Here is a 63,987-nt window from a genome sequence, read left to right on the forward strand (position 1 = left end):
ATGTCAACATGCATCAGACAAACAGCGGCAAGTCACCCAAAATTTGCTTTTACACCTACTTTCATATTTTGTAGCTCAATATGTCCTTATAATTGTGGTGTAGTTTTTATGTGAAAATATATTATAGTTTTCGAGAAATTAGTATTTTAGTTTTACTGCTCAAGTATGCAAATTCTCACTGTGAATACTACCGAGTTGTATGACCTCATGTAGCGAATTTACTCGACCTCAGGTATTTCTGTCAACATAGTCCTTTGTTTTATCATCTAAACTTAATCCCCAGTCACTGTTGAAGCTGGCAAAGTAATATTTATTTTTTGGTGAATATTTTTGTCCGTCATACCTTTTCTATGAAGCTGGCAAAGTAACATTTATTTTTTGGTGAATATTTTTGTCCCACATACCTTTTTTATGTCGAAAAGTAGCATCTAGACAAAGACAGTTTTAACAACGACCCAATACAGGCACAAAAGGTCGTCCAGAATGAGTGTTTCGTTCTGGAATGAAAACCCCCATAAATTCATTCAGAAATGACTCGTTCCGAATAAATTTTACTCTGGTATCATGTGGCAACCGGGATGAACTAGTTCTTGAACAAAACTCATTCCGATATCATGTACAACCCTAAACGTTTTTATTCTTAGAGCGTCACGCTTTGCTCTCTTGTCTGAATACTATAAACTTCAGTAGCCTTGAAGCAACAACCCGCTTTTAACTGCTTCGCTGCCACTGCCACGATTAACGAAGCACATATTCCAAAATTTTCAACTCAACATAAACAGAAATCTTTATACAGAGTAAATATTAATTTGTGTCGGTATTAATTATTGCGTGACTAGCTTAGAATATAAATGGGGGAAGGGAAAACACAACGCAAAACTTGAGCTTCGTGCAAAAAGTAATACCCAGTCGTAATATAATAATCGAAACATCTAATAAAATCATAAATAAACAAGGTAAGAATGTTATTTTAGACCTTTTTACAATTTGTTTTAATTTATGCCAGTAAACGGTGGCGACAAGTAGGCCCACCATGTATATTTCATAGTCGCTAGCAAGTAAGTTTTGCGGTCTTTGAGTTCGTCTCACGATAGAACAACACAAATACACAAGTAATTCTACAGTAACTTTATAACTATCCTTTGGTCTGTCAAAAGCTAAAAGCTCAGTAGATTCTGTCATATCGGTCGTTGTTAAAACTGTCTTTGTCTTGTTGCTACTTTTCAACACATAGAAAAAGTATGTCGGACAAAAATACTCACCAAAATATAAATAGTACTTTGCCAACTTCAATGATGACAGAGGTTTAAGTTTAGGTAATAAAACAAAGGATCATGTTGACAGAAATACCAGAGGTCGAGTAAAGTCGTTGCATGAGGTCACACAACTCGGGTAATATTCACGGTGAAAATTTTCATATTTGAGTTGTCGAACGAAAAAAATTATTTCTCGAGAACCGAAATATATTTCCCCATAAAAACTACACCACAATTATAAGAACATATTGGTCTACAAAATATGAAAGTAGGAGTGAAAACGAATTTAGGGCGACTTGCCAAAATATGTTAAATTTGTTCGATGGATGCCGACATCCTTACTTAGTCCAAGTGCTATTTTGGCGCCGGGGTCAAAAAAATATATTTAGTGAAGGTATCGTCGCACGACTTGAAAATGTAGTAATTACATCATTGAGGTGTACTTTTTTTTATTTGTTTTCTGGAAGATGGATATTAAGCTAAATGATGAAATAATTAGGAAAATTTTCCAGTTGAGAGGTTTTGTAACTCTGTGTAACCTCGGGGAATAAGGAGTAAAGGCAAATAGTTCAAAATTAACTTACTCTGAACAAAAATGAAGACAATCCTGCTATCAAGGCTTCCAACACCATTGCTGGCAGTGCACTTGTAGCCCCCTTCATCTTGTTTACCACTAATGATGAGAGGGATGGACACAGCTTTGTTGTCAGAAACTCTTGTCCAGGTGATATTTGGTATTGGATCACCATTAGCCACACATGTTAGATGTAATGTGTCACTTTCATTCAGGATCTGATTACCAGAGGTGTAGTTGATCTTTGCTGCATCTGTCATGTAATCATTCTAACAAAATTAGTTCATTGAAACTTGTACAATTTAAGAACAAAGTTTTTACCGAACTAAATAAACAACTTAGCCTAACCAGCCAACAGAAGCCATGCTTGTTAGCATTTAAATGGAATCCTAAGAAACGTTCCCCAACAACCAACCCCAACTTTCACATTTCCCTTTCTTGTCCACCATCCAAATAAAAGGCACCGGAATAGGAGAACACATTTTCATGTTCTCTTCAAGTAACTATACAGTAGCAACGTGCAACCTCTTCCCCACATCCATCCTTTCAAGCCATTGATATATTTTCAATGCAATTTTCCTGACTGCGAGGCTTTTCCCTAACCTCTCCCTTTCCTGCCTTAGATCTTCATATCAAGTCTCTCCACTGCCTGCCAAACATCTCTTTAGCTCTGCGAATTCGTATTTAAGGGGCATTACAGTTGGTTCATGGTAAGATTTTGGTAGCTCATTTAAAACGTAGGCAGCTTAAGACTGCATATGGCTACTGATATAGCACAATTGTTAAAGCATTGAAAAGAACACGAGGTTTTATTATGACGCAAGAAGGTCGTGTTGCGGAAGATTTGTCTCGCATGCAAAACAGAAAACCTGCCGCATCCCACATATCTATGAGTACCTTGTTCCACGAGAGAAAGATGATTCAAGGATATAGTGAATGATTGACACTCAACCAATAATTAAATAGTAACAAATAATCATATAAGCAATAATAATAATAATATGATACTAATCATAACAATAGTAACAGTAATAATAACTTATAGGGGCTAGCTCAAGAACATCACTGTTCCTCTACCGCTCTATCCTCTAGGCTCCAATAATAATTAACCTATGCTTCTTTCAATTTTTCAAAAATTATTTTCTTATTTCATTGCCATTCCATTTTTGTGAGACTTTTTTTTTTCATACAACGCATTCCAAGTTGTAAGGGATTCTGCTATTCCATCAATCCGTCTAACAGGGTCACCCAGTTTAAGTCAAGGTATCGTATTTCGGACCTTGCTCGCTTCGCAAATTGGGCACAAGTCGCGGACAGAAATGGTCAAATGCTCGCTCTTCGAATAAATAATATTTTTTTTCAAAGTTTCCTCGCTGTGCAGATCAAACCTATTTAGATATTTCTGCAAGGATAAGACTCGCTCTCAATTACGTGCCGAAGAAGCTACTGTGAATATATTTTGAATTTTTTTCATTTTTTGTAATGTCAAGGCAAGAACTGAAAAAAATTATATCTTCGGATCTAATGGGCATAACTGATTATCCTCTAAGTTTTCATAATGCACCGATCACACCTCTTGGAACAATTGTAACATGTAATAATGTTATTTAGATTGCAAATGAAATACTCCTGCTGAAGCTTTCATTAACGCATGGTGTTCCTTACCAATACTCAAAACCAAACTAAACATTGATACAAAGGATTGGTCAAAAGATATGTGAGGGTGGTAATCTGGAAGAGCAAGGATCCTCCTTTGATTAGCTCTGAAATTAATGGGGAACCTCCTATTTTAATTCATGTTTTTACAATGACCTGCCTCCTCCCCTGTAAGGTTTCGGGCACATAGATGGAGAAAAATTTTTTTGTATTTGTAGACATGAAAGCTAAATTAATTGGCATTCACATAATGCACAAAGCAAGAAATATAAATGCCTTAGCTTCATATGTTTAAAAATTAAAAAAGGGAGTTGTGCAGACCATATCTTACTTTTTATCCTCTTCTAGATATTTATTGACATAACATAGTTACTATCAGTCTCATTCGCTGTTCCTTTTCACTAAGCTTATGGAAAAATGATAACCTCAGTATTTCTTTAAATGAAGACAGGAAAGCCTGCCCGCTTACCACAGATAGATCTTTTGTGCATCATTAGTACAAACCTGGTCTAATTTGTACATGAAGGTGATTGTTCCAGGTAGGCTAACCTAAAAAATTTGATGTGAAAATTTCTTGAACCTGTCTTTTCAATTCTCTACACTAAACAGAGGGGGTTGAAAGTTAAGGGAAAACGGTGGGGTAAGCAGTCATACCGAGCAACTTCAAGAGAAGATTTAAGAGAAGCCCATACAATGCTGGCGTATTGTTTTTTTGACTCATTGTGCTCGTCGTGTATACACTTCAATAGATCAGTGATGTCTAAACGCAAAGTAGTTTACCGTAGTTTCTTTCAATTTTGGCTCATTTTCCCAAACCTACATTATTAGTCACGCTCGATAGAATATACTTTCAACTGATGCTTACATCATACACTTCATCTGAAGAAGAAAACATTTCCTATCTTAGAAAAACATCAGGCACAATGACGAAGGTCTTAGGCTGTTTTAAGATGCCGCTGACTAACATTTGCGTTTCCAGACCTCGTCAATTCTTCCCCCCCTCCCCCCTTCCCCACCCCCGAACTGGTCTCTAAATCCCCTTCAAGAAACTCTTCTACAGCCAGAGCTGAAGAGTTTTATTATAGTTTTTATTCAGTATAATGAAGGGTTGGGAAATAAACTAACAAGAGCTCCGCTTTTAGGCTTGGGTAAGTTTATATATTATTTTCAATTCCACAGGCATAATTAGTCGACTTAAACGGCGAAATGCTTTCTTTTCAAAAACAAGATTTCTCCACATCTCTTCTGATTCACTGATTTGAGAGAAAAAGATAACATTTAAAATTGTAGTTTGATCGTCTGGGTGAGTGTAATCCTGAGAAGGACCGTTGTCGGTAGTGGTGACTGACGTTTCGAAAACCTGAGCGGAAGTCATCATCAGAGTCAAGTGAGTCAGAGTCAGAGTCTACTACACAAGAAGTGTTCATTGCTTCGAGGATCGCTTTCATATTCACGTCTTTATCCGCAGTTAAAAAATACGACATTCATATATTCACAGTAGTTTATTCACCACTTCACGGGTTTATTAGGTACCAACATAATGACCAGCTCCCAGTTGGCTTGTTTGCTAAGTAGGTAGAGCATTGCACCGGTATAGCAGAGGTCATGGGTTCAAATCCCGTACAGGCCTGAATTTTTTTCACGCCTTACTTTCACTACTGCGCAAGTAGTGTTCATTGCTGCGAAGATCGCTTTCCTATTCATGAATAGTTGTTGTTAATCGATTGTTCTTAGTCCGGTTTCTGTAAACTAATTGGCCAGTTTTGCCGTAATATTATTGGTTGTAAGACTCAAGTGACGTAAGTCGGTCGTGATTGGTCGGTCTCGATCCGTTAGTGAGGTTAGGTCGTTCTGTTCGGTTCGTTTGTAATGTTAATGTCGTGAATGAGTCGTTTGTGCGGTGCCGGTAGTGATTGACACCTGTTGAGGGGAGTCTGTTCCAAGTTAGTAAACCAGCTTTCCAGGGTCAGTCATTGAGAGTAGTTGGTGCTGTAGGTAGGTAGCATTGCGCAGAGTCCCAGTCGATATTGTGGATCGGAAGTCGGTAATATTCGGCAATGTGATTGTTGACATCGCTTTTCCTCGTCGCTCGTTTGTGCTCAGTTAGTCTCGTTGTGAGGTTTCTGCTAGTCTCACCGATGTAGGAGGCGTGGCAGTCGGAGCAACTGATCTTTCATTGCTCCCTGTCTGTTCTTCGGTTCGTCTTTGTCTTTGACGTTAGTCAGTAACTGACATAGGGTGGTAATAGGTGTGTGAGCGAGGCGGTTATTTAATGGTTGTTGGATGCGCAAGATGTTCTCAGATATGCCTTTTATGTACGGTATAGTTGCTGTAGTCGTAAGAGTTACGTTATCGTTAGCTTCGGCAGTAGTAGTAGGTCGGTGAGTATTACGTTGGATGAAGTCTTCGTTGTAGTCGTTCTTTGAAAAAACACGATCAGGGTACTTGTTCTCGTCGGATAAGCTGTTTGTCATTTTACATACTGTTACAAGCCATTAGTAATACCATGGGTCAGGAAGATACAGAAATAGCATTTGATCTTGCTATCTATGTGAAGGCCAAGGAAATACAGTGGAGGTCTGCAAACAAGTTTTCCGAAGTTGTGATTCGAATGGGTACGTTTCATATCGCATCGAACTTCTTTGCGATTATTGGCAGAAGTACCCAAACTTGAGCCTTAAAGATCTGCTGTTCGAGTCAGAGATGTATGCCGCTAGGACGACATCGCTATTAATGAAAGGAAAATCGTCTAACAGAGGATTTACTTGTCATATGTACCGACACACTTCCGCAGCCTTTCGTGTGAAGAATTATGGTTCCAAACAGGTGTAAATGACCGGATACGATTTGTTCCGGTGCATGAAGTGTATCAAGAACTGGCAAAGCAAATGTGACGCGCATTTTTGGGGTTTCATGCCCTCACAGGGCGTGACTCAAACAGTTCCTTGGCTGGGATTAGAAAAAAGAGGGGTTGGAATGTAATCAAGCGCAGTGCTGCCCATTAGGATGCCTTGCGGCTTGTGCGTCAACAGCACGAGCTGGATTAGAGAACGACGCTTATGTTTGCGACCTTTTCTCCACATCGAAGATCATAAGAGGCACAGCCAATGCGCTAAAGTAAAATCTAAATAGGAATATGTTTTAAACTACTTTAGAAATTCGTTCTGCTCACCTAAGACCCCATGGAGAAAATTGATGGGAAAATGATCTAAACAATGGAAGAACTGAAACTTTTGACAATAGCTATAACAGTTAAAATATGTTTAGCTTATTAGATATCTTAATGTGTAGTATCTTTGGGACGAGTCAAACTGTATAAAATGAGTAAAAATACTCCGTAATACTACATGTCAGAACTGTACTAAAAAACTCAGAAGATCTTAAAAACTCTGTGTCTAGTGTGTGCTCAACACTTCCTTCAAAAGAATTGTTCAGTTTTATTGCAAGATTTTGCTGTAAATTTATCATCGAAACCTGTTTAGAATATTTACGTATAATCCGCAAAGAGTGAAACATTATAAATATAATTATAGGTGTATATACATTCATAAAAATCTGACCTCTGGCTATCTTTGTGTAGGTATGTAATGTTTTGCCAAAAGAAACAGCGAAAGAAGTACTACCCCCCTTCCACGGACGCCTTAACCCAACACATCAGGCGAGCTAACTATCAGGCATTTGTATGGAGGAATGCTTTGACAGCAATGTAGCAAACGCCACCACCAGAAAGTAAAGGCACATAGTAAGTGAAATGTTAAAACCTGTCCTGATGATCAGGGACCCAGCTGCAAGAAGTCTGCTTGAACTAACCACATGCCAATGCAGAAGATCTATGTGTCATGTAAGTTGATCCTGTTCTGGTACTGATCTTCCCTGTGCAGAGTCCTCTTTGTGTATGGTAGATGGAGAAGCCTTCTAGAACCCTCATCGCACATCGCTGTATTTTGATAGTGGCTCTGAAGATGGCGACGACGACTAGCTATAGCTTGGAACCTCCTTAACCACATTAATAGTTAGTTACTTTTGAAAACCCTAACGTACTGTTTTGAACAGTATGGAGCGCACAATTTGAAATGCATTATTTTTTTCTAATTGGGCTAAAAAACAGATCAACGTTCTAGCGTAGTTGCCTTTTAGTAGTAGTTTTGCAAAATTTAAACTGTTTGTAACTGTCGATTGTAAATATAGAGGACATCTTGGTCAAGACCGCTTTATGTTACTACATGTAAGCCGTTTTTCTGAAAAGAACTGATGTTCGTTCTTCAAGGATTCACTGTCGTAACAGTCTGAAAACTAGAAAACTCATCTTAAACTAGAAGCAGAGGATAAACAACTTCGAGCATTAGCTTCGTCTTCATGTTCTGTCATTTATATCGACCAAGCACTGATCTTCGATCATTAAACAAATTACTTGTTTATAGAAAGACAAGGATTTTTTACGTTTTCGAGGGTTTCGAACAACGGTGTCGTCAGCATGCTCTATATTCTCATAAAGCACGCTACAATAGGCCGATCAGAATCCTTGTTGGAATAGTTCAAATAATCTGATTGGCTTTACAAGACTAAAGCTGTCGAAAATTTCAAACCATCAAAGTTCACATTCCGCAATAGTTTACAAACTTAAATTATTCGGCAGGTCGAATTTAACACTTTTGGCTGAAGTTTTTAGTCTCTAATACAGAATCGGAAATTGAAGTGATTAGTGGAATCCAGCCAAATTTTGGCTCATAAAAACACGCAAGGTTTTCATATTACAATGAGAAAACAAAATGTTCAACGCGAGTGTTTTATCAAGGAACGACAGCCGAATTCACCGGAACACGGAGATTGCTCGGGTTGACAGAGCCCTAAAACTCGGCTGCAATGACTGATGTGGCCTTCCACTCAACGCATCGGAAAGGACATTAGGGAAAGCTCTGAGTTGTTCACTCGAAGGGCGGTGATGTAAGTTCTGTTCATGGCTAATTTTTCATCATCATTCTTGTTTTGTTCTGTTTTGTTTTCGATTCTTTGTATACGACACGAGTGCTAACTGTGTTTGATTTTTATTGCCGGACGTAAGCTGGCAATCTAACTGAGTGTCAAAACGTTCATTTCGTCTGTCCATTTCGTTTTCTCTTCGAAGATTTTTGTCTCTGCTCACGTTATGTTGACGGAAAATACGGCGCCTGGAATGTTTATAAACCTTTTTGTCGTTCTTCTGTTGCTAGCTGCCGACTCGCCTATTCCGAAATTTCACTTTCAGTTAAAGAAAAAAACTAGAAAAAAGTCCCGGAAAAGGTCGGACAAAGAACAATTTGCCAGAAGGTGTGAGAGATTTAGCTCAGCTCTATGCTCTATACTCTCATATAGCATGCTTTTTCAACCAACGACAGCGCACTTTATGTCCTAACTTTATTATAATTCCTATGATACGCTGACCACATTGATTTGATTCTTTTTCAAGGGAAACGTTTTTTTTGTTTTGTTTTTTTTTTAGCACGCGTCTGGTGAGAGGTAGTGACGAAGAGAGCTTTAGGTTGTTTACTAGAAAATGTCAGTTAATCGGGCAAAGCCTAACAAAAACACAGGGTATAAGTAATGGAAAACTTGTACAGGCAACTAAACGGACATTAAACATGGCAGTCGAAGTAAAAAGTAACATTGCTTGGTGATATTTTCAACCTTCGCCAAAGAACGGCCTCAAGGTAAAAATGAGAAACGTCTGTAGCCGGAGGCGGGTGGTTTACGATGTTTCTTGAGCTCTTCCAACATCATGCGTGGTTTATAGTATCGGTACATCGTTTGAAAGTGTGGTTTATTGCTTAAGTATATTGTAAAGAAAAAGACTGGTTTCGAAAATGTTTTTAAATGAAAAGGTAGTTTTCGAAATTAAAACTGAAATAAAGTTTGCTTTGTATTTTTGACCAAAAATAACGCTCCATGCTGGCCGCCTAGAGTAATCTAAATATTTAGTCATATTAACGCTCTTTCTTCGACACTACTAAGTACCCTGTGAGAGAGAAAGATAGTACTTTAACTAAAACGATGCCCGTACAAAAATTGAATTTTTCTACGGGCTATACTTAGGTTTTATCTTGTTTAAGTCACTGTATTAAATACAAATGTTACGTTCAATTAAATGTATAAGTAAATGAATAAACTTAAAAATAAATCTGAGTAAAAGACCCTAAAATAGGTAATCCATTTTTTGTGATAAGTTCGGCATGACGAGCAAATTAATTGCCGCTCTATCTATCTCGAAGAAGCGTTGGCTTAAAAGTGTTTTATATTTTGGTCCTCTCCAGTAAGTAGTTTTCTTTTTCGAGGTAAAATTGGAGAACAAAGTGTTCGAAGTACTTATCTTGAAACATCTATAAACCATGAATATCGCTCAATGCTCTTCTATTCAAGAAAATGTACCTCACGGCCGCACGCGACCACAACCATTTCTGTGTTAGGGCATAATTAGGCAAAAAATCCTTGTGCCTCTACCTAGAGTCAGGCTTCGCCCCTTAAGTTACTGAAAAGTTAAAAAGTTAAAATCATTTCCACTCACATTTCACTGAAATCTTGACATCGTCTCTAATGGGAGCTAAGTTCAAGTCGTCGGGACTCACAGTCAATTCATACGTTCCGCTGTGCAATCTTTGCGAGCGAAGTATTGACATTGTAGATTGACTATCTGTTAAATTAAAAACGAATCGATCTCGGAAGTCATTAGCCACCTGAATTGTGCCTCCATTCCTATACCTCGCAACTCTTTGTAGAGAAAGCGAGGGGGAATCAGGGGTGAAAACTACTTCTATTTCATCCAGAGGAGAACCATTAAGATCGTATGTCCACTGAAGGGTGATGTTGTCATTTTCCACTGGATACAATGGACTTGAAGGAGTCGAAATAAAGTATGCTGCTTGCTCTTAAAGAAAAAAGAAAACAAAATCATAGGTGAGAAAGTCCAATTAACAAGGTGGTCTACCTCTGAGGTCTTGAAGAAAGAAAAGAAGCGTCACTCCTACAAAGTTTACTGATTCAGCATGGGAGGTAAAACATGCTGATCATTTCAAATTAAGATAAACCTACGGGCTTAACCCTCCGTGACAAAGAACTCTTTAGCATAAGAGTAGTGTTTCGTACTGTTTGGATAAATAACTTAGATAATCTGTTTTTCTTTGGTTAGTACACCCTTCATAGCGGTCACGTGATTATCTTTATGTATCATTGTATATAATTAAGTTCATGTGTGGGTGAAGACATTTGTTCTATTATGAATGACGTAGAATCAAAAGGAAACCTTTTCCTAGTCGAAAAATTCAACCGGTTTACAAAAAATTAAGTGGTATAATAGTTTCCAGAAAGGCCTTTAAACTATTGTTAAAATTAAAACGAATTAAAATCAAGGCTCTGAGCTTTCGCCGATCCACGGCATCGTCAGGGATAGAAAATATTCTGTAATACGAAAAGGACATTACAAAGGATCTGCAAAATAGGCGTTTTGTGGATCCTTTGTGCCCCAGATATGTTGACAGCAAATCAATCAGTTAATGCCTTTAACTTTAACCTCGTGCTTCATATCAGATCGTAAACAATCGGAACAAAAAGCAATATTGTTTGGTTTGCACCAAAACTCAAATATTTTTTCTCTTCGGGCAAAGATGTTTCATATAAGCACCAGAAAGAAATTTAACAATAAAATTCCGAGTGTCAACAGGTGAAGATCGATTGCAATGGAGATTGCTCCGAAAGCTTACAAAAACTTACGGAATCCCCTGTGTCATAAATTATGTAATTTAACTACGTCACAATGCGCGCGACATGTAATTGAAACAACAACAATAAAGAAAGAAGACGTTACGTTTACGTTTACGTTTAACGATTAACAGTTGTAACACTGGTGCCGTGACCAGTGCGGACAAGATATAATGAGCGAAGAAGAAATAAAGAAATGGAGATCCATCCGAGGAGCATACAAGGGACACTGCACCCAAGATTTCAAAAGAGCGGAAAAACTAATAACTTCGGAGACTCCAGATCAAGCAGAATTGGAGGCGCTGGTGGACAGGCTCACGCGAAGAGCCGAAGAAATAGCACGCATGGATGCCAAAATCGTGATGTCCTTGGAGACAGAAGAGGACATACAACTAGACACAGAAACGGCGTTGTCGTTTCAAGACGACGTATCATACTGGCAATTCAAAATCGAACGACTCCTTAAGAGCAAACAAGACAAGCCGGTGAGCCAATGCCATTATAGTAGTTTAAAACAAGAACCCGCTCCATGAATGCATATAAATTTACCTAAAATAAACATAAAATCATTCGGAGGAGACCCACTACAATGGCTCACATTCTGGGACAGCTTTAGCGCAGCTATTGATAAAAATCACGGACTAAGCGATATTGAAAAAATGAACTACTTAAATGGAATGCTTAAGGGAGAAGCGGCGTGCGCTATCTCTGGACTGCCACTGACTGAAGAAAATTATAAAAAAGCAATTGAGCTATTAAAGGAGCGCTTCGGCAAACTACAAGTTTTGACGAACGCTTACATGGAGTCCTTATCCAAGATCGACGCGCCACCAGCTGACACCAAACCTTGGTGTCAGCTGGTGGCTGGTCTCAACCACACAAAAATCCAATGTTTCTCAAAGGGGCGCTTGATGAAATTTGTGATGAAAACCAAGAAAATACAACCCAAAGCGCTTCTAGTCAACTAAAAGAAGACAAAGGGCCGAAGAATGATCACCTATCAGCGGATTCCGTGTCGAAAAACAGAACCCACATGGGACCAATGCATGTACTCCCGTCTAAAGCTCATATCCTGATGCAATTCGCCGTTACGAAAATAAGTGGAAACAATAAACAGTACTATCAAGCTCGCATCCTATTTGACACAGGATCACAAAGAACCTTTATCACTCAGGAGATGAAACACAAACTTAAACAAGGAACAATGGGAAGCGAACTTTTAGATGTGACGACATTCGGTACACTTCAAGGCAGGAGAAAAACATACGACCTTGTGGCACTGACTTTTTCAACAGAAGTAGAAAATATCAAAATAACAGCCCTAGTAACTCCAGTTATTTGTCCACCACTATCGGCTAAGGTGAGAAATTTACAGATACCGCCGGAATTAGAAGGACTTAAACTTGCTGATCCTTCACATGCATCAGAAAATCTTAAAGTAGACATCATTATTGGCAACGACTATTACGGTTAACTGATCACCGGAAAAGTAATTAAAACCCAAAACGAAGCCTCAATCGCTATGGAAAGCAAATTTGGATGGCTTCTCTCAGGTCCCATTTACACCCTCGCCCCTTCTGCTGAACGCAACAATACAATATCACCTAAGTCAAAAGGACAACTGGGTAGCACGGGACCTCATGGAGAACATGTATATGGATAACGTGATAACCGGAACTGATTGCGATAATAAGTCCTTAGAATATTACTCATTATCGCGAAGGTACCTTCAAGAAGCAGGTATGAATCTACGCCAATGGACCTCTAACTCAGAAGCTCTAAATCACAAAGCACAAGAAGATCATATATAAGCAGATCCAATAACAAAAATCTTGGGACTCACCTGGAATTCAACAAGAGACACGCTCTCATTTTCAATCGAGAAAATGATCAGAGAAAGAGATGCTATCACAAAAACAACAAAACGAACAACACTAAGCTTCGCATCAAAATTGTTTGACCCGCTCGGCTTCGTGGTACTATTATAGTAAAGGCAAAGATTATGATTCAAGACCTGTGGAAACAAACCTTAAGTTGGGATGAAAGTCTACCAGACGAACAAAAAGAACAGTGGCTAAAATGGACTGATGATATCCACAATTTAACCTCAACTGAAGTACCCAGACAGTACTTCTTCGCAAAAGTTACAAAAACACAATTGCACATATTTTGTGACAGCAGCCAACAGGCTTACGGAGCGGTCGCTTACTTAAGAGGATTGTCTGTTGACAACGGAATACACACTGCATTCCTTATGGCTAGCTAAAACCAGAGTCGCACCCTTGAAAACGACAACACTACCACGACTACAACTATTAGCAGCACTCTTGGGAGCAAAACTATTCCAATACCTAAACAAAACCTTAGAGCTTGTAAACAGCAGTGAAGTTATATACTGGAGTGATTAAGGAATTGTGTTATCTTGGTTATCTTCCAACAAACAACTACAACAATTCGTTCGAACTCGAGTTCACAAGATACAAGAAATCACATCATCCCAAACTTGGAGGTTTTGCCCAACGTCTATGAACCCAGCTGACTTGATAACCCGTGGAGTAAGCACTACTATATTCAACGGTAAGAAAAAACTATGGTTTGAGGGACCTCCATGGCTTAGCGAATCAGAGGAACAATGGCCTCCATTTCCCCAAAATTTATTTCATGTCACAAACGTCGCAGATGATCCAAACATACTAAACATCATTGACATAACAAGATACAGCACCCTAGTCCATCTACTCAGAGTCACTGCCCGCGTTATCAACTTCGCAAGAAAATGGAGAAAAAGAAAAGTATACAGTGAAACTTTTACAGCGAAAGATATCGTGGAAGCCAGGAATGTCTTGCTGAAAGCTACTCAACATAAAATCTACAGACAAGAAATTTCATACCTGAAGAACAAAGACAAATCCAGACAACCTGCCATCATACGACAACTCGATCTTTATCTTGACGATGAAGATATCATACGCTGTCGTGGTAGACTACAGTATACAGATCTGCTTCACGACACAAAATTTCCTATCCTCATACCAAAGGACAACTACTTAACTACACTCATCGTCCATTCTATGCATAAGCAGGTCACGCATGATGGAGTACGAGAAACATTTACTCACATCAGACAAACATATTGGATACCTCAAGGTCGACAACTCGTAAAAAGAATCATATCAAGGTGCGTAACATGCAGAAAAGTCGAAGGACCACCCTTTCGCTCTGTACCCACACCACCGTTACCACAATCAAGAGTCCAGCAATCACTAGTCTTTCAATTTACAGGGATCGATTACGCAGGACCTCTATATGTCCGCGACCAGAAAAATCAAACCTCATCTAAAATGTACATATGTCTTTTCACATGTGCGGTAGTAAAAGCCATACACCTTGAATTATTAGAAGATCAGACCACCGATGCTTTCCTTAGAGCATTCAGACGATTCATAAGCCGTCAAGGAGTTCCGGAGTGTATCATTTCAGACAATGCAAAAACCTTCAAAGCCGGAGCTCAAGAACTTCAAACAATCAAAACTCAAATTCTTGGAACAGGTTCATCCCAACAGTTCCTCGCTCATCACAACATAACTTGGAAATTCATAACTGAAAGAGCTCCGTGGTAGGGAGGGTTTTACGAGCAGCTTATTGGTCTAATGAAAAGATGTTTAAAGAAAACTCTGGGAAAAGCCTGCCTAAACATGATTGAACTAAACACAATACTTACTGACCGACCGACCCTTAACATACCCTTACACAGACATCAACGATACCTCTCCTCTGACGCCATCACATTTCTTATGTGGATACCGTCTCCTAACATTACCAGACACGAATGCTAAAGAAAACGAAGCAGATCCAGACTATGTGCCATCTGAGATGTCAACAAAAGCTCTGATAAAAAGAGCTCAGCATCAGAAAACACTAATAAACGCCTTCTGGACACGATGGAAAACTGAATATCTGACAAGTCTGCGGGAACATCACACTTGTCGAAAGAGAATATTAAACCAAAAGGCAGTTGTTATTGGAGATGTTCTCATACACGATAACACACCACGAAACCAATGGAAAATAGGTGTAGTAACTAGCCTACACACGGGGAAAGATGGACTCGCAAGATCTGTATCTCTAAGAGTACCTTCTGGAAAGGAACTATCACGACCTATAGAGAAACTTTATCCGTTAGAGATGTCAGACATACCGACTAACAAAAACATAGAAAAAGCTCCTGAAAATGATATACAACGTCCTCCTTTACCACTTGAACAAATAGAATAACCACTGATATTGAAGGGAAGAATATAACACTATATTTTTTTTTCTCTTTATACATGAATGTATACTATATTTTCAGCTTATGTTGTCGGCCCAGGAGAGTGTCATAAATTATGTTATTTAACTACGTCACAATGCGCGCGACATGTAATTGAAACAACAACAATAAAGAAAGAAGACGTTACGTTTACTCGTCTTATTTTGTCGTTACAACATTAACAGTTGTAACACCCTGCCTCCTCAGACGGAAACCAATGAGTCAGAGGGACTTCTTAGCGTCACTGACGATGGATCAAGATTTCCCGGGAAAAATATCGCATTGCAGACGCGTTTTTTTGTTTCGATCGCTCAGTGATGCGTTGAGGAGGACGACAAAATAATGGGCAAAGTTTCCAAAAACAAAGGAAAAACCCGCGGCAAAAAGGACACACATTGGTTAGATATCCTAGAGGCGGGCGACGGAGAGACAAGACAATGACAGCTTAAGAAATACCCTTATTTCTGAAATGAGTTCTAATCGATAGTTTTTTTATGATTTTAAAATTACGATTCGAGGCGATTGTTAATGTTTTTGTATTTAGGCTGATACTTGCATCAATAAAAGGAAACATCGTTTTTAATGTTTAATTTTGGTTAGACGGAGACCTCATCTGGACGCCAGCGTGGAGTGAGTACCAGTTGCTTTCATCAAGGATTTTCCTATTTTCTTGATAGAATGGTATTCTTTCTTTCTTCTTTGGCCTTTTTTTTTTCTTTTTTCATTCCCCAATGTCTTTTTTCTCCTCTTGATATTTCCATGAGCAAGTATTTTTCTGATTTCAATTTTATGTCAAATGAAAGATTATTTCGGCCTCTAAAGGTGGGAAGTAACCTTAAAGAGCATAATGTCATTACTTGTTACCCCGTTCCTCTATTTAGTATCACATCCATAATTTCAGTTCACTGCTGCAAAATACAGAAGTTACTTCTGATTTGACAGAAAAGAAAGGTTCTTAAGAGAGAGGATGTCAGCATCCATCGAACAAATTTGAAATATTGTGGCAAGTCACCCAAAATTCTTTTTCTCTCCTACTTTCATATTTTGTTGCCAAATATGTTCTAATAATTGTGGTGTAGTTTTTTTGAGAACATATATTTTAGTTTTCGAGAAATGACTTTTTTCGTTCGACCGCTCAAATATACGCAAATTTTCACCGTGAATATTACCGGAATTGTGTGACTGGACCTACGGTATTTCTGTTAATATAATCCTTTGTTTTATCATCTAAACTTAATCCCCTGTCGTTATTGAAGCTGCCAAGGAAATATTTATTTTCTGGTGAATATTTTTGTCCGACATACTTTTCCTATGTCGAAAAGTAGCATCAAAACAAAGACAGTTTTAACAATGACCGATATGACACAATCTACTGAGCTTCAAGCTTTTAAAAAACCAAAGGATGGTTATGAAGTTACTGTAAAAATTTCCTTGTGTATTTGTGTTGTTCTATCTTGAGACGAACTCAAAGTCCGGCAAAATTTACTTGATAGCGACTATGAAATATACATGGTGCGCCTACTTGTCGCCACCGTTAATTGGCATAAATCACTACAATTTGTAAAACAGTCTAATATAACACTCTTAACTTGTTTATTTATGATTTATCAGCCGCTTCGATTATTATATTACGTCTGGGTATTACTTTTTGACAGGAGCTCAGGTTTTGCGTTGTGTTTTCCCCTCCCTCATTTATATCATAAGCTAGTCACGCAATAGTTGATACCGACACAAGTGAATATTTACCATTTATAAAGATTTTTGTTTACGTTGAATTGAAAATATTAAAATATGTGCTTTTTTCACTAACCGTTATTTCAGCGGCAGCGAAACAGTTAAAAGCGGGTTGTTGCTTCAACGCTACTGAAATTTTTAGTATTCAGAGAGGCGAGCAAAGCGTGATGCTCTGGGAATTAAAAATTTAGGGGCCTTTTACATGATATCCGAATGAGTTTTGTACAAGACCGAGTTCATACCGGTTGCTACATAATAACCAGCGTAAAATTTATTCGAAATGAGTCATTTCTGAGTGAGTTTATTGGGGTTTTCATTACAGAACGAAAGACTCATTCTGGACGACCTTTTCTACCTGTACAATGTAAACGCGGCACGGCTCTCATGTTTGTATGAATCCTCTGTAGGAGCGAGGGAAGCATTGAAAAAGACAGAAAAGGACATAAAGACTTGTTTTTACAGGCTAATTGTTGCCACTCCCTCATGGATAAGACTTAAGCACCTTTCATAATTTTATAGCGATCGTTTTCGAAATTCCAGGTGCGCACCCCCGCCCTCTTGTGTAAGGGGTCCCCTGGGGGTGCTAATACGTGCAGCATACTTGACATTTAGGAAGGACAAATTCTGATGTGATTTTGGCGAAGAGAAGCATGTTTTGTCACCGTCTAGTCGCTACTGCGGAAGGGCCCTTTTCCACCGTGTGCATAATTACGCGTCCCCCATACGGCGGAAAGCCAACAAAGTGTTCAGACATTACTTCAGAAAACTCCGCCTCTGTCTGAATTTTTGGTAGCCTATCGACAGATTCCCAATCGAGACTTAACTCTGACGTCACGCGTAATTTTGCTCACGGTGGTAAGTAGCCTACTTACCGAAGCCAGATTGTATGAATTTTCCAGACATCTTGAGTACTATCTGTGATACACGCTTGCTAATTCCCCTATCAGCTTTTGGAATCGACTTAACCCTACCTTTACCATGGCCGGACATTTCTTTTGGCACCCTACATCTGCTATTGGAACTACGATTCCACCCAAGACCGAGATTTGATCTGTGAGTGGGGCAATTTGTAAAATCATCGATATCTTTTGGCGTCTCGAAGATGCCGGTATCACAGCGGATTTGGACCCCCCCGGTCCAAATCCGCTAGCGGATATGGACCCCCCTTCACAGATTTGGACCCCCCTTCCAAACTTTCCTTTTAAGCTTCCTTTGTATCATATTTGGTAACTAATTCTATTTGCAAGCTTTTTTGTCGATGTTCTTTTCAATCACAACACAACATTTCCTCAATAAAGGTAAAAAAAACAACAACAGCCGTTTCGTTCCAATTCTACCGCATTCATTATAGCGAGTCGAACAGTATACGCAAGAATTAGATGTGAACAAACTACTGCATTCGAACTATTGAAATTGTTACAATAAATCTTTGCTTCTTCTGATGCGAATCAACATTGGTACGAAACGTCGTAACAATAGTGGAGACTATTGCGTCCAGTCACAAAAATAACTCAGTCTGATTTTCTAAAATAATAACATTAAACAGTTTTTGAACAAGAACGAAGAAACTACTCGTATTATAGTAAAGCCTATGATAAGTAAAAATGTTTCTATTCTGAACTATTGGAACTCTCAGCTTATTCTCAGATGCAAATCAACGTTAATGTAAACGTCTTAACAAAAGTGGAGGCTATTACATCGAACTCAATCTTATCGTCTAATTTTAACGATTATTAACTGTTGAGAGATCCGAAATAACACCTTAACAATTATGAAGACGTCTAAGGTCTGGCAATCTGCAGACAATGCAGAGCCACTCGTCCTCCGAGGCAGTCTTAAATCCCTCGCACTGTACCATGTCGTCCCAACACTCGGGCATTGAACAATGACAAAATAAATTAGTGTCACAAGTTTGTTTCTTATTGAATCTAACGGTGTTCAACTATCGCAGAAAAGGTTCAAAAACGACCTTTCTCCAGACATTAAACTAAATTCTTGCCCTTTTTCCCTTCGTGAAAAGAAACATCCGACGGGATGCCAGTTAGTATGCATTAACGATACGCGTGTTTTGAATTGAAAACATACTTAAGTACGCTCTGGAACGTAAAGTATCATCCATTTTTACTAGAACGTTAAGGATGATGTTTTCACTCAGTTTTGTTTAGGGGTCCAAATCCGCGGAGGGGGGTCCATATCCGCTAGCGGATTTGGACCTGGGAGTCCAAATCTAGGGGAGTCCAAATCCGCTGGGACACCGGCACGCGACAAAACAAGATCAACTTCATTTTCTGGATCTGAAAACTTTCAACTCCGCTAGTGACACGAAATGTCTTTTTAACAATCACGCAAGGGAACGACTTGGTCTTCTAGATAACTAAAACCACAAGTTCCACCAGCGAACGATTTAACTAAGTAGAAAATCTACATGTTAGCACAAATACAAGGAAATTTTTACAGTAACTTTATAACCATCCTTTGGTTTTTTAAAAGCTTGAAGCTCAGTAGATTGTGTCATATCGGTCATTGTTAAAACTGTCTTTGTTTTGATGCTACTTTTCGACATAAGAAAAGTATGTCGGACAAAAATATTCACCAGAAAATAAATATTTCCTTGGCAGCTTCAATAACGACAGGGGATTAAGTTTAGATGGTAAAACAAAGGATTTTGTTCACAGAAATACCGTAGGTCTAGTACATTCGATACATGAGGTCACACAACTCGGGTAATATTCACGGTGAAAATTTGCGTATTTGAGCGGTCGAACGAAAAAAATTATTTCTCGAAAACTAATATATATTTTTACAAAAAAACTACACCACAATTATTAGGACATATTGGGCTACAAAATATGAAAGTAGGAGGGAAACAAATTTGGGTGACTTGCCGCTGTTTGTTTGATGCATGTTGACATTAGCTCTTAACTTATTTTCGTTCTTTGAAAAGCACACTATCATTCTTGTCGTCCTCGTCCGCTAAAAAATTTTACATTGTTTCAATGACAGATAGAACCAGCCACCAGTGTTGACGTAAATTAATTGAGTCAATCAGTCAGTCCATGAGTTTAACTGCTTAATAATAGAACAATGATGGAGATGATGTAGAACAACGGTGGCAAAAATTGCCTATTTGAATTTGAATAACCGATGAAACTTAAACAGATGAAGTGGTTTGAGAAAGCTCGTGGTAGTGTATATAGTTTTGGGCGGCCCTATTTTATAAGTCTTCAATTCAACTTTAATAATACTGCATGTAGAACGGATCCGCCAAAATACCAAAAGCTACCAACAGAAGCATTTCTGCTTATGGTGAAGTTATACAAACATCTTTCACGGACTGATAAACCCGCACGCAAACGGAAATAAACATTCATTTAAAAAAATTGTGCATTGTAGGATAAGAAAGTCAGACAGACCCTAGAGATGTCTGAATTAACTAATCTTCTTATGAAGCAAACCAGTTTCCTTTTACTCAAGTAAGTTTAGTGTTAGAAGTTGGTTCGAATAAGCTTCCTATTTACTCGATAGCGTGACATGAAAAAAAATATGATCACCTCGTTAAACTTACGCATAAATTTTGGTTTCTAGCGCGATCAATCGTAACTGTAGAATTTGATAACTTTTCCACATAAAATGTCAACGTAATGATCGATGACGTCTATAGTCATGATGGTTTACATCCCCAATAGAAGAAAGGTCACCATTAAAGTGTAGTCCAGAGTGAGCTTAAGTTAATTTCAGACAAGAGAACCCTCAGTAGTTTCAGTGTCAGTGTTCAGCTTTCGATAAGTCTGACCCTTACTGATCAATTGCTTATTTGGCTTTGTCAATGATACCGACGATTGAACATTATAAATGCGACCTTATCACAAGATAAAGGCAATATATTCAGAATATTTTCTGTAGTCCGTCAGTTCGGTATAGTTTAGGACCAAACCGTCTAATTGTCCGATACAATAAATATTCCTTGCCCACGGCAACTTATTTAGCGTGCTTGTAATACATTGACTTACCTGAGAAGTGAACGACATCGAGAAAAGTGATCAAATATGAGATAAAACCAAATTTCATTCCGGCCAATTCAGTGCAACGGGTGGCTATGGAAGAATTGAGTATTGGTATTTATATTCCAAGAGCCATCATCGTAATTTCTTTATCCGTGACAACACAAAGATTACGTGATAACACTTTCAGATACCCACAACCCCCTCGGCACTAATTGACTTTGTAATTGCGCGCATGCTTATTTCAAGACATTCCGTGAAATCTTTGATTAAGCGTTACAGTCGCATGCATTTAGCAACTCGCTGTCTATCATCCATCGGCAAATAAAACAAAGGCAACGGACACAATAATTTCAATTGATTAACTGATAGTTAGATTAGACTGTAGTGCCTGAATGAAAAACTGCAGGAATTCCTACCTCGAAAGGCGAAGAATGTTCATAAATATAAGGAACAGGTCGGATAAAGATTTTCATCCCTTGGAATAGCTTTCCCACCATATTTCATCTCCAACTAAACTTTCTTTCGTTTGTAACCACCCGCGTAAAGTACACTATGTTTTGTATTCCGTTTGTACGCTGAGTTTTACCATATTTCAGACGACCATAACATTGGGGGTATACGAATGTACATAAAATAAAAGAGCTCTTATAAACGAGCAATTCTTTGTGTTTATCATGTAAGAATATTATCTTTGGCCCGTGAAAAGCGAGCGCGCCAGACCAAAATATACAGCGTGCATTTTCACGGAGTTCGGTCATTCTCTTTGCTGTACTCCTATTGCAAGTCACACGCTATTGGGACAAAACTCGACGTGTTTGGTCTCTACTTCTGTTTTGATCCATTTAAATGTATCAGTTTAACTTTAAAATTACCCTTTCTTTATTGTTAAGTGAACAAACCACCGTTTTAGATAAAGTTTTTGAGTTTATTTTTCTCGAGTGCTAAATACAAAGCTACCAGCTCTGTCGACGTGTTTTTAGCTGAAATTGGCCCGTCGCTTATATTGTTCTTTAGTTTATAATCTATCCCACTGGCATAGCTTTAGAGCAAATTCCATGTAACTATAAATGTTGTCGTAAATACGTGAGCACGAGCTAAATAAAATCCTCGCACACATAAAATATTCGAAACATGTAGTTGTCGCAAGAAAATACTCGCTTGTGCCTGAACCTCGTGTATACATTCAGTGTTTTCCTCGGTTGCTTTTATAGATTTCCACAACTGTCACTGTAATTGAGGGCCTGTTTACATGGAGGTGGGGGACCCCAGGTAGGTTAGGAATAGTTTGGGAAACGAAATATGGTCGATTTACAACGCTTAATATTCCGAAATGTAAACATTTTACACTCCTTGTGTGTCCGTTGCGGTTTCTGGTGATTTCTGTCATGAGACAACTAGGAAATGTAAAAAGTTTTAAAATATGAGTGTTTCGCTTTAGAGCTTTTTGTCGTGAAAGCGACCCCGGCTAGGCGGGTTACCCCACCTTGAGACGTTTACTTGGCAAATTGTCACCTGGAGGACCCCAGGTAGGTGAGGTAACCCGCCTAGCTGGGGTAACCCGCCTGTCCATATAATTTCTTACTTTATCTTGATCACGTTTACATGATAAGTGGGGTGACCCGCCTGGGCGGGTTGCCCGGTCTGCCAGGTAGGGTAACTCTGTCAGCCGGGGTGACAATTTGCCATGTTAACGTCTCAATGTGGGGTAACCTGCCTACCTGGGGTCGCGTTCATGGCAAAAAGCTCAAAAGGGAAACACGTATGTTTTATAACTTTGTACATTTCCTAACCGTCTCGTGGCAGAAATCACGAGAGACCGCAAGGAACACACAAGGAGTGTAAACGTTCGCATTTCGGAATATTTAGCGTGGCAAATCGACCATATTTCAAAATAAATCCTTACAACGTATTAAGTCAATAGTTCCTCGCGTAACCTAACACCGCGTAACACAACGCGTGAAGCTTTCATGGATAAATACATATGAGTCCAAGAATTTATATTTAATCTTTCTCGAGACGTGAGCCTGGGACGCCTATGCTCAAACTCCCTAATTGCAAGCACAACAACAACCTCGAGAAACCAACCGGGGTTGTTAGATGCATGTAAAGGCGTTTTATTTTTCGGCTACGGCTAAGCGAGTTATCTCACCTACCTGGGGTCCCCCACCTTCATTTAACAAGGCCCTAAAATGGTATGTCTGTGTAGTCCACCTGTTTTCGACTGGTGCATCAAATTCCATTTGTCACGCAATGAGCATGCTAAGGGCTTTTTTTCAGCTAAAAACACGTCGACAGAGCTGGTACCTTTGTAAACAGCGATTTGTTTATTTAGCACTCGAGAAAAAGAAACTCAAAAACTTTACCTAAACGGTGGTTTGTTCACTTAATAATAAAGGTAGGGTAATTTTTAAGTTAAACTGATACATTTAAATGAATCAAAACAGAAGTAGAGACCAAACACGTCGAGTTTTGTCCCAATAGCGTGTGATTTGCAATAGGAGTACAACAAAGAGAATGACCGAACTCCGTGAAAATGCACGCTGTATATTTTGGTCTGGCGCGCTCGCTTTTCACGGGCCAAAGATAATATTCTTACATGATAAACACAAAGAATTGCTCGCTTATAAGAGCTCTTTTATTTTATGTACATTCGTATACCCCCAATGTTATGGTCGTCTGAAATATGGTAAAACTCAGCGTACAAACGGAATACAAAATATTGTGTACTTTACGCGGGTGGTTACAAACGAAAGAAAGTTTAGTTGGAGATGAAATATAGTGGGAAAGCTAATACTAAAAACGCTGCGTTGTTTTGTTGAGACTGAAACACAAAATTCAACAAAAGCCCGAAAGCCGCGAAAACAATCATCTGTATATGACGATCCATTCTTGCACAATCAATGCGCGAGATGTTTTCTTGACTGTAGATATCGTGACATGACATATATCTCAATCAGCGAAGTTTTGGCTCAAACATGTTGGTCCAATGCGACCGCCACCAAAATTTGGCCCTTGCGAAATTTTTGCCAATTTTTTCCTCGCCAAAAATTGGAAGTAAACAAAATTGGCTCTAGTGCGACCTGGCCCTAACTGAATACATCTTGTAACTTATAGCAAAATAGAATTCCGTGAGCTACATTGTCGCAGTCGCTGCGCGCTGGACAAAATCTTTGAAATTTACGCTTTCGATCGCTGTTCACAGAGGTGGTCATGCCAAAAATCATTTTGGCTTGTGGCGACGCAAAAAAAGAGAATTGGAGAACAGCTAAACTATTTTTGATACATGTGCCCTAAACCCTTTTCATGGGCAAAAAATAAAAGAAAACTTTTTTTCCGACGGGAAGTCGAGAGGACCGCAAGCGAGAGCGGCACTTAACCTTGTTGTGTTTCATTGGAGTAATTTTCTTCTCTGATCAAGTCAGTTAATGCTGGTCTTGCATCCGGGTCATTTTTCCAGCATTTCATCACGATCTGATACTTAATGTTTATAAAATAGAATGCGACTTTTAAACATGAAAATACTCAAATGTTATTAGGAAATTAAAAAGAAACACATTTTCCTGTCATCCATTCGTAAAATTGAATGTGCAGCGATATTACAAGACGCAATCAATGCCAGTACTTACAAATTGCTTTTAGTGGTATATTTTCCCTTAAAAAACGCCGCAAAAGCTGTCCACTTCACTGGAAGACGCTTGAAAAGTCACTCACTTACAGAATCTGCGATGAATAACAAAAAAATTAATCGCGAAACCAAAAGTAGGCAATCTGGGACTATATGTGGCTACCGATATAGCAAAATTTTTTCGCATCGAACAAAAATACAAGCTCGTTTAGTATTACCAACTTAGTTGATAACGTAAATTGGCTACCATTAAGAGTTTAAAAGCTGACGTTTCGAGCGTTAGCCCTTCGTCAGAGCGATTGGAGTAATTCTGGGTAGTGTGTGGGCTTGTATCCAGAAAATGGAGTTGTGCTATTGGTGGGAATATGTTGACGTGAAAACAAGAATAAATTAGAGAAAGATGCTTTTTTCTGTCTTTTCACGAGCGTGATACAAAGAAAAAATTCTGAGTCCCCATGAGGAATTGAATCGGATTCCGCGTTCCGATGCTCTACCACTGAGCCACAGAAACTCTACGGTGAGCGAGGTGTATCACGAAGTTCATATGACACGGGTCCTGAGTACTGCTAGGATCAGCAATGTTAATAGAAATTGAGAGATGGTAAAGTTTGAGCTCGGTAAAGATATAGAGAAAAATGCTTTTTTTGCGTCACACGCACGCGACAAGACGAAAAAAAAAACATATTTCTCTACATCTTCATCGAGCTCAAAATTTATCATCTCTCTCATTCTATTTAAGAATAAATTGTTGAATAAAAAGCGGTGGTTGATGCCATGGGGATCAAGAGTGCCGATTTGAAAGATATATTTTGTGTTCTAGAGTTTTGCGGCTTTCCGAACTGCCTAGATCCAGGGAAAGGCGGCAAAGCGTTATATGCTGCTAAGAGTGATTAGGGAGATTAAAGTGTCTAGCGACTGGTTTGGATGCGTCCTTGTCATTTCTTTCTACATCGCGAAGGTGTTCTCGTGCACGTAAAGTGATTACTGATCTTAATAGACGTCTTCGGAGCTGATATTTTCTTTAGGTTATGAATGAAAGGACAAGTTTTGCATCGTGAGCGAGCGCATTTGACAATTCCAGTTTGGTCAATGGTTTGAAATGAACTTCGGACAAAGACAAAAGTTGATAGAGGCCACATTAATATGAGTGTCCTGTTCCACAAAAGAAAGACGAGTAAAGAAGGTAATGAATAATTGAAATTCCAACAATAATTAAATGGTAACAAAAAAAAACACTCAATAATAATGATGATTACAACAATAGTTATATTGGTATGAAGTATATAACCGCAGAAACAGAGCTTCCCCTGGGAAGCCCTGTTATAGCCAACATCTACATGGAAGAATTTGAGGAACAAGCGATAGCAAATGCGACTTTAAAACCAAAGATCTGAAAACGATATGTAGATGACACTCAGACTTAGACCGGTCTTAGACCGGAACCATGTCGACGGCTTTTTACAACATCTAAACAGTCAACAGCCTACTATTCGTTTTACCATGGAAATCGAGAAAGATAACACCATTCCTTTTCTCGACACAACAGTTACAAGGGACTCAGACGGTCTTCTCACCAGCACTGTCTACAGAAAGCCCGCCCACACTGACCAGTACCTAGCCCGTGATTCACACCAACCTCAGTCAGTAAAGCGTGGCGCTGTTAAGTGTCTATACGACCTAGCCAAACACCTCACAACGAAACCGTTATTCATCTCTGAGGAAAAGAAACACTTGTCATCAGTACTTGTTTCTAATGGTTATCCTTCTTCATTTGTACGAAAACTCGCAAAGACAACAAGGGTAACAGCCAACAAAGAGCCCGCGCAGGAATTTAACTCTATTACCATTCTCCCTTACGTAAAGGGTGTATCAGAGTTTCTTCGCCGCTGCCTACAACATCAAGGCATACGAACCGTTTTCAAGTCGGACACAACTCTTAGGTCCCACTTAGTACGACCTAAAGACGCCCTGGAACCATCAAAACAAGACGGTTTCGTTTAAAAGATCCCATGCGAATGCGGAAAAGTGTACATTGGTGAAACTGGGAGATCAATACGGGAAAGGATAAAAGAACATGACTGAGACATACGGTTTGCTCATACTCAGACCTCTGCGGTTTCGGAGCACGCTAACGAAACGAGGCGTATTCCTATTTGGAGCAAGATTAAGTTTATTGATCTTGACTCCCACTAGTACACACGTAGGGTCAAAGAGGCTATCCATATAAGACTTCATCCCAACAACATCAATAAGGATAGCGGAATTGACATCCCGAAGCTTGGATACCCACGATCAAACAACACAACAGCCGTTTTATGAGAACCTATCTAACAACCGGAATGACAATGAGGATCGAGATGCACCAATAACAGCATACCAACGTACTAAAAAAAAGTGACACGTAAACAATCGACATCATCGCCTGATGAAGACTAGCAGTATTGCAGTCGAAACGTCGCGATCTACATCAAAAGTGACTCTATCTTGAGACAAACGAACAAAGCTTATCTCCTATCTTACACCACGATGAACAATAAGCTCATATTTTATTACAGTGTTGGAATATTTTTTCTATGTTTCTTTTAATTTTCCCTCTTAATTATGAGTACTTTTCTTATTTTATTGCAATTTTGTGAGAGGTTTCTCTAATACAACAAAACATTCCGCGTTCTAGGATATTCCGCCCTTTCGCTGTTCCGCCTTTCCTACGTTCCATATGTTAAAGATATCAAGGTATCATATTCCGTAGCTTGCACGTGTACCTCTTTACCTGCTCCATTGATTGGAAAACGATACCGTATTTTTTTTAATACGCGCGTTTATTCGCCTGATTACGTGATTTTTATGCGAAGTACAGGATGAGCAGTGCAATACTGAGGAATCACCCTAAAGGTCTAAGATGCAACACATCACAATTGTTCAAAATTATCTTGGAATATGTCGGAGGAAAATCCCAATTTCTTGCAATGGACTATATGATAGATTGATGACCTCATGTCTACACTACTAAATCCTCAACGTTTGTATATCGCTCCATGTCGTAGGTTTTAATTTGTTTCCGCTAAAGGATAATTTAGGGGGGAAGACTACGTTATAAAAGGATGGACCGTTGGAAAAGGTAGACCATTGGATTCTTTAGAGAAAGAGGAAAGTTTCGTGTAATTTGATATATTTTTCTGTTCGTAAATAATCTTTACCATACTCGAGCGAAAACCGGTTCATGAGGGACTGGATTACAGAAGAAATGTTTTGAAAAGAGGTCAGTATAGTAGGTAACATTCGTGGATCAACGCAATTTGTTAAAGATTAAAATTGGAAGGCTTGGGGAGTAAAGACGAAAATTGAAAAGATTTTTGGGTGACAAGCCTAAGTGATATAAAACTGCCTTGTACTTTTTATAATCTTCATCATTCATCATCTGGAAATTTGATAACCGAGTTTTTCTTTAAAGCTACCATCCAAAACGACCAAGTTATTCAAATAATTTGATGCCGTTACAAGTGTTTGTTATTTATTTTTGAAACAAATATACCGTTATAGGCCGACTTAAACGATCGGTTGCTCTTATGAGCTCACTTTCATAATACCTTTGAACATATTTTGAAGTCCTGAAAAATGTCACTGCAGTCCGAGTCAATACCTCACCAAGAAAATCACTCGACATATTTGCATATGAAATTAGCCCCATGGTTATTTCGATTGCATGACCATACACGAAATTAACGAAAAGCATTTCTAATATATAGCTAGAATTAAGCAAACTGATACTTATTTGCACTGTCGATCAACAGTGAGGTTCTGAGAGGAGCCAAGAAATATTTAAACTACATGCATAATAAGAGGAAATGTGAGTTCAAAAAATAACGATCATTAAAAAATCTGAATATTCAATATGACAATAATATTGAAAACTTATTGTTACAGGACTAAGTGGAGTCCAATTCGGTCTGAAATTATACGAGTGATAACAAAATCGGACGACCGCCCACTTCGATTTGTTTATCACGAGTCTTATTACCAATCAATCATAAAAATTACAAATTCCAAGAAAACAAGAATAGCCAAGTTATGATAGAAAGGGAAAAAGACTGACAAAGGAGGCGTAAATAGTTGGATGGTTGTGATTAGTCGATTTAAACTACAATTTTAAATGTGATCGGCTTATTGAACTACCCGATAACAAACTGTCCGATAACATCTTGGTAAGAGAATAAGTGAAATAGGAGTTTCTAAAGCCTTTCTTATAACGATCATAAAAATATGAATGTTGATAACGATGAAAATAATGAAAATTATAATAGTCAGAATGATAATGATGATTATGATAATAAAGATAGCCACCTCCAAAGGGAGGATCTCTCTTTATAAAAGCCTCTATATGCCTTGCGGTCTTTTTTTAACCAACTCTGAAAACTTGGTTGCTCAAACGCACATTTCTGATAAAATTAACGAATATCAATACATACTTAAGCATGCAATTTAAATTTACATACCTAACCAAATGTTTAAAAGGAACCTCGACAGAGCAAAACTAACTGTCAGTTTTTAAAAATATTTCCTCGTTTTTTATTTTTGTTTAATATGTTTTGTTTTGGTTATGCAAAGCCTGGTTTATATACTAAAAAATAATTAAAAAGGAAAACAAAATTAACAAAAGTAACTGCTACTATAGTGTAAGTACTTCATTAGGATTAACTTTTGAAATTCATCTTTTTAGAACGTTAGCCGAAAGGAGGAGAATAAACTCATTCCTCAAATGCTGACAACTTGTCGTCACCTACTCCACCAAGTCCTCAACGTTTGCGTACAACTGCTTGTCATAGATTTTCATGTTGATCAGCCTCTGTGGACGAAAGAAAGGTATAAGAGGATTTCTCTTATGTCCATCAAGAATTCTTTATTTCCGCATGACCTTACCTAAGATGCTCAAACGCTTGGCAGCTAAGGAAACGAAGATTAAGCAACTTGATGTAGACTACAGGCACATAGTTGCCGAATTTATCATGATCACTTCGATGTGATTAAACATTTTATAGGTGAATAATTCGACATATTTTATAATGACCCCTCATAATATAACGTAAAAAGTTTACCTTGTGTAATGTTTCCATTGTTTTGAGTTGGTTTCTTAGATCAAAGAACGTTGGTCTTGTACCCGGGTCATCTTGCCAGCATCTCAACATTACGTCATACCTACGTTTCATTTAACACAGGTTGGTACTCAATATACGTAAAGTGCATTTGATAAAATTGAAACGAAATACTTGAGTTGTTTTCACAATGAATTCATCGCTATCACCCAAAATTGTTTAACTCGTTATTTTCTCGAATGTGGATATGCTGGTCGATATGCTAATATATGTCAAATTTTAAACAATGAAAATCTCCATAAAGTAAGGAATAAACTCAATCACTGAACGACAAAAAGATGCAATAGATTGAGACTTTCTTATTACTTAGTAAATATAACTTAAAAGTCGTAGAATCATAGGCACAATAACATTTTCAGGTCTCATTAGAGTGTTAGCCTTAAAGAAACTTTACCGCTTACAATTTATCATCCACATGTTGTGGTTTAGGCATTCTGTATCCCTGCTGAAGTAAGTTGGCAATTTTCCTGCCATCCATCCGCGGATACGGTGAACCACCTGATGTAAGGAAACTTTGTACATTGTTGCATCACGAGCACAATTCTATAGCTATGCTTGGACTTTTATGCGGCAAAATGGAGAAATGATCGAAATTAATATATGACATGGAATGCGTCCTCTTAGTCAGAGAGAACGCCTTTGAAAGGGTATATATCCGATCGTTCCGTACCCGGTGTCGTTTCGTACTCAAGTTTGAGTCGGCTCGCACCAAATTTGAGTCAGGTCGCACCCAAGCCACGGATCGATTCTTATCTGATTTTTACTCTCCCTATTTATTCAAAACACCTACCGCGCGAGCGCGAGAACAGATGTCAATTGCTGCGTACAACAAGGTAGTAAAGTCAAGCGAGTATTAGAAGTACAGAGAAAATTCTTTTGTGTGTATTTGAAACATTATTGCTTAGCGCAAGGTAAGTGTTACATTTTACTGTGTTGGTTCCAAATAAACCCCTCAAGTGGTGAATAAACGGCTGTGAATATATGAAAGTCATATATTTGAACTGCGGATAAAGACGAAAAAATATGAAAGCGATCTTCGCAGTAATGAACACTACTTAAGCAGTAGTGAAAAGAAGGACTGAAACAAATTCAGGCCTGTACGGCCTTTTTATTTGGGTTTATTTGGAACCAACACAGTGACCAGCTCCCAATTGGCTTGTTAGCTCAGTTGGTAGAGCACTGCACCGGTATTGCAGAGGTCATGGGTTCAAATCCCGTACAGGCCTGAATTTTTTCAGGCCTTCTTTCCACTACTGCCTAAGTAATGTTCATTACTGCGAAGATCGCTTTCTGTTGCTAGCCTGATGTAAATCGTTGAAAACTAATCAATAAGTATTACCTATTGTAAAAATTTCATAAAGGACAACTCCATAGCTCCATCTACGAGGCAATAAAACAATGCGGAAAATTCAATAACTATCAGACATTTTAAAACATTGGGCTTTCCTGTCCCTTGAAAGTATTACAACTTTTCGCAACATACATAATTTGATCATACTAAAGACTTGTGGAACACCATCAATACATGCTATAAAACTACTGCCACAAGTACATCTTTATAAAAATTCACTGCACAAGACTTACACATCACTTTTGGTGGTATATTTTCCATATAACAGTGCTTCATAAGCTGTCCACTTCACTGGAAGGCGACCCTTTTATTGAAAAAAAAATTTCGGTTAAGAATATTGAGGCTGAGGAAGATGAACGACTATGTGACTCGGAGACGCTCTTTTAAAATATTCAGGATCGCCAGTGCATTAACCATGCCTCCTTTCTCAATGAAGAAAATATTCACTCCCAGAGGAATTTCTTTCCAAGAAACTACTTTTTCCTACTCTGTCCCTTGGGTAACTTCAAAATTCACAAACGCTCAACATTGACCAAAATTCATCCCATCCAAAACTTCTACCTCGAATTAAGCTAGGAAAGCACTGTTATATACCTAACTGTTGAAAGTACAGCAAACGATACTGTCTGCTAATTTTGATCAGCGTCTGCCAGAATTGACATCATTTCATCAAAGTGAATTCGTCGATTACATGTCTAAGCACACAGGCTGCTATCCTTAACAAATGACAGGCACTTTTCGCACTCTTTGCAACACATTATCAGCTACATCAGCACTTAAATATAATCTTAATTGTCTATGAAAGGTTGATAAGGTGAGGGGTAGAATTCTCCAAGAACTAAGCCTGTACTGTAGTGATGCAACTCATCTTTCACTTCCTTTGTTATCTGGCCAGCGGACAATACGCTAAAAGTGCATCATAGTATGGATGCAGTGGCCCTTACGCCAGGTTGAATTTTGTGACGAAAATTTGATCGGTGAGGAATTCACAGAAAATTGACGCGTTTATGTTTTCAGGAAATGTGATCGGTCAATCGATTCGCGGATAATTTAAATAGCAAGCAAGGCAAGAGCTGAGGCAATCGGATAAATAAATAATTAGTTCATACTTAGCGTGCGACGTTTATAGACCACGAAAGAAGCGTAAGAGTTGCTCCAGGCGCAGCTGAGAGAAGCTTAAGAGTTGCTCCAAGCGCAGCCGTGAGCAACTCTGACATACAGACACAAATTATGCACGAAAAAAAGAGTTTATCACACATGTGTCGGGTTTACCAGGTAATCATGTTCTAACCAACAACTGCGGATAAAGGACAAAGCAAAAACGACCAAGAAATATTTTGAGATAAAATCTTTATTCAAATAATTGTAAAATCTTTGCTCAGGAGGGAAAAACTGACGAACGAATTTCTTGCCTATGCGAGAACGCGTTGTCGATTCAGCCTACTTAAATTGTTGTTTACTAAAATTTACGACCGAAAGATTGCGTAGTTTTTTTGTTGCAAAAGTATTGCTAAGCATAACCACCATTAATTTTGAGCGCCAAAAGGTCTATCTTAGTCGGAATGGAAAAGAATAACATTCTTGAAAGGTATAAACCGCCGTCGCTAAACTTGACGGGAACTCGCAGCAGAGGTGAAATTGTACACGTCATGTTATGGATGCACAGCCGTGCTTACTTGGCCAATTTTGGCTTAACTGCATAGAGAAAGACTGTTTTTTTCAAATTGTTGTAAATTAAATAATAGGTTTCGAAATTAAAACTGAAAGAAAGTTTCCAAGGTAACTTTGATCCCGATAACGCGCGATGTACTCCCTCATCAAACGTCTCTCTATTTATTAAAGGAACTTTTGAGTAATTGTATACATAATCTCAAGTCCGGATATGACGCGAGTAGTTATTGGTTGAAAGAGCGTTCTCTATCAGAGAACAATGTATAGAGCTCAACCAAAGCTGTCACGCCATCTGCCAGATTGTACTATGTCCGACCTTTTCTGGGACTTCTGCTTAGCTTTTTTTTTTGTTGATTGAAAGTGAATTTTGGGAACAAGCGAACCGGCAAGTGGCAACAGAAAGGCCGAACAAAGGTTTGTAAACATGCCTAGCGACGTAATTTACGCTATCAGAACGTGAGCAGAACCTTGAACCTTGTAACGCTCAGTTAGATTTGCATACTTACGTATGGTAATAAAAATCAAACACAACTAACTGACTCTCCTATAGTACATATAGTTTCGAGTTCAAAAACAAAACAGAACAAAACAGGAATGATGAAAAATGTAGCAAAACTGGCATAACTGTTAAAATTCCTACTAATAATGACAGTGTCAGAGCGACTGCGATCCTGCTGAGGTCTATCGCGGCTAGATCATCATGGCGATCCCCGGTAATCGCAGTGAAGCAAGCCTCAGATATTTCATCGGCCACCCTTCGAGTGAACAATTAAGAGCTTGCTCTAATACTATTTCCGATGCTTTGACTGGAAGGTCACATCAGTCACAGCAGCCGAGTTTTATGATGCTGTCATTCCGAGCTCGAGCAATTTCTTGTTCCAGTGTATTCTGCTGTCCTTCATTCATAAAACACACGCCTCGATCAGTTTGTTTTCTAATTGTCTATGAAAAAACTTACGAGTTTTCTTGAGAATTCGGTCGGATTTCATTGAAAATTTCACTTTTCACTCTTCACTGTCAGCTATTGCCGATTGAATTTTGATGGTTTGTGAACTTTGATGGTTTGTCATTTTTGACAGCTTTAGTCTTGTTCAACCAATCAGATTATTTGAACCATTCTAACAAGGATCCTGATTAGCTTATTGTAGCGTGCCTTATGAGAGTATAGAGTATGCTGACCACACTGTTGTTCGCTTTGGAAATAAAGCCTGTTTTGAAAATTGACAGTAATGCGTGGGAATTAAAAGGATTATTTATTATGAAACAAAGAAAGTAGTCTTGACTGTGCTCTGTTCTGTTGTAAAGCACTTAGGAAGCGGCCAGAGCACTCAAGAAGTGGGGAGAAGCACATGACGTAGTCGAGTGTTTCTCCTACACTTCTTTCGTGATCTAGCCGCCTCCTACATGGTTTACAACAGAACAGAGCACACTCATGACGAAAACATGTCATGTACTGAAGCAAAGCCTATTTCTTTCTAATTACCTTTGTCTTTCTTTCATAGATATTTTCCTCTTGCACATTTCTAGCCATTCCGAAATCTGTTACTTTACATATTTCATTTTCTCCGACCAGCATGTTACGAGCTGCGAGGTCTCGGTGGATGATCTAACAGGAAGGAGAAAAATAGGCCGTCTGAGATTACATGTAGCTACTAATAAAGCACAATTTTTATGGCATTGAATACTAATAGTGGTTGTATAATATGATGTATATTTATGTGTGTGTGTGTGTATATAATTCTATCTGATTTAATCTGACGAGGAGTTCCAAACTTCTTAAACTTACAGATTTCGACGACAAGTAGCTCATGCCATCAGCGATTTGCCATGCGAACTTCATCAGCTGCTGTGATCTCAAGTTTGTTTGTGGTTTGATATCTGGGTCTTTGTAATAAGTGTCATTAAGTCCACGGCTCTTTCTCAGGTAACCCAGCAAATCTCCAAAAGGAACATATTCTATCAAAACCAGCAGTGGCTCTAAGAAAATAGGTCAGAAACGATGAAGATTATTTTACGTTAATGAGTTTCTTTACATTTCATAGTAAAGCTATGGTACCTAACCAATCCCTGATTACACTATGTTAGGTCAGTCTGTCCAGCTTGGTAACTACGTTAATGTCATAAAACAGCCGCTAAACAAAGCTATTACAGACATTTTACTAGGCATACTACGCACGCAAGAGTTACCTTTTGGGATGGGTGGGTTGGGATGGGTCACTTCATTTCATTTTCAAAAGATTTCAAACTTCTTGTAGCACTATTGCATTGTAAAACATAACATACATTGTAAGGCAACTTATCACTTAACCACGTAACGGTAAATTTTCAGGTAAAAAAGTTACAAGGGAGGGGCACTTAAATCGTAATGAGGAATCGGACTACATCTCTATCACTGAAGAACGGTTGGGATATAAATAAGGAAAGTGAAGAATAGGAAATCAATTTTAATGAATTAAATTTAAAAATAGGGGCCCTAAAGTAGCCTCGTTAACTCTCCACGACAACCTCCTGATCTCCGTTTTCCAGTAATTTCCAGAAGTGCTACATCATACACGAATAAAGCAAAAAGTTGCATGAATCAGCTCACCAGATTCCGTAACACATCCCAAAAGTTTGATGACGTGAGGATGTGGTTTTAGCTTCTTCATTGTGTCAAGTTCCGCCATCAAATCTCTCTTGTCAGATTCTGCAGCATTACCTAGAGATTAAAACCAGCTCAGAATATGAAAGGATTTAATTTCGTCAGCGCCATTCATTAGTATGGGATCTTTTCGGTAAAATGTCACTTGATAGAGAAAGCCGAGGTAAAATTTACAGTACCTTTTGCGTGTGCTACAGCATTTCACGCGTGCGTCAAGCGTAAGTAATAGGTATTAATTGAATGAACTTCGTAAAGTAAAGGGCGTGCAGTAGGAAAAATACACGCCTACAGTGGTTTATACGAAATGCGTGTATTTTAACTTGCTTGCCATTCACTGCACGCATTTAAATTTGCGCGTACTCTTTCACAAAAATGCTATCGCTGTGGGGATTTGTATTCCAAAGTTTAGCGTTCAAACATCATTTGCTTCAACAATTCGCTCTTCACTTAATCTTACTTTTGTGTCAATAATTCGCTCCTTTTATGTGATACAATTTCAACGCAGCATGTCAGAGAACTTAAACATTGACTTTCACCTTCATTTCAAGAAGAGCCAGCCGTTGAAATCGAAATGCTGGAAGGAACGGGAAATAGACAAAAACCTATCTACTCGTGGGAGAGGTATTCTGTGATCACTGAATTTTGTTGTTTGCGAACACAGGCAAAATGGTGCCCCTGAATGACAAATTTTTTTACACATTAGCCAACGATTTCTAGGAACAGATCAACTTTCCTTATTCATTGAAGCACTTGTAATTGTGTTGCCATTTAATGTAGGAATCGATTTTATCAATTCTTTTTGTTTTGACTTCCAAAACTCCATTCAAAATTCGATCATTCAAATTTCGAGTTAGAAGAAAGAAAGTATTTGTATGTGCAAACTGATATTTAAATCTTAACACACACGTTTTCAATTTTCAAGGGACACAGCAAAATGCAGTGACTCACGCATTCTCTGATTTCTTACGAAAAAGAATGACTCTAATTTGTTTGTCACACACTTTTGTCTCAGTACACGCATTTAATGAGTTATAGATGACTAACTTTGTGTAGGTTACACAAAGTTAGCATTTCATACTCACACGCGTGCACTTTTTAATACACGAAACATTTTATCAGATTATAACAATTTTTAAGATATGTAGGATCATACTTTTGAGCATTTTAATGGCCACTGTAGTTGTCCCAGGCCTCCCTCGGAATTGCTCAGCTGTTCCCTTAGCAACCTGACCAAAAGCACCTTTACCAATGATTTTTTCTACACGCACGTGATCCCTTGGAACCTCCCAAGAACGTGTTGATGGATGAAGAGGTGCGTAATCAGCCATGTGATGAACGCTTTGTTCTTTGGTATTACGTTCAGTACCTATTTCTTTGAGATCCATGTATTCTGCGCGAGGCTGGATAAATTGTCTTGCATTTGAGCGATCTGCCTCCTGATCTTTTATGGGCATTTCGTTCTAAAAGGAAGAAAAAGAAACAAAAACTTTTTTTAATTCTCTTTATCTAAACTTCTCTCTTTTCTACCTTTAAGTCGACGAAATCTCGCGTATATTTTAACGCTATGGGTCTTTTTTCTAAGGTTAAGTCACCTTGTTTCTCATAAAAGAGTCAATAAAAATGGGAAAAATAAAAGTTAGCATATAATCAGAACTTTTCTTACATCATATACTTCTCTGCTGTCTTCATATGGTCTAAAATAAAACAAAATGTGAGGGTCAAGTATTGGTTATGTTTATAACTGTTTGTGCTTGTGTTCTCACAAGTGCAAATTTGTAGTCAGTCCTTTTATGTCATTATAACAATTTTTTCCACCTTAAAACTAAATTATTATGATAATAATGACTACAACAATGATATTAAAAGTATTTATTTACACACGATAAAATTTCAGCGTGGTTGGTCTTGTCTAAATCAAGTCTAAAAAGGTAAAGAAAATTACAGTCTTAATGAAAACTACAAATACATGATTAAAACGACAAATTGAAGATTCTACCAACGTTAAATAATAAATTAAAATGTGCAAAACTTAGAGGGAATTTTATTAATTGTCCAACCAGCTGTTCACACTGATGCTGAAACTTATTTGTCGTGTCATTCATTTACTTTTTTTTATTGCGAGTCATAGAGCATTAGCAAGAACCTTAAATGAAATCCGAATATCTTTTTTAGCATTTCATTTATCATAGTGAACTGTAACAAATGTTTTATTCTAAAGAGAGCAATCCCTCGTCTTACTGGATGGAGTCGCTTAACAAATCAATCCCAAAAGCAATAAGACTCACCTTTGCTTTGCCGTAGTTTCTATCAAAGGAAAAAAATAAAAGATGAGGGCAAAGCTACGAAACAAAAGGCGCATAAGAGAATTAGATGGCACCTCAAGGAAAACCAAGAATCATTTACCTTTTTTGTGAATCCAAACCACATGGATAACAAGGATGATATTAAATAGAAGAAGAACTCCGATGATGGCTCCAAGTAAGACGTGTTTACAAGAACATTCACAAATGTTCATCTCTGTCAAATAAAAATTCATAGACTGATTCATGTATACCTGTTCAGACTCGGATTTTTTTCATATTCTGCAACATAAACCTAAAAATTGCTGAAGATGATGTTAAACAAGCGTAGAACTTTTCCACATTGAAATAAACCTGAGGCTGTTCATAACTGGTCTTCTACTCGTGGAAGATTTACGTAGGAAATCCTTTTACTGCGCTGTATTTCTAGGATCTTAATGTCAGTATGAATTGTGTATATGCAATTTTCCGGTATAAACAATTCTACCAGTCAATCAATATACAAAAAATGATCAACAACAGAAAAGATTTTACTGATCTCAATCAAAACATGAGATGGGTTACCACAGCCGCCATGGTTATCTGATTGTTGATGTATAATTAGGATGGTTACTTATAACCTAAGGTTGCAAAAACTATTTTCGTGACAGTAAAGAATTTTCCTTACGACTCGCCGTGCACCTTTACCTGTTGGTTCCTCCGAAGTAATAGTTGTTTTGGTGGTGCTAGGAGGTTCATCAGAAGGTACCTCATCATCAGAAATCGCTTGGATTGATCCTGGGTCAACTGCAAAGTCTCCAAAACCTTTGCCTCCAGGTGTAACAGCTTTACTCAGAACTGACAAAACTTTGCTTATCTCTTCATCTTGATTGAATTCCAGTGAGAGATAGACAGTTATGCTGCCGCACCTAGGGATAACAATGGAGTCACGACTTAACATGCAAAGAAAATCCCAGAGAACTTTCAAGTGGTATAGCAGCATCAAGGCAACCAACACAAACTGTTAAGTTCGCATGCGAGCTGTAATTTTTGGCGACGTGATGAGTGCTTCTATTTTTTAATCTTTTGTAATCTCTATAAAGGCTTTGAAAGACGCAAGGACTCCTAATAATATACAGTGTTTTACCCAGGCTAATAAAAAAACGTTTTAAACAGGAAGATCTGAATTCAGATGTTCTTGGCAGGATGGCAGGAATTCAATATGTAAAGTGGCAACCCCGGTTCAGCAATGATCCAGCCAGTGCAAACTGCTTTAATGACTCGCTTATAGCCTTCTGGAACGAATAACAAAGTTACAGAAATATAATATTACAAGCAAATATCTCACTTGTACTTTGTAGCTTCCACCGCTTCCAACGACGGAAACACTACTTTAAGAACTTCACCTGCCTTTCAGGGATTTAGACAAAAATTCCATCAATTAATAAGCTCTAACAAGGAAGATTACTTTGAGGCACACACAATATCCGGCCATTTAAATATCCTAGATTTGCTCCAAGTAAGGTAATCCGGATTCCGGAATCCAGGAAATTTTTGCTCGTGGAATCCGGAACACTGAGCATTGGAATCCAAAATCCAGCTTTTGGATTCCAGAATCCCGCTAAGGAATGAATCCAGAATCTATTTGCTGAAAATCCATTTCAAATCGTATTAACGGCTTTCACGCACATCCATGCAACCACAGTCATGTTAAAACGCAGACTGCAGACCGTGCACACCACGTAGACCATGCAGACTGCGCTTATTATATAGAAAATTACCGTGTAAATGCAGATCTTTCGCGAATTTGCAAAGGTATAAGTATAGCCGAGTTGGTTGAACACCGTTTTATGCGCAATCTCATAATGTCGAACATCATCGCCAACTACAGTACATATAGGAAAACAAGCTTTTCTTAGTCATAGTCGATTTGATTGCAACATATACGAGGTGTTATTAAAATTGCATTTCAGTTTAAATTTTTCCTCAATACTACGGTTTTTGTGCAAAAGAAAAATTAAAAAAGCAATTTGAGATGATAGGGAAACATTTTCGAGATGTTTTCTTGGCAGTTATAAGTCGATTTTGGATACAAAAATTGGCTATCTTTTCCCAGCCAGAACAATGTTATGCTGCTTAGTTCGACAGTTTTTTACAAATTAAAAATGATCAGAAATGATTTAAACTATAAATTATTTTGATACCCTTAAATCAATTCAAAACCTAGAGGAAACTGAATGAAACAAATATGGCCTCGCCTCTTCAGAGTTGCTAATAAGATGGGGAATGGATGACATTGGACTTAAGAGACGGACAGTCTCAACAGGTATTCCTGGAAGAAATTGCTGTAATATATTTCTTGTAGTTAGCAAATTTTGTTATGGAAATATGAATAGATAAACATGCATTCACAAGCATGTCCTTCAATAACTAAATCCGCCATTGAAGTTATTCTTAGAAAACGAAATGCCAAAATTAGGAGCAAACAAAAAACTAGAATTTGGAATATTTTGTGTTTTGGAATCCGGAATCTGCAGGGGTACAGTCCGGAATCCAGCACCTGGAATTCGGAATCCACAGCGTGGAATCCAGAATCTAATACTGTCCTGGATTACCTTACATGGGGCGACTAGATCTTCTCGGGTGCATATTCCACTTCTTTCTCTCTATTTTGAATTTCCGAGTTACGTAGCGCCGAGTTGGTTATGATAATTACATAACGCCGATTTGGTTATGATAATTACATATCAGGAAGCGTGAGTAAAGTAATTGTTTTAGTAAAGACGCACTCAGAATATAACTTGAGCATCTCTTTATTATTTTGGTTTGACAACGAGCGGAAAACAATAGCAGCCTCCGTTCTTAAAATAACAATAACATGCTTTACAACTTCGTGAACATGCATGCCTGCATGATCCGATAAATGATTAAAAAAAAATGAACTTTGCGTATTTTTCGATGTTCTTCAATGGAAAAGTGGATGATTTGAAAGTTTACATAGCTTTACACTTTCTGAAATTACTCAAAATGAAAAGTTTTCACCTGAATGGGCCGAAAAGATCGTGTTTACCTTCCGGGAGGCGAGTGAAGAAAGCAGTCACTAGCCAATGTTCAGCCGATCAGTAGGCTATGAAGTAAATCTAATTCTGTTTTAACTTAAATGAAACAGATAGTCTATGGCCGTAGCTAAATAGAGGAAGTTTTTTTAAGCTTTTAAGGCGTGTAAATTTAGCGATGGAAAGTAAAATCGTCGCAGTCAATTTATGGTTTGCGAGTTTTTTGCTAGCTCCTGATCTAAACTAGGTGATTTTGTCCACAATAAATTTATTCCACAGTTGACCCCCTGGTATTACTAATTCTGACGTGATTTTTCTTCGATCGATTGTTGTAAATCGCCTTAATTTCTTTTACTTACTTTGGACTGTAGTTGCTGAAGGGTCTCTTGAAGATTATCGCTGCAGTCTCTGTTGGTGACGGTTAACTTGATGTTGAATTTATCATCAGATACAACTTTAGAGAGAAAAAAATTCAAAAATTCACATCCGTAACATACACAAACACATACACACATATGTGAATGTTTTTTACTTTATGAGTTCTACTTTCATCCACGAGAGACCATGTTTTAAAAAAAATTCCAATTATTCTGTTATTTCATAGTCTTTGTAACATTGTCAACATTAAACACGAGCCGCATTTCAAAATCGCTACGTTTCATAACATTGGATCAAATCTACTTACTGAGGTGAAACCATTTGAAAACCACGTTTAATTCATTTTCGACTTTGCAGCGATACCAACCAGAGCTGGACTCTTTTACTTGAAAAATCGCTTTACTGGGATTATCTTCAGAATTCCAATTCATGTCGACATCGTCCTTTGTCCAGGTAACTATTGGTGTTGGGTAACCGTCTTGATAACACGAAAAGCTAACCTCTTCTCCAGGTTTCTTACTAAATGTCTGATTTCCAGGGTTTGTGATCACCGCTGGATCTTTGATTCAAAAAACAAACAAAACAGAAAAACAAGAAGAAAATCAATGTTTTTCATTGTGTAACAGGCATACAAAGTGAAAATCCAATAGCAACGAACAGTAATACGCAAGTTATAGTGCTGAATTATGGCAGAATTGAGGCAGTTCAGCCAGGAAACTAAATGTATGTTGCTAAGTTTTACTTTGCCGAAATAAGTAAACGCTTTCACGGCAAATTCCTTTTCATAAGTAACGCAAATCTGATCCAAGGTGAAATTCAGCCCTTGTAACTTGTCTATAGAAACGTTTGAAGTGACCAACGTCACAATAACATTGCTCTGGTAATATGAGATCCGCAGATTTAAAATCTTCAAATATAGAATCCAATCCCTTGCTTTAAGGATTATTTTTATGACCATGTGATAAATTTTCAATTTTGGAAAAGATTATATCTGATGGGACTGAGTTAATTTCAGATCGATAGACGAATTAACAGAAAAGTCCAAAAAGGTGTCATTTCTTTAATAGGAGTATAAGCACAGACATAATTGGAAGACACATAACGACACATCAATTTTCATCCACGGCGTTTCACAGGTATTCGCATTACGTAAGTTCACGCGAAGTTTCCACTTTCTTTCTTTTCCGCGTTCATCCTTTCTCCCGTGTCAAACTCGAAAAGAGAATGGAAAAAATAAAAATATGAAATAAAGATAAACAATGAACGAGTCCGTCGCTTTCAGCATACTTTGTCGGCCGATCAAACGTTCACTCTTCCAAATTAGCGGCTGTTGATTTGCTTTATCCAAATTCACTAATGCTTCTCCCTGAAGAGGCCGACTTTCAGTCCCTTACAGTCACTGCTAGGGATTTCGTGAAAAAGTCACAATCAAAATCACTCCATAGCTGGATCATTTTCTTGTTTTTAACAGACGCATTCTCTATGATTTCTGAGATAACATTTATTCAAATTATCGATCCTCCAGATACAATGTTGTCTCCCGTGATTCAAATACTCGTGCGACTAAAATACTCCTAGGAATTAAAAGAACTCCATTAGTGACATGCCGTGAACTTGGAATCTGCATGATTTTAATCTTAATTGCTTTATGCAAGTCTTTCGTGTTTACTCGTTTATGTAGCTTATTTATTCACTTTTGCATATCACTCTTATACTTGTTGCATATTTAGGAATCAAATTATTAAAACCTTAAGGACTAGTTATTTACATAAAGTCTAACCCAAGCCGCCGTTTTACGCAGGAGGGCATCAGAGATTCTCTATGAGGGGGTTAATTCAATTAAATATAACTCCTTATAAATTAGCTTTCGGTCCTCTTCACACTGTTCATGAAAATAAATGTTCAAACAACAAGTTCGGCTCAATTGAAGATGGCTTAGAACGCGGTTTTGCTAAACAACGGCTAAACTATGTTTACATAACCGGCCTTAAGTCTTCGTTGGTAAAACGTTGTCGCTACTTTACACCAATTTAATAATCTGGTTCTATGGCTAAAGTACCTCGTCCATAGTGCCTTAAAGGTGATCTGAAAAGCGTCGGAGCCTCGAAAGAAAGGAAGCGTTCCAAAGAAACGTAACATTTTGTTTCGCATGCAATCTCCCTACACATCGAACAGTGTATTAATTATGATGACGGTGGATGTTTTACAAGCCCTTTTTGGGAAGTCAAGGAATGAAATTTATGCCGGTCATGTGCTTGCCACAAGACGTCAACATTTACCCCTTTGTTCAACTGTATGTACAGCTACCAATGAAACGCCACACGGCGCTTTTTTGGTTTCTCTCGATAATCCTATTCTGGTGCCAGCTACACCTGGACCCGTCTACATGAGGCGTCAGGTTCGCGCCAACAAGACGAAACCTGGTAGAACAAGTGGGAATGCTCCGCACAAACCCTCACTACGTCCACGTGCGGTATCTTGGCGACAGGGAGACTACGGTGGCCACTAAGCACCTTGCACCTCTGGGCCAAACCAAATTTTTATTAGCTCTTAACATGCTCTAAAAGCAACGGAGAACACATACCATGGGGAGGGCAATACTGAAACACGCATGACTCTACCTGTTCACCGTTCTGAACGGGTCCGTCGTTCAGTGATCAGACCATATCTTTGCCATATCTTTGAAGAGGTGAATGTTATATGCCGTAATTAAAATACTCCGTGGGATTAAAATACTCCATGCAAAGAACTCTACCAGTGACATGCCGCGAACTATGAATCTGCACAAGTTTAAAGAGGTTCGCCTATGTCTTTTGAGTTTTATGTCGTTTCTATAGCTTATGAATTTATTTTTGCATATCACTCTAGTACTAGTTGTATATTTAGGAATCTGGGTATTAAACCCTTACATCTTCAAAGGTAAGACGTTGTCTCTACTTTACAACATACAATTACTTTGCTGTGGGAAAGAAGAGTCCCTTTCCATAGAAAAGCGACAGAATTTTTAGCGAATCTTGACTGTTCTCTGAACCAACCTGTAACGAGACTTACTAATAAAAGGCTTTAATATTCCCGCCATTTCCATCTTTATCCCTCCTATAAACAGCCAGCATTAGCGGAATCGTCACCGATGTCCTTCGTGAGTCAACTGCACGTTTAAGTAATACTGTAAAAAACTGGGCAAGTAGATGAAAGCAATCTAAGATAATTTGGTTTTATCAACTTGGTTGATGTTGTGAAATGGCCACAGTAAAGAGATTCTAAAGTTGACATTTCCAATGATAGCCCTTTGTGAGAGCGAATCGAAACATTATTATCAAGTCGTCTCAATGGACCTCAGCGGGATCATAAATGCTTTCGAGAACTGATGAGAAACCGTCGCCAAATTGTAACAAAAAAAACAAATGGTGAGCTGATTCATCAAAACAAATCTCTGAACTGAGAAGACATAAAAAAGGGGAAAAGTATTTAACGTTAAATAGTAATGCACAGTGTATAACTATTTTACCTACATACTTACAGTTCACTATAATGCTGGCTGTAGCTGTTGCAGGTGTTCCCACTCCATTACTAGCTATGCACTGATACTGGATTCTGCTGTTTGCTGTCCCAGGTCTGGTTACATTCACGACAGCGAGCAGCGAGGCATTAGATAGAAAGTCAGAACTGCCAACCTTAGTCCATTTTATGTCGGGTTTTGGTTTGCTAGACGTAGCACATGTCAAATTCAAGTTGCTCCCTTCGAGGACAGTTTTTACAACTGGTAAAACTGTTACGTTTGGAGTATCTGATAAAAGATGAACTCCCCAATGAATACCGCTAAAGTTATGATTTCATATGAGAAATCATTATTATCATACTACTTATAAAAATTTCAAAAGGCCAATATTTTTCCATGAAATAGAAAAGCACCGCATTGAAAATTTTAATGCTATGAATGACCAGAGGCACATCGAATTTGAGCATCGGTAACTCGGCAGTTATGAGCCATCTTTATGGCTTTACAAGACAGTACTATTAAATGCATTGGGAAACATCTAACCAGATGTGAAACATCCTACCACTACCATCGGAATGAAAACCAAAAAGGCAGGGTCAGTTTTCTCTACCAAGGAAAAATTAGCCGGCAGAGCAGGCGTGAATTAACAAGGGAGTGCTTAATATTTTCATAGGGAAGATTATGGCCGCCATCTTTGATTTTAATGGCAGGGTAAGGCTGGGAAGAGAGAGAAATTTATATTAAAGGGAGTGAAATTTTCCCGCCCCCTTTCCTCGCCGCCGCCTCCATCTCCAAATCAAACATGGCCGGTTGAATAAACGATCGTGAGCTTGTCAACGTGAACTTGTCCCTATAAGTACCATTCTAAGACGCCTGCACTAACACAAGTATTAGCAGAGGATCTTAGCACTGTACTTTACAAAACAACAATGCTAACTATTGTCTTCATGCAAAGACGTATCGAAGTAAACTTACCAACAGCTGCTACAATGACACTAGCATTCTTTCCTGTGCCAACTTGGTTGAAAGGAACACACGTGTAAGAACCATCAGACATCACTGAAACATGAAATATCCCTGAGCCGCTGGTCATGATGAGGTAACCATTGAAATACAAATGAAATTCAACTTCAGGACTACCATCAGTTTGGCAAATTAAACGAAGGTGACTTCTGCGAAGCACTGTGGTGTTCCTGGGAATTGAAATGAGTTTTGTGCGAGCAGGAGTATCTAAATAAAAAAAGGAATAAGTGTGTCAATCTGACACCGATAGAACTCCTAAGACTGTTGTATTTTCTTCCTGCAGCGGAGAGAATAGCTGGTTTTTATATTCGTTTTACAGGTCATGCAAGACTCTTGGGTAAAAAAAGAACCTCGAGAAAGAAGTCTGAGAAATGATCGCCATTGTATAAAATTAGTCGATAGCGTAACAACGCGCTCACTTATAAAGTGCTCTGTTACGGCAAGTCAGAACGCGCGCTATATAGAAAAGCTACAGAGTTCACACGATCAAATACTTACAGTGCACTGTCACTGCTAGTGCTCCTTTTGTTCCATTACCATAAAAATTGAGCGGAATGCAGCTGAAGATTACCATTCTTGCTCTTTCATTAACAGAAGTTATAATCACAGCATCGTTGTCTGCACCATTGATATACTCGTTACCTTTGTAAAATCGATATTTTGCAGGTGGATTGGCCTGTGCGCTGCAGGTTATACTGAACGTTTCATTCACAACAACGACGTTGTTAGTCAGATTAGTTGTCACAATGGTGTTTACTGGGTGGTAGTCTATAATGAATTTAAAAGAAAAACGCCCTTCTGGTTGAGCTAAGGTAAGTTTTATACCCTTGCAGATCATTGTCTACTCTAAAAATACATAGCTTATTTTTTACCTTGAATCTGGCATAACGGTGCGCTACAATATATCTCACCTTAATTTTTAAACTCCAACAAAGAATAAAATTTTGTGAAAAGTAGCTGAATTTGTTTTGTCAGATATTTCTGATATACCTACGGCATTGAAATTGGTAAATAAGCCTTTCATTGTTTTCATAGCCTATATAAATTGTTGATCGGAATATTTCGACTACTTAAGAGCTAATGTCAACATGCATCAGACAAACAGCGGCAAGTCACCCAAAATTTGCTTTCACACCTACTTTCATATTTTGTAGCTCAATATGTCCTTATAATTGTGGTGTAGTTTTTATGTGAAAATATCTTTTAGTTTTCGAAAAATTAGTATTTTAGTTTTACCGCTCAAGTATGCAAATTCTCACCGTGAATACTACCGAGTTGTATGACCTCATGCAACGAATTCCCTCGACTCAGGTATTTCTTTCAACATAGTCCTTTGTTTTATCATCTAAACTTAATCCCCTGTCATTATTGAAGCTGGCAAAGTAATATTTATTTTTTGGTGAATATTTTTGTACGACATACCTTTTTTATGTCGAAAAGTAGCATCAAGACAAAGACAGTTTTAACAACGACCGAATACAGGCACAAAAGGTCGTCCAGAATGAGTGTTTCGCTCTGGAATGAAAACCCCCTTCAAAAACTCATTAACTCGTTAACTCGTTTAAGTTTAGGTAATAAAACAAAGGATCATGTTGACAGAAATACCGGAGGTCGAGAAAATTCGTTGCATGAGGTCACACAACTCGGGTAATATTCACGGTGAAAATTTTAATATTTGAGTTGTCGAACGAAAAAAATTATTTCTCGAGAACCAAAATATTTTTCCACATAAAAACTACACCACAATTATAAGCACATATTGGTCTACAAAATATGATAGTAGGAGTGAAAATTAATTTTGGGCGACTTGCCAAAATATGTCAAATTTGTTCGATGGATGCCGACATCCTTACCTAGTCCAAGTGCTATTTTGGCGCCGGGGTCAAAAAAATATATTTAGTGAAGGTATCGTCGCACGACTTGAAAATGTAGTAATTACATCATTCAGGTGTAATTTTTTTATTTGTTTTCTGGAAGAATGATATTAAGCTAAATGATGAAATAAATAGGAAAATTTTCCAGTTGAGAGGTTTTGTAACTCTGTGTAACCTCGGGCAATAAGGAGTAAAGGCAAATAGTTCAAAATTAACTTACTCTGCACAAAAACGTAGACAATCCTGCTCTCAAGGCTTCCAACACCATTACTGGCAGTGCACTTGTAGCCCCCTTCATCTTGTTTACCACTAATGATGAGAGGGAAAGACACAGCTTTGTTGTCAGAAACTCTTGTCCAGGTGATATTTGATGTTGGGTTACCATCAGCCACGCATGTTGGATTTAATGCGTCACTTTCATTCAGGGTCTGATTACCAGAGGTGTAGTTGATCTTTGCTGCATCTGTCAAAAAATTATCCTAGAAAAATTAGTTACTTGAAACTTTTACAATTTGAGAAGCCATGCTTATTGTCATTTAAATGGAATCTTAAGAAAAGTTCCCCAAAAACCAACCCCAACCTTCACATTTCCCTTTCTTGTCCACCATCCAACTAAAAGGCACCGGAATAGAACACATTTTCATGTTCTCTTCAAGTAACTATACAGTAGCAACGTCCAACCTCTTCCCCACATCCATCCTTTCAAGCCATTGATATATTATCAATGCAATTTTCCTGACTGCGAGGCTTTTCCCTAACCTCTCCCTTTCCTGTCTTAGATCTTCATATCAAGTCTCTCCACTGTCTGCCAAACATCTCTTTAGCTCTGAGAATTCGTATTTAAGGGGGCATTACAGTTGGTTCATGGTAAGATTTTGGTAGCTCATTTAAAACGTAGGCAACTTAAGACTGCAAATGGCTACTGATATAGCACAATTGTTAAAGCATTGAAAAGAACTCGAGGTTTTATTATGACGCAAGAAGGTCGTGTTGCGGAAGATTTGTCTCGCATGCAAAACAGAAAACCTGCCGCATCCCACATATCTATAAGTACCTTGTTCCACGAGAGAAAGATGATTCAAGGATATAGTGAATGATTGACACTCAACCAATAATTACATATTAACAAATAATCATATTAGCAATAATAATAATAATATGATACTAATCATAACAATAGTAACAGTAATAATAACTTATAGGGGCTAGCTCAAGAACATCACTGTTCCTCTACCGCTCTATCCTTTAGGCTCCAATAATAATTAACCTATGCTTCTTTCAATTTTTCAAAAATTATTTTCTTATTTCATTGCCATTCCATTTTTGTGACACTTTTGTTTCATACACCCCTTTGAACATTTCTGCAAGGAAAACTGTCTTTTCTCACGCGCCATCCTAAAATGACTGTGAGATAATTATTGTTTGGTTCGGAGTACTACAGTTAAAGTGGCTTCGGGAAACAGAGTGATCACGTGCTGATTCAGAGTAACATTCGTAGCGATTCGAAGAAATCGCCACCAAGCGTTAAACGATCGAAAATTTTCCGAAACGAGCAAAAAGCCAAGAGCGAGAAATATCGCGTAAAACTTAGCAGAATTCGTTATTGAATAAGAGGACGTTTGTATTCTATTGTTACACCCGCTCACCGTGATTCACTGAACAAGACATCGTTACGGCTTCGCCTTCATAAGAGAGAATAGCCATGAAATCATATTTAACTAACTGTTTAATCAAATTAGCTCAAACTTGGTAAGAAATACACCAAGGCAATTGGTCACCACGTGACATATTTAGTGTTCGCATATTGTTTATTTCTGTGGAATGCTTTTTTTCAGGGCCCCTCTCTTTTTTGTAATTTCCTTTTAAAAGACTCACTTTACGTATAAAACCAGTTATACTTCGGGTAAAGCAGTCTCACTTGGTGAATTCGTAGATAATTACATAAAGAATGTCTGTACCAAATTTGGTGATAATAGCTTATATACTTTTTAATAATTATGAGGGGCTAACAAAATGACCTCGAAATAAGTCTTTTCCGGAAAAATGAAATTGAAACCCATATGTCAAATGTCATTGCAACAGCTAATAACTCTCTATGATGGCCTTTTACGCATCACGGCACACCTACTCGAAGGTGTGTTTAGGTTTATTTGCTTTCTCTTTTTGCAACACTTTACGCACCTATGTTTTGTCAAATCCTCCAGCTTCGTAGGTTATTCTATCTAGGGTTACACAAAACCTTTCTTCTCTCGGCTTACCTTTTCTTAAAGCAAGTCGTTATTGTTTGTATTTTTCGTGACCCCTGCACTTTGTATGTTGAATTCTACTAATATCTCTTCTTCCTGTTTCCTTCCAACTATGTTTGCTAGTTTAGATATCAGTTTTCTTCACAAAATTAATTTTATTTGTAGCCCCACAAATGAAGAACAAAGCTGCAGGCGATACAGCCATAAGAATTTATCTTCTTCCATGCCACCTGAGCTTGAAACACTTGTTCCACACCAATACATTGACAGGCTCATTTATATTTAGGTTGAATCCAGGTAAGTAACTAATGAGGATCGAGTACTGACTCACTCAAACAATAATAGGTCTTTTCAAGGGGTTCCTTGAAAACACTATACAGTTGATATGACTTGTCTGGAAAAGGCAATACTCTTTTGAACTTTGACCATGAGTAACTTGGACAGTATTACTGCTTTTTGGCTCGAAAAGTTTAGGAAGTTATACAGGTCAGTTTTTTTATTTTTTTAGTTTTTTCTTCCCACGCTCTCTCACTTGTCGAGCAATATACAATCAAAAATGTTTTACATGTAAACCTGAGTTAAGAATGTAAATAAATTTCATTGAATACTTTAATTTTTAGTCAGGATTTTAAAATTTTTAGTATTTATTTCATGTTAGTTGCCTCAATTTTTGCTTAAAATTCCAAGTAATTCATAAACATTCCTGAAAATCCTATGAGTTTCTAGCAAACTTTTAGATTTACAGCTTTTAGGGAAAGTCGTTGGTGCTCTGAGTTGGAATTCCTAGGAATTCCTGGGAATTCAAGGTCCTGTTGGCTATTAACTCGGAATTTCTGGGAATTTCTAGGTCTTTAGAACCAGTGTTGGTATAGTTGGGAATTCCTAGGAATTCCCATTTCGAATTTAGGAAATACGTTTTTTCCTACAAATTGCATATACATGAAGCTCTGTTTTAAACCTATTTTAAGCGTATGTTTTAAACCTATTTTAAGAGTATGTATATCCTATTTTTTCTAGTGTTTTTCCTATTTTATCCCTGTTTTATGTCTTTTTTGTCTCTTAGACCTATTTTTATAGGTATTTTATAGGTATTTGATTCCTATTTTTTAAACTTTTTTCCTCCTTTATTCCTATTTTATGTATATTTTAAATCTATTTTAAATGTATTTATATCCTATTTTTCCCTATTTTTGTGTATTTTTTCTCTATTTTATCCCTGTTTTATCTCTATTTTCTTTTATAACTAATATTTCATTAATGCTATTTTAATCCTATTTTATCATCAAATCGCATACACATTTTCTCTATTTTAAAGCTGACTATACAGTAGTTATGACTTGCCAACCAGACTATTTTTTTACTATTTTTTGTTTCAAAATAATAGGTTTCAAATAGTTAGAAAAATAACTTTAAAATAGTCTGAAAAAATAGAGAAAAAATACACAAAAATAGAGAAAAATAGTTTAAAAATAGGTATAAAATAGATATAAAAAAGTACTATTTTTGGAAGAGTGTACACATTGTATATGCTTCTTGCATTTGTTGGCAAAAATAGTTAAGGTTGTTAGGAAAGCAAACAAACAAATGAACAGAAGACAGTAAACATCAGAGAATACTAAACAAGGGAAACTTGATTTGTACTAGCTAATTTCTTCTATTGCCCTCGTGTTTTTCATCAAATAAAATTTAATGAGTTGTGGTGTTTGCCTGCAAAGTGCCAAATTGCCGGTATGGACTTGATTCTTCTCAACCGCTAAAAGATAGACACTAAAAATAGATGCTCCGAAGACAAAGTGCACATTATCAAAAAATCACATTGACGTAATGGCATGATTGATTTGTGGTATCTAGAATGACAGAAGTGCAGGGAAAATCAATTTGATTCAGTTAATTATTTGAATATGTGAGTAACATTTAATGTTTTCAGCTGTAACAGGATGATCAAGCCGAAGATTGCCTCTAAAAGGAGTGAACTCCACTGTAACAATTAGGTGACTTATTTGGAACGTTACGCACTTGGTTTTTTGGGGCAATTAAAATGTTAGTCCCCATGCAGGAACCTTCTACATGACCAGTCATATGCTATGAGATGACTGAGTGAGTGACAAAAATTAACGATTTCCTGTAAGCATGAACGTTTGGGAGAAGTTATGGTGGTGATTGACCCTCTTTTTGCTAGGATGCATAGGGTCTCATGATTGTATAATGTATATCTTTTAACTTTCAAACTTTCAACTTTGTATTAATTGTTACTGTTTACCATATCTATTTCTTTGTACCTTAAGCCCTCAAAAGTTGAAGCAGGTGAGTCAATAGCCTGACTACTTTTGTTTAAAAATTGTGATTTTTTAATTTTGCTGTGTAAGTTACCACATTGTAACATGTAATATTGTTATTTAGATTGCAAATTAAATACTCTTGCTGAAGCTTTCATTAACGCATGGTGTTCCTTACTACTACCCATACCCAAACTAAACATTGATACAAAGGATTGGTCACAAGATATGTGAGGGCGGGAATCTGGAAGAGCAAGGATCCTCCTTTGATTAGCACTGAAATTAATGGGGACCCTCCAATTTTAATTCATGTTTTTACTTTGACCTGCCTCCTCCCCTGTAAGGTTTATGGCACATAGATGAAGAAAAAATTTTTTGTATTTGTAGACATGAAAGCTAAATTAATTGCTGTTCACATAATGCACAAAGCAAGAAATATAAATGCCTTAGCTTCATATGTTTAAAAATTAAAAAAGGAAGTTGTGCAGACCATATCTTACTTTTTATCCTCCTCTAGATATTTATTGACATAAGATAGTTACTATCAGTCTCATTCGCTCTTCCTTTTCACTAAGCTTGTGGAAAAATGATAACCTCCGTATTTCTTTAAATGAAGAAAGGAAAGCCTGCCCGCTTACCACAGATAGATCTTTTGCGCATCATTAGTACAAACCTGGTCTAATTTGTACATGAAGGTGATTGTTCCAGGTAGGCTAACCTTAAAAATTAGATGTGAAAATTTCTTGAACCTGTTTTTGTATGTCTTGAATGGTTGACTCAATTTTACCCCACTAACCTAAACCAAATTGTATTTTCTTTTGAATATTCTTAGATCTCTTAGTATCATTAATATTCATGTAATTCAAATAATTACATGAAATTTTTCAGATGTATGGCACATTATTTTTTCCTCTGATCCTCTTAACATTTTATTGTGTGGAGGGACTGGTATTGGCTATTAAGGATAGTCAAATTAAAGTTTTGTGCATAGCCTATGCATCAACTTTATCTAATAAAATATTGTATCCTCCTTATAACTAGTCTATCAGAATAAGAATGAGTTACCAGGCACAAGTTTTCAACTTATGTAATATAGCCAATAACAATCAACTCAACTTTTAAAATAGAGAGAACACTTGACTGATGTTTGAAATTGATTTTTGTGATGTAAAAATGAAATCCAGGTATTATCTTAAGTTTTCTTAAAAAGACACCCACATTATACGCAGTTACAGGAGAGGTTACCAAATAAAATAACGGAAAAAGTCTCAAATAGATGGCGTATTGTTTTTTGGACTCATTGTGCTCGTCGTGTATACACTCCAATAGATCAGTGATGTGTAAACGCAAAGTAGTTTACCATTTTTGGCTCATTTTCCCAAACCTACATTATTAGTCACGCTCGATAGAATATACTTTGAACTGATGCTTACATCATACACTTCATCTGAAGAAGAAAACATTTCCTATCTTAGAAAAACATCAGGCACAATGACGAAGGTCTTAGGCTGTTTTAAGATGCCGCTGACTAACATGTGTGTTTCTAGACCTCGTCAATTCCTCTTTAGTTTAAATCTATCAAGTGGAGGTTGAATTATTGTCACCTCGCACTGCGCCATGTAGTTGATGAGGATTTGAGTAAGCCGCAACCTATAGAATCTTCACAATTCCAGAATGAATGAAAGAAATAATGCAGATGTATATTCTATAAGGTAAACATAACTTTCACGAAGATTTTGGAGTAATCGTCGATTAATAATTAGGATTCATTTCTCAACGTAGTAATTCAGGAAGAGTTAATATTTTGAGAAATCGATAATTTTCCCCAAATTACAATATCACCTTAGATTTTGGTCTCCTCTCCTTCTTAAACCGTTTTAAATATGTTTTGCAAAATGTTAATGTTTAGGGAGATACTATTTTGCGAAATGGACTATTTTCACCCTTCAAACACAATGTCTTTCTTTTCACAAAAATATGCTTCTAGGTCTACATTACATTATAGTACACTCTCAAAGATCTGGGTCACCGCCTCTTTCGCTATCCATGTAGAATTGTTTTCGCAAAGAATTAATTTTAGAACATTCAATATTTCGCGAGATAGACTATTTTCACTCAGCGATAACGATGAAGCCATTCTCGTGTAACACAATAGGTTTGGTTATGTATTAATTTGTAATTTTTAATTTCATTTTCGTAACATGAAAAGGGACATAAAACTAGCCAAAATGATTGGATTGTCCTGGGTTGCTATTGGCAATAAAAAATAAGCAATCGATTAGCCTTCAAAAACGGATGTTTTTAGCGGCGCAAACGTAACCAAGTATAAAATACACATATATTCTGAAACTAGATGAATCGAGGTATAATTTAAGAAAAAACAAAAATTTCAATTATTCTTAAAAATCCAACCGTGATGCCCTTTTAAAATCAAAAAGCATCTCCACGTTGATATTTTCCTCTCCCCCCAACAATGACCTTTCTGGTTGAAAATGTATAAATATTGCAGTAAGAAACTCACTTTGGGTCACTCCTGAGTTCGAAGTTGAGAGGGTGGAAGAAAATTTCCGCTCCTTGGCCATCATTTTCTTCCCGTAGGAATATTCTTTTTTATAACCATAATATCGTAATTAAGATTCTTCTAGAAAGGCATGATGAATCTATCTGGAAACACCCAACATCGGTGACCATACAGCAAACTAGCCTAATTTATGTTTTTTTTAGCATGCGTCCGGTAAGGGCAGTGAGAGCTTTAGGTTGTTTATTAGAAAATATCAGTTAATCGGGCAAAGCCTAACAAAAACACAGGGTATAAGTAATGGGAAACTTGTAAAGGTAAATAAACGGACATTTAACATGGCAGGCGAAGTGAAAAGTAACATTGCTTGGTGATATTTTCAACCGTCGCCAAAGAACGGCCTCAAGGTAAAAATGAGAAACGTCTTTAGCCGGAGGCGGGTGGTTTACGATGTTTCTTGAGCTCTTCCAACATCATGCGTGGTTTATAGTACCAGTACATCGTTTGAAAGTGTGGTTTATTGCTTAAGTATACTGTAAAGAAAAAGACTGGTTTCGAAAATCATTTTAAATGAAAAGGTAGTTTTCGAAATTAAAACTGAAATAAAGTTTGCTTTGTATTTTTGACCAAAAATAACGCTCCATGCTGTCCGCCTACTCTAATCTAAAAATTTAGTCATATTAACGCTCTTTCTCCGACACTACTGTGCACCATGTGAGAGAGAAAGATAGTACTTTAACTAAAACTATGCCCGTACAAAAATTGAATTCTTCTACGGGCTATACTTAGGTATTATCTTGTTTAAGTCACTGTATTAAATACAAATGCTATGTTCGATTAAAAGTATTAGTAAATGAATAAACTTAAAAAATAAATCTGGGTAAAAGACCCTTAAATAGGTAATCCATTTTTTACCTCGCGTTGCTCTCTCTTTCTTTTTGTGATAAGTTCGGCATGACGAGCTAATTAATTGCCGCACTATCTATCTCTAAGAAGCGTTGGCTTAGAAGTGTTTTATATTTTGGCCCTCTCCAGTAAATAGTTTTCTTTTTCGAGGTAAAATTGGAGAATAAAGTGTTCGAAGTACTTATCTTGAAACACCTATAAACCATGAATATCGCTTAACGTTCTTCTATTCACGAAAATGCACCTCACGGCCGCACACGACCACAACCATTTCTGTGTTAGGGCATAATTAGGCAAAAAATCCCTGTGCCTCTACCATGAGTCAGGCTTCGCCCCTAAAGTTACTGAAAAGTTAAAAAGTTAAAATCATTTCCACTCACATTTCACTGAAATCTTGACTTCGTCTCTAATCGGATTTAAGTTCACGTCGTCGGGACTCACAGTCAATTCATACGTTCCGCTGTCTAATCTTTGCGAGCGGACTATTGTCATCGTTGATTGACTATCTGTTAAATTAAAGAAGAATCGATCTTGGAAGTTATTTGGCACCTGAATTGTGCCTCCACTCCTATATCTCGCAACTCTTTTTACAGAAAGCGAGGGAGAATCAGGGGTGAAAATTATTTCTACTTCATCCAGAGGAGTACCACCAAGAATGTATGTCCACTGAAGGGTGATGTTGTAATTTTCCTCTACATCCAACGGACTTGAAGGAGTCGAAATAAAGGATGACGCTTGCTCTTAAAGAAAAAAGAAAACAAAATCATTGCTGAGAAAGTCCAATTAACAAGGTGGTCTACCTCTGAAGTCTTGAAGAAAGAAAAGGAGCGTCACTCTTACAAAGTTTACTGATTCAGCATGGGAGGGCAAAACATGCTAATCATTTCAAATTAAGATAAATCCTAAGGGCTTAACGCTCTGTGAAAAAGAACTCTTTAGAATAAGAGTAGTGTTTCATACTGTTTGGATAAATAACTTAGCTATTAGATAATCTGGTTAGTACACCCTTCATAGCGGTCACGTTATTATCTTTATGTATCATTGTATATAATTAAGTTCATGTGTGGGTGAAGACATTTGTCCTATTATGAATGACGTAGAATCAAAAGGAAACCTTTTCTTAGTCGAAAAATTCGACCACTTAACAAAAAATTAAGTGGTATAATAGTTTCCAAAAAGGCCTTTAGACTATTCTTAAAATTAAAATGAATTAAAATCAAGTCTCTGACCTTCTGCCGATCCACAGCATCATCAGGGATAGAAAATATTCTGTAATACGAAAAGGACATTACAAAGGATCTGAAAAATGGTCGTGTTGTGGATCCTTTGAGCCCCAGATATGTTGACAGCAAATCAATCAGTTAATGCCTTTAACTTCAACTTCGTACTTCATATCACATCGTAAACAATTAGAACAAAAAACAATATTGTTTGGTTTGCACCAGAACTCAAATGTTTTTTCTCTTTGGGCAAAGATGCTTCCTATAAGCACCAGAAAGAAATTCAACAATAAAATTCCGAGTGTCAAAAGGTGAAGATCGATTGCAATGGAGATTGCTCCGAAAGCTTACTTAAACTTACGGAATCCCCTGCCTCCTCAGCGTCACTGACGATGGATCAAGATTTCCCGGGAAAAGTATCGTATTGCAGACACGTTTTGTTATTTCGATCGCTCAGTGATCCGTTGAGGAGGACGACACAATGATGGGCAAAGTTGCCAAAAACAAAGGAAAAACCCGCGGCAAAAAGGACACACATCGGTTAGATAGAGGCGGGCGGCGACTTCATCTGGACGCCAGGGTGGAGTGGAGTACCAGTTGCCTTCATCAAGGATTTTCCTATTTCTACAGAATGGTATTCTTTCTCTCTTCTTTGGCCTTTTTTTTCTCTTTTTTCATTACCCAATGTCCTTTTTCTCCTCCTGATATTTCCATGAGCAAGGATTTTTATCCATAGGAAATAAGCTTCCACGTGCGCCATGTAAACAAAGTATTCGACTAACATAAGAAACGAGCTCCACGATGAGCGTTTGCTGCGAAAATTCTACCAAAGGGATTCGGCCATATCCGAGATTAGACACCTTCCTGATTTCTTAGCTTTTAATTGAAAATACGTCAATCTGAATAAATCGGACGATTTTGAAGATTTTCTTTTTTTTTTTTTTGGAAACATTTGAAAATATCTGACTTCAATTTTATGTCAAATAAAAGATTCTTTCTACCTCTAAAGGTGGGAAGTAACCTTAAAGAGCATAAAGTCATTACTTGTTACCCCGTTCCTCTATTTAGTATCATATCCATAATTTCAGTTCACTGATGCAAAGTACAGAAATCACTTCTGATTGGACAGGAAAGAAAGTTTCTTAACTTATTTACGTTCTTTGAAAAGCACGCTATCATTCTTGTCGTCCTCGTCCGCTAAAATTTTACATTGTTTCAATGACAGATGGACCCAGCCACCAGTGTTGATGTTAATTAATTGAGTCAATCAGTCAGCCCATGAGTTTAACTGCTCCTGCGGCTCGAGCATCACATCATATCGTACACAATCGAAACAATACACAATATTGTTTGGTTTGAACCTGAACTCGATTTTCCTTTTTTGTCCAACAATGCTCCGTATAAACTCTACAAAGAAGTTATGAGGTAAAACTTTAACTGCTACTATAAGGCTGGAGGCAGTTTAGTGATAACTATTACTAGTGTAATAAATATACATGATAAAGAATGAAAAGCTGGCCTCAATAAAAAAAAGATACTTACCGCAAGCACGAATAACAGAACAATGATGGAGATGATGTAGAACAACGGTGGCAAAAATTGCCTATTTGAAAATGAGTAACCGATCAAACTTAAACAGATGAAGTGGTTTGAGAAAGCTCGTGGTAGTGTGTATAGTTTTGGGCGGCCCTATTTTATGACTTCAATTTAACTTTAATAACACTGCATGTAGAACGAATCCGCCAAAAATAATAGTGATATTGCCAATATTAAAAGCTACCAACAGAAACATTTGGGCTTACGGTGTGGTTATAAAAATATCTTTCACGGACTGATGAACCCGCACTTTCTCACTCGCGAACGGAAATAAAATTCATGTAAAACAATTGTGCATTGTACGATAAGAAAGTCAGACAGATCCTAGAGAGGTCTGAACTAATTAATCTTCTTATGAGGCACATTAGCTTCCTTTTTCTCAAAGAAGGTGAGTGTTAGAAATTAGTTCGAATTAGCTTCCTGTTTAGTCGATAGCGTGACATAAAAAAACATGGTTACCCCGTTAAAGGCACTTATGCATAAATTTTGGGTTTCTAGCGCGATCAATCGTAACTGTAAAATTTGATAACTTTGTCACATAAAATGTTAATTGTTATTGATCGATGACGTTTACAGTCATGATACATCCCTAAAAGAAGAAAGGTCACCATTGAAGTGTAATCCAGAGCGAGCCTAAGCTAGTTTCAGACGAGAGGACGCTCAGTAGTTTCAGTGTTTGTGTTCAGCTTTCGATAAGTCTGACCCTTACTGATTATTTGCTTATTTGGCTTCGTCCGGCAATGATACCGACGATTGAACATTATAAATGCGACCTTATCACAATATAAGGGCGATATATTCAGTGTATTTTCTGTAGTCTATCAGTTTGGTATAATTAAGGACCAAACTGTTTGACTGTCTGATACATTAAATATTCCTTGCCCACGTCAACTTATTTAGCATTCTTGCAAGACAGTGACTTACCTGAGAAGTGAATCACACCAAGAAATGTGATCAAATATGAGATAAAACCAAATTCCATTCCGGCCAATTCAGTGCAACTGGTGGCTAAGGAAGAAGTGAGTATTAGCATTTATATCACAAGAGCCGTCATCATAATTTCCTTATCTGTGACAACACGAAGAATACGTGATAACACTTTCAGATACCCACAATCCCCTCGGCAGTAATCGACTTTGTAATTGCGCGCATGCTTATTTCAAGACATTCCATGCAATCTTTAATTACGCCTTAAATTCGCATGCATTTAGCTACCCACTGTCTATCATCCAGCGGTAAATAAAACAAAGGCAGGGGACGAAATAAATATTCAATTCATTAACTGATGATGAGATTAAAATGTAGTACTTGAATAAAAAATATAGAAAGGTGAAGTCAAGACTGTTCATAAATATTAGGATAAAGAAAAGAGCTCACTTCAACCTCAATTTCTCTTTGGCTAATCACTTAAAGTTCGATGTACAATGACAAAAATGCCTTAATTACGTATATAAAATATCGTTTAATCGGCTTATCATGCTCTGGGAGTTAGGGGAATGCACTCTTTTTAATTGCAGCTTAGGTTCTTAGGCGCATTAATTGTCCGGCGATTGATCAAAACCGAGGATAGAGCAGGTAATTTAGTGTTAACAAAGGAGTTGAAAACGTAAATTGGCCACCGTAAAGAGTAAGAAAGCTGACGTTTCGAGCGGTAGCCCTTCGTCAGAGCGATTGGATCCATCTTCACATCCATCACACATCAAGAACACCATACCTTTTTCACAGTTTCTCAGACATCGTCGTTTATGTAGTAACGACTCTGATTTTTCCGAAAATCAGAAGCAATGTGCCAGTTTTTTAGATAAAGATGGGTATCCTGTTTCTGTCGTTCAAGCGGGCCACCACTGCGCCCAACAAATTAATCGACAGTCAGCACTACAAACGGCTGAGAAGGAAAACACTGACCGCATTCCATTCACTCTTACATTTCACCCTCACAACCACGCGGTTAAGTCTATCATTCTTAAAAACTTTAAATTACTCCAAAACGATTCAGAGACTGGTACTATCTTTTCGTAACCGCTTTTATTTCATTCAAACGTGAAAAAAAATAGGCAACTTTTTGGTCAGAAGCTCATTTCAAACCAATGACCAATCTGGAATTTTCAAATGTGCTCGCTCATGATGCAAAACTTGTCTTTTCATTCATAACGCAGAGAAAATATCGGGACCCAAGAGATCCATTAAGATTACTGATCACTTATGTGTACCTCCGCCAATGTCATTTACTGCGTAACTTGCACTTATTGCAATAAGTTATAAACCGGCGAAACAGGAAGACGACTAGGTGACCGATTCCGAGAACACCTTCGCGACGTGGAAAAAAGTGACAACGACACATCCAAACCAGTCGCTAGACACTTATATCTACCTAATCATTCAAAAACAACATATGGCAGTTTGCGGCCTTTCCTTACATCTAGGCATTTCGGAAAGCTGCAAAACACTAGAACAAAAATTTATCTTCCAAATCGGCACCCTTAATCCCCACGGTATCAACAAGCGCTTTTCATTCAACTAATTCATTCTTGTTTTCTCGTCATCGTATTCCCACCAATGGCGTAGCCCCACTTTCTGCATATAAACCCACACACAATCAACAATTCCTCCAATCGCTCTGACGAAGGGCTAACGCTCGAAACGTCAGTTTTTTTGCTCTTTATGGTGGCCAATTTACGTTTTCAACTCAGTTGTTAACACTAAATTACCTTCTATACTCTCCTACCGACGCAGCACCACAGTTTCTTTGGAAACTAATTACCCTCTGTATTCGAGGAAAGAGCAGTTGCATTGGGCGCTTCTCTGCTTTCATGCCAAAAGAAACCGCAAACAAGTCTTGAATGGGAGATGAATAGAATAAATGCGAGAAAGCACAGAGGATAATTTTTTTTTCTTGGTTTCCAAAAGCTTTACCCGTCGAAAATGGAGTGTACATTTCAGGTACAAAGCAGTGAAGCTTATATTATTTATTGTGTTCAATTGTTATAGGTACTTGTAATAGGCTTAATATCGGTTAAATCAGAGCAAAGGAAAATGTAATACGACCCAAAGAAGCGGAGAAGATAGGAGTCTTAAATTCAATCTGATTAACTGTTAAGGAACTAAATTGCTCCTGAAATTACATGGTATGTGTAGTTAATTTTCAATGAGCTCAACACCCTTAACGCCCGGACTGTAAGTAAGGTATTGAGTTTTATACAAGCTTAAAATTTAGTACTCTTTTGAAAGTATTCCAAATTTTCCTCTTTCAATCTATGATCTCTTTTATGAACAATTATTTACTTCAAAAGGTTTTATTTTCCTGTTACATTTTCAGGATATGCTCTGACCATTAATATATTCAAAATTATAAAGAAAAATATGGCTGTAAAAATTTACTACTGTTATTCTTAAGCGTAATGCTACAGACGAAATGAAACTTCCTTTTTTTTGGACCAAAGATAGAGTTACGAATCATATTTGATTGTAAAACTGTTTTGATTGAGAGGTTTAATCTAACACATTGATGTAACAGATAGAACTCCTTGGGATATAGCCCTCTGTACAATGTGTACATTTCTTATGTTACACATAACTATATGTGCCATTTAAAAGAAATGTATAACTATTCAATTGTTATTAAGTACTTTTATTAAGCTTAATATCTGTTAATGCAGAGTAAAGGAAAATGTGATATGACCCATAGAAGGAAAGGGGATAAGAGACTTCGACTAAGTGTGATAAACAATTAAGGAACTAAAGTGCTCCTTAGACTACATGGTATGTGCGGTTAATTTTCAGCAAGCTTAACGCTCCCAAATCTCAATGTGAAAAGCTTCCTCAAAATGAGATTTTTGTCCTAAAAAAGAGCGTATATCATTGCAAGCGAGAAATGGTAATAACTGACACAAGAAAACCAAGCCATACTGCATGTGCAACATTAACTTTTAATTTCAAATCATAGCTAGTGTTGCATAACACTAACATATACATCGGTTACTGAATATTTAAAAATATAAAGGTAAACTAAAACAGAGGTGTAGCTGACCAGGGTTCTTTTAAAGTCCTTTTTATTAACAATCTGGGTGATTGTCCTCCTTTTCCTTTTTTCTTTTTCTACTTGTTCTCCTGTCCTTCTTTTTCCTTTTTCTTTCAAGTTTACTATGTTCCTTCTCCTCTTGGATCTTCATCTGTTGTGACAAGAACAAGTCTCAGTATACATTAATAAATACATAATTTAATTTCTGTGGTAATGTATTTCCCATCTTACTTCGATTTGAAGAGATAAGCTAGTTGTCGGGGAAAAATTTGTGAGCTAAATACTTTTGAACTCTTTTTTTAAAATTTTCTTTTTCAATGTATCTTATTTACTGTAATTACTCAAGCAATACAGGTGATGGTGATTACTTCATGAAAATTCCTGAATTGTGTGGTGACCTGTAAATTTTATCGTGTAAAAAGTATTAATGGAGTAAGCCTGTCAACACATAACATGATATATGATCAGTGTTGATTTTTGGCATTTAAAGGCAATTTCCTGTGAAATTTGTAAAGAAACATGTTTTCTTTGTATTTAGGAACATCGCTGAGTCTTCATCTTTTTCTCAATTTCAGCTTATTATCTCTGAGCAATGCAGGTTACCTGCAATTTCCTGTTTGGAAGACAAAGGTCTTGTTAAGACAAGGTCTGCTTTTCTTGTATGGTCATAATATACGTCATCATGATCTCAGTTACATGTCCTTTTACTTTACTTTCTTTCTTCCAGTATCACTTGAAGGTACTTCATTTTTATTCTTCACATTGTTTTTCATTTTATTTTAACAATTTTTTTTATGTGATATTTTTTTTCATCACCTGGTAGTATGGATGACAGTTCGGCATCAGATTGCGAATCTGGAACGTTTCCTTTGAATGTCACCTTCAGTGGAAATAAGGAAGGCCATTATGTGATCCATAAGTAACATGTCTTATTTCCTCACCATTAACAACTTCAAAATTAGTGCTTAAACCTATGAATAAAACTGAGCTCATAACCCAAACTGTTAACTTGGGCGTACAAAATGGATTGTCAAAAATATGATTTAGGTTTAAAGTAACGACCCATTTGAAAACAATATGCTGAGTTGAAAAAGGTAGAATTACATATATGCTTTATTGGATTGATTGATTGATTTTTAAAATTATTATCATTTTTTTCATTATTAATTCCACAGTATTTCAGAGATAAGCTCTTAAAAATAAATAAATAAATCTTCCCACACGTGACAGAAATAATTTTGAAACAATTTATAAAAAAGAATCATCAGGGGTTGAGGCTGAGGTTGACACGTGTGATATCTCAATGAGCGATTTTTTTAAAGTTCGCACGTGGGCAGTGAAATTGTTCGATTTTTATGCAAAATGGATGGTCCCAACCGAAATCTCGGCAAAGGTAATT

At 37.4% G+C, this 63,987-nt stretch overlaps 3 protein-coding genes and 1 non-coding gene across 7 annotated transcripts in view; 2 read left to right on the plus strand and 2 right to left on the minus strand.

The window, feature by feature from the left end:
- The window catches only part of LOC131769692 (fibroblast growth factor receptor 2-like), a 38,098-nt gene extending 16,690 nt beyond the window's left edge, over nucleotides 1-21,408 (minus strand). For all 3 annotated transcript variants that reach the window (XM_066168393.1, XM_066168392.1, XM_066168391.1), the window contains exons 1-3: nucleotides 21,268-21,408; nucleotides 10,025-10,384; nucleotides 1,841-2,083 (exon numbers count right to left, since the gene is read on the minus strand). In XM_066168393.1, coding sequence (XP_066024490.1) covers nucleotides 1,841-2,083; nucleotides 10,025-10,384; nucleotides 21,268-21,325 — 661 coding nt within the window. In that variant the 5' untranslated portion in view covers nucleotides 21,326-21,408. The remainder of the gene's footprint in view (nucleotides 1-1,840; nucleotides 2,084-10,024; nucleotides 10,385-21,267) is intronic.
- Nucleotides 21,409-26,293: 4,885 nt separating this feature from the next.
- On the plus strand, nucleotides 26,294-26,887 carry LOC136281869 (uncharacterized). Its single transcript, XM_066168906.1, has one exon. The coding sequence runs from the start codon at nucleotides 26,294-26,296 to the stop codon at nucleotides 26,885-26,887; it is 594 nt and encodes a 197-aa protein (XP_066025003.1).
- A 1,495-nt stretch (nucleotides 26,888-28,382) lies between these two features.
- LOC136281672 (fibroblast growth factor receptor 2-like) lies at nucleotides 28,383-59,634 on the minus strand. Of its 2 annotated transcripts, XM_066168389.1 has the most exons (22): nucleotides 59,495-59,634; nucleotides 56,135-56,494; nucleotides 48,029-48,271; nucleotides 46,433-46,702; nucleotides 45,887-46,141; nucleotides 44,933-45,199; nucleotides 41,720-41,971; nucleotides 41,394-41,488; nucleotides 39,327-39,388; nucleotides 38,687-38,907; nucleotides 38,103-38,216; nucleotides 37,985-38,003; nucleotides 37,363-37,393; nucleotides 36,853-37,159; nucleotides 35,646-35,756; nucleotides 34,845-35,035; nucleotides 34,542-34,664; nucleotides 31,621-31,691; nucleotides 31,376-31,416; nucleotides 30,438-30,534; nucleotides 29,980-30,079; nucleotides 28,383-29,729 (listed from the first exon to the last, which is right to left on the minus strand). In XM_066168389.1, the coding sequence occupies exons 1-22, from the start codon at nucleotides 59,601-59,603 to the stop codon at nucleotides 29,664-29,666; spliced, it is 3,405 nt and encodes a 1,134-aa protein (XP_066024486.1). In that variant the 5' UTR covers nucleotides 59,604-59,634; the 3' UTR covers nucleotides 28,383-29,663. The 2 variants fall into 2 exon arrangements, with proteins under 2 accessions (XP_066024486.1, XP_066024487.1); XM_066168390.1 differs by lacking the exon at nucleotides 56,135-56,494 and having other exon boundaries at nucleotides 59,495-59,633.
- Nucleotides 31,190-31,262, plus strand: Trnat-ggu (transfer RNA threonine (anticodon GGU)). The gene has a single exon. It is a non-coding gene; the product is annotated as a tRNA-Thr (tRNA).
- Nucleotides 59,635-63,987: the final 4,353 nt, after the last annotated feature.

The sequence above is a fragment of the Pocillopora verrucosa genome, chromosome 6 (assembly GCF_036669915.1).
Source record: "Pocillopora verrucosa isolate sample1 chromosome 6, ASM3666991v2, whole genome shotgun sequence".
NCBI classification, from domain to species: domain Eukaryota; kingdom Metazoa; phylum Cnidaria; class Anthozoa; order Scleractinia; family Pocilloporidae; genus Pocillopora; species Pocillopora verrucosa.

Coding starts and splice junctions, on each gene's coding strand:
- LOC136281672 (XM_066168389.1), bottom strand. CDS start 59,603: ATGCTAATACTCACTTCTTCCTTAGCCACCAGTTGCACTGAATTGGCC. Junction 39,389..41,393: donor TTCAGCAACTACAGTCCAAA/GTAAGTAAAAGA, acceptor AATCCCTGAAAG/GCAGGTGAAGTTCTTAAAGT. Junction 35,757..36,852: donor GGCCATTAAAATGCTCAAAA/GTATGATCCTAC, acceptor TTTAATCTCTAG/GTAATGCTGCAGAATCTGAC.
- LOC136281869 (XM_066168906.1), top strand. CDS start 26,294: ATGACACTCAGACTTAGACCGGTCTTAGACCGGAACCATGTCGACGGC.